Below are 72,089 nucleotides of genomic sequence, written 5' to 3'. Positions count from 1 at the left end.
AATTTTTCCCCAGTAAAACCCAGTCCTTGAGACCACACTGCTCCTGACACTCCCAGCCTGAAGCACATGGTGAAGACATTATTCTCTGCCTGTTCTGTTCCCTCCTGCCACAAACATCAGGGAAGAAATTAACTTTAGCAGAAAGAGCAGCCAGGACAATTCTTACTTCAGTCAGGGAAAGCTTGGCATTATGTTTTCTTGTTAGGAAACCCTGAAGCCTTCGAAAAGTCATTACTGATGGACCGGAATAAGTTTGTAAATCTATTATAACACATATCACCTAGACAACTTGTTTTCTCAGGGTCTGACTTGCATAGTCCATCAAGGAAATTGGGGCAGGGTGGCGGGAGTCTGGATGGAAAAAAAGCCCTTTCTGCCAGCTTCTTAAAACATAAATAATGGCAGAGAACAAGAGACATCCATTTTCTGAATAGGATCCAGTCTCCAGATGCTTGCTGTCTCCTCACATTCCCTACCTCACCATACACTTCATACTAGCAGACTGCAGTTTCTTCAAAGAACAAGAGGAAAAAGAAAAAAAAAAAAACAGAAAACCCTTTGAAATCCATATATTGGAGTGAAGCAGCAAAAAAAAAAAACAACACCTTGTTTTGATAATGTTTGATTAACAAAATGTGGGGTTTTAAAGCTCACTTCAGGCTTAATGATTAGTTTGGCCACAAAGACAGTGACAGCTTCAAGTCTGATTGTTCAGTTTTTCCATTTTGCAAAATAAACCCAAGCCACCCAAAACTTTGTTTTGTTTTGCTTTTTAAGAATACTGCCCTTCTGCCAGCTCACGATGGGTTTGGCAATTCGAGAGACCTACACTTGCCACGCAAAAATAAATAATCCTGATTTTTACCTGTGTGCATGGCTGTCAATAGAGAAGGCAGGCCAGGGTTTATATGGGAGATAACACTACTGTTTCCTTCCCATAGTTTATTGTGAAGGAATGGCAGCTAGTGAGCCCCAGTCATCTCATGTGCAGGGCAGTGGGTATCCCACAAGGGGAAGGGCAGCACTCCATCCAGCTCAGGGAGAGGGAGAAATAAACTGCTGTTTTGTCTGGTTCCTTAAGGCAGGTATTAGCTATTATTTGACATTTATACTGAGATAAAAGGAGGTTTCATTCCTTAGATACCACCCCTAATTTTTCTCTATTTTCTTTCATTTCAGTACTTAGGATGGGCTCAACACTTCAACTTTTACTGAGTCACTTGACTTTTCCTTGCTTCCTGCTAAGGAATTTTCTCCTCACTCAAGACAAATGCAAGCCTCTCTTCTCATGTAGTCTCACTTTCAAGGGGTCAAGAAAGAGGAGAAAAGGGGGAGACAGAAAGGAAGAGATGCTTGCAGAAGTCATCTCTAAGGAAATCAATGAGCAATTCCTCATCTCCTCTCCAATCACATTTTGATCTATCCCAAAGGTTTCACTTAAACCATAACTAAGAAGTAACAACAAAAACTCCCAATGTTAAAGCAGGGCCTGCAGCAGTATTTTTGCTGTAGTATCAGGTGGCAAAGTTCATAGGCTCCCACAGCTATCCCTATAACTCCAGAAGCAGCTACAATCTCCCTTTCTGATTTATTCCTTACCAGTTAAAGCCTAAGGCGTGTATTCGAATTTTGCACTCCAGATTTACACACAGAGATAAAATCCCACCAGCTCCAGAGGCAGTTGCTTCATTAGAACCTTGAGGAAAACCACCATGTCAACAGTTGACAACTGATTAGTCCATTCCCAGTCTAAAGAAGTGAAAAATGTTTCTGACTGAACTAAGTTACTATATAAAATAGAGAGGGAAGTCAGCTAAGTGGAAAAAGTGGTTTCGATAGGAAAGACATAACTAAAAGAGATAGTGCATTATCCTAATGTCAAAACATTAGGCAAGGGAACAAGAGGGTGAATTTCCTTAACATAAGGGCCTCTCCAAATTGTTATCATGGAAATTCTGTGAAAATGTATGCACATTTTCTCAGCTTGGCTCACATCTTGGTGGGTCTGAAGGGAACCTGAGTATGTACCCCAAGACACAGCTGGAAACATTGCCAAGATAATGAAAAATAAAAGCAAGAAGCATACATGCTGGAAAGGTTTTGGTTTGCAAAACAAGCCACAAGATGTAATTCAGTCAACAGTAACAAACTATAGCTGCATTTTCAGACAACCCAGGTGAAAGATTCCCCCTGGGTTCTCTACGATGCTTTTCCCCAGGTCATATATCCTTCACTGCTTAGAAGAAATAACATTTGTTAATGAAGCATGCAAGCTCATATATAACATTAGCTGCTTCCCTGTGGAAGGCACAAGAGCTCCTGAGAAACCACTGTGAGAAGTGTTAATAAAACAGAGGGCACAGTTCCAAGCCCTTAGATCTTGGATCCCACATATGGCTTTCCAACTCATCTAATTTAAAAAAATACTTATACCAGAACCTGGCTGTCAGCACTGGATGATTTATTCAGTCCAGCATAAAGCTTCTGGGCCAGAAAGCTCTACTGTAGTCCAATCCATACCAGATCTGGATTCAGTTCTTACACCAGTGAGAGCATTGTGCATACCTAAAGGATTTCTTTTCTTCAGCCTTCTGCTTACAGGCTAGGGTAATACTCCTATTTCCCCACAGGATATACCACATGCAAATGCTGTATACTGACCTGAATTTCCTCTGGAAGAGATGGGGTAGAAATAGGCATCAAAAACAAATTAACCCACCTTATAGCATATTTGTCAGAAGCCCAGGCAGCACTCAGGAGCACTAAGCCACAATCTCAGCTGTGATTTCAACACTAGTGGTCATGACATGGCAAAACCTTCCCTGCACCATCACCTCTTGCTTTCCCTTGGCAGGCAGAAGAAAGGAGGAATAAGGACAGGGATCAGTTCCAGGGGAAGAGGACACTCTTTCTGGGACATAGTGCCTCACAAGTCCACTCTTACTGCAGACAGATGGTCCTCAGACCTGGCTACAACTGCCAATGATGACTTTTGACTTTCATCACACTGATCTTGTCCTACGAAATTCTCCACTAAATGTTTACTTCATTTTTACACCACGCAAGTGTGCAAGAGGATCCAGTTTTAAAACTCAACCAGTTTCTGCCTTTATGTACTACAAGAAACATGGCCACAAGACTCTTTTTGCCCACTAGTCTTGAGACTTTTCAATGTGCAAGGCAACAGAGGTAGGTTAGATCCTCTGCAATAGCAACTAATGAGCTGATCAGTTGTACAACTATTTACTGCTACTGAAAAAAAGGATTGTCACTATGGCAACAGCAGCATTTACCAGGTCTGATTTCTCCAAGAAGACACAGAACATCTCCTGGGGAGTGCACACAGTGGACTGACAAGCTGTCAGAGCTTTTCACAGGGTCTCCTAGGAAATATTTCCCCTTGTTTTCCATTGCAGAAAGTTCTGCTGCGTGACAGTCATTGTTATGATCGACTTCATGAACCCCCTCCTCCGTGACTCCTCAAAATGAGGGAGAGGCAGGGAAAGTTGGAACTAGATGATCTTAAGATCCTTTCCAACCCTAACCATTTTATAAAGCTAGTAGGGAAATCTTTACTGTCCAGAGTAATAAGGGCATAACACAACTTGTGGCACTAAGTCCCAAGTGAGAGCAGTTTGTGCCACTATTCAGGGCTCAGCTACACTGTTCTAACTTCAACTCAGCTTCCTTCCAGCTCACATCACCCCTCAGGGTTCAGGATACCAGCCCAAGACACCGCACACTAAGGGCTGAAACTCTTGCTTTTATCAAAAATTACAGCCCCTTTTCATTATGCAACACCAGAGAAAGCTCTTCCAATGCAACAAATGGGCCAAAACAGGTAGCTGAGTCAAAATACATGACAATGGTTTTTTATGCAGAAATACATGTTTTACATGACAAATGATGCAGACTGATGGGAGAGGGCCTGCAAGAAAAGCAATTCTGTCCTAATCTACATGTTTCCATCTCCTTGTGATGAACATAAGGAGCCTGTGGATGCAAAGCTGACCATATTAGGTTACTGACCAGACAAATCTAATCCCAAAAAACTAGTTATTAGATCAGCTAGCTGTCTGAACCTCCCCAAGGCCACATTTTCTTCTGATGCATGGGATTGGAACATGGCAGGGGAGCAGCCCAAACTTATATTGAATAAAGTCCAGCAAAGTCACATCCTAATGTCTACCCGCAGGCATCTGCAGTTGCATATATACCTTAGGTCACTGATGTTGCTTGAAACTCACACTGAGCAGTAATGATAACCCTGAGACATTTCACCATATTACAGTTGCAGCAGCTTTGAGCTCAGAATCACTAACTTTGAAACTATGCTCTGGAGTAGTTCAGTACCAAAAGTCTATAGCTATTCTTCCAAAACAAGCAGACACTTTCTATGTGCAGAAAGCCAATTGACAGCATGGGAGCCAGGAGAACTTCAATATTTGTTTCTAAAGGTACTTAAACACAATTTCTATTTTAGCATTATGACATTAAAACAATTTGTCACAAACAGAAAAATGCATGCAGCCTCATCTATATGTTTGCCTACAAGTCTGTCATTTGAAGCCCACAGGAACTTGGTTACATGTCTCTTAAGAAAACTCACTATTTTTCAAGAGTACTAGGAAATAAGTGAAGAATAACCTAGTTCTTCCCAGGATACTTGGGATCAACACATTTGAAAGCAGTAGTAAACCGAAGAGAGTAGAGATTCAGACTTCATCCCCTCCAGCTCTGCTCCAATAACATTTTTACTGGGGATGGAGAACAGAGGAAACATTTTTCTCCTATTAAATAAAGAAAAACAGAGTCACTTCTGTTTCTTAAAGTCATGCCTTTAAATTTCTTTAATTTTTTAACTTTTCCCAGAACCCCAACCATAGTTTAAGTATGGCAGCAGGGAGAGCTCTGTGCTTGCTGTCAGACCCTAACACATACTTGTGAGTTATACCACTGACTGAGACCAAACCAGACATTAAGATCTCTGGGGCTCTAACACAAGCATGGTTCTGTTTATGCCTTCTGAAGGAATACCTGCTTGCCCAATTTGCCCACCTCATAGGGTAAGCTAATATTAAAGCATGCTGCAGACTCTTCTTGCAACTTGCTGCTGTTTTCACAGAAACAGAAAGAAAGAAGGGACAGCTCCAGGGTTCCCTTCTCCCTTCAGGGCATTTACCCAGCCCTGTCAAGGTTTGGAAAGGAGCCCAGCAGCAGCCTCCTTACAGCTAAAGGGGGTAGGTGGGTGCTTGAGTGGCCAAAGGGATCAAAACAGAGCAGCCAGAAGCCTTGGAGGCAGGAAAGGGAGCACACAGAGTACATCTGGAGGACCACAGGCCATTTGGAAAGTGCAAAGTAGAAACCACTGGGTTGCAGGACACAGGAAGAAGAATGTCTGTAGCAACAGAGCCAAATGCAGGTTCTTCAATATGCCAAGAGATAAGTGCTAATCATCACAGATACAGCCAAATCCTAAAGAGCAAGATATAGATGTCTCTGCGAGTACAGGGAAATGAAGATATTTCAAAGTCATAGTGCTAGAGGCTAGACACTAGTGGCCTAGACTCACATCATTTGGGCTGACATACTGCATGGTGGGGATATAAATCCCAGGTACAATTTCAAAAGTTAGCAACATTGCTCTGGAGGCACTTCTTATATCACAATAGATGAGACTATTTAATCCTTCAGGACATTGTAACACTATACAGCACTGATCTGACACAAGAACATTTTGTCAATTCATGTCTCTTCTTGTTCTTTAAAACAAGAATTCTGCTGCACCGTACCCAACTCATTTTTCCCAACACATTTTTCTTTCTCTTTAGACCTGAGGTGTCTTAAGTGAAAAGTACCTCACCATTAGTATCACTTTGGGGTTTTTTTACAATACTTCCTGTGCAAGTGTGTCAGCCCCCATTTGTCTCCTGCTGGGATAAGTGGATGTGCTTTCCCAAATTGGCCCCAAGGCCTAGCCACAACCTTGCTTCTCTTCCTGCTTCTGACAGCTCCAGTTAAGAAGTAGTTTCATTTTAAGAAAATGGAAAATACCTGGAAAGAAAAGCAGCCTCTATGATGTCTGCCCTACAGACTCCTATGGTCTTCTGTGCTGTACAAAAGCACTCCTGCTCCCAGTTTGCTCAATAACCACATTAGCAAGCACCTACCTCTGCTAGTCAATTCTTGGAAGCAGGGTAAATAGCCTCAAGATTTGCACGCTTTGCTTAGCCTCCAACACTGCAGTTGTGACAGGATGGGGAAAACAAAGTTTGGTTTTGGTTGGGGTTTTTTTAGATAAATTCAATTAATTCAGCCAAACAAGCCAAAGGATGATGAGGTTTAGGAAGCAAAGTATTGTTACTTGGGTAACAGATTGTTGAAGTTACCAAGTTTCCTCTAGAAATTATGTAAAGAGGAATTCACTGCTTAATGTAAATATAAATAGATAGAAACCATTCCCAGCTCAGGAGGTTGCTTGGTCTGAGAAACAGCACAGGCAAGCACTCAAAGGTGTATCATTACCCTTCCCTAAGCATTCACTTAGGCCTGTGTTGGAGTCAGAATACAGCGCTAGAGGAACCCTTAATATGGACATTATTAATCAGGGCCTGGCACAATGCATCTGAAGCCACTCAGTGACATTAGCTTGAACTTATCCACCTGAAAAGTCCAGGAACATAGACAAATCTGGTGTCACTTCACCAACCAAGATTAGTGATGAGCTTACAGAAGTTGATGCTGTCACAGAAATCTTCTTTCTAATATCATTTTATCTTAAAAGCTTAGTGACCCCATGTCTGAGGAGTTTAAGTGAAATCCCATGAATCTCCCTTCCATGTGACTAATAACCACTTTAGACCCTAGGCTGCTGGGCTACATGGGTAAAGGCCCATCAGAGTGAACCAGAAGAAGCCTTATAACCTCATCATAAGAGCTAGAGCACATCAAGAAGCACACAGTTTCTCCAAAAACAAAGGAAATGATTTGACTGATGTCCTTGGGTGAAACCCACAAGGACGAGCCAAACAAAGAAGCTTCCCCTTAAAAGTTCTGCAAGCTGATGGGGGTTATTGCCTCAAAGGGGACAGGACTTTTTATAGGAGGTTAGGTGAACTGCATTTTGGGGTTACATAAATATTATGGAGTCTTCAGGTGAAGGACTCTGGAGTCTACCCAGCAGAAAGAATACAAGTAAGCGAGTCATGAAAAAAGCTTCAGAAAGGAATTAGTATCTTATTGGACATCGTAGAAAACAACCTCAGGTTGCTCAGGGATCAGGAGAGCTTATTTTAATTCTTTTCAGTAGGAAAATTCTAGCAGAAAACACAGCCTGAATTTTTAAACTGGAAAAACAGTCAAAGTGGAAAGAGTAAATAAAATAATTGTCACAGCCTGACTGAAACCACTGGAGATATGAAAACACTTGTTTTGTAGAAGCACCATTATACACTTCGATCAAGGTTTTCAGAGTTATTTACCCCAAATCCCTTCTTTACTTGCAATCAAATAATTAAGTCTCAGTACGCAATGCAAAATGCAAGTGCCTTGCAGTTTTCTGTGTGCATAATTAAAATTATTTATAGACAAAAGTGACAACTGTGTGCATAAATTCAATGTTTTAGCATTAAGTTTAGTATCAGCAGGCAGGAAAGTAATTAGTTAATGGGCATGCAGAGCTTTTCTTAAAGGGCAAAAGCATTAATTACTATTTCTTCTGTTTTAAATGGCTCTAATAGACAGATTCCTCCCAAAGTATAGCTAAAGATTTCAGTTTAGGTATTGTTTTATACAACTGAAATTCAGGCTCAAAATTAGCTACCAACCGAGGAACCAGTAATGGTTATTATTCCTAATGAGTTTAGGGTTCTCCCCTGCTGCCCTTGAGGAGTAAATCCAGTACTCTTGAGGAGTAACTTACAAAAGGCATTAGTAATTCCTGCACTGCAATTATCAGCAAATGCACCAATTTGCCTAATTCAGTGGTCATTTCCAAAGCAGGTCTCCTTACAGTGTTCCTGAGCATCCCATGAGCTTTCATTCACACTGTTTTGTGCACACTACAGGATTATTTGTTTTTTTTCATCTTAGCAATTTACAGGATTGACCAAGTTCAGAGGAAGGTTACCCTAAAAAAAATTAGCTTCAGGTAGAGATAGAGCACAAAGATCAGCATCAAAGCTTCAGACAGGTCATGGACTAACAATAAATGAGTTGCAGTCTATCCAATTTCAGCTCTATGGAGTCTATCCACTGTTTCACCCAGGCAGTATGTGCTTAACAGAAGCCATTTTTTGTATGGGAAACCTTCATAAAAGCCACACATGTATCAGAAATTATCTGGTGAATTCTACTGTTCTATGGTGACAATCCAGGACCAACAAGAAACAGTGGTCTTTCCAGATGGGCACAAACAGGAAATCTGCCCATGAGAAGTAATGGCTTCACATCACTTTGGGCAAAACCAGAGCCGCTGGCATTATCATTTTGGAGTTACTCTGAATTACATTGTGTCTATCCTGCTTTCTGGCATCCCCAGCAACCAGCAGCTCCACACACTAAGCCTCAGTGGCATTAGTCGGTAGCAGATCTGTGCTTGTAACCCTGCACCATATCTTACAGCTAATACAGCCAAAGCCTCCAAGCTCTGAAGCTTTCTCAACACAGGTCCAAGCCCACAAAACACGAGCTCTGATGCTGCAAAGACCACACACACAGCATGAGCTGGTGTCCTTAAACTATCTGATATCCCAAAGACAGAGCTCTCACCATCATGCCTCTGTTCCCTGCCCTTTGCTAAGGTCATTGTTACTGCAAGGCAGTTCTTAAGATAGCCCCTGAGATACACCACCCCCTGCCAAGCAATGAGCTGTATTTGGGAATAGCCCAGGTGACCCCTACTAGCAAATTGAAGCTCCCACTCTGTCCTCAGCTGACTGTTTTACAAGATGATGATGATGCCCACTTCCAGAACCCTTGAAAGCATTCTTTACACTACATGAAGCTATGGCATGCCCGCAGCTTTCAAAGGGGGAATGTATAACAGTAGTGCTGGTTATTCAGCTGCCAGGAAAAAAAAAAACTATTCCCACCAACAGAGCAAGAAAGGAGTTGTTCAAGACAAGCTCTTACACTTATTATCCACATTTCACATCACCACCAGCCTTCCTTGTACATATATGCAAACTGAAAGCTTTTTTACCTTCAGAGGCAATTAAGTATTCCCTGCATTATTTCCTATGCAAGAGACTAGTAAGGTGTATAAACATAACTACTGATTCATCCCTGCTAAAGACTTCACAATTGTCACCTAATTATTGTTTGTACTAATTAAAACTGTATGCAGATAAAGTCAACACTGTGACACTACGTCAAAAGCATCTAAGTACTTCATCATATTGCTAAAATACACAGGCATGCTTTTCAGCACCAAAACATTTCCCTTCTAATTTAGAAGTGAATTAGGCATCACTGCAAGTTTGTGACTCAAAGATTACTGAAAGACTTTTCCTGGCTTCTTGCGTTTTCAATTTGCAAGTGCTGCAAGAGGTTTAATAGTAGCTGTAATTCTCTGTGCCCCACCAGAAGTCCCCAAGAGGCCAACCACAATGCCAGTTTCTCAGAAGTAAGCCATTATGCTTGCTTGCTATAAAGATCAGGATGCAGAATAAATGTGAAACACAATGTAATTAAGAACTCCTTCACCAAGAGCCATTTCCTTCGGGACATTATTCAGAAAGTCTGAGTGTTTTGATGAAAGCCAATGAAGACCAATCCCCTCAGCCAGGTAGCAAGGGCTACCTCTCATGGTGATTACTTTCTTCAAAATTAAGAATCCCCATCAGTTGTCTACTCACTGTAGATTAGGCTGAAAAAGAACATTGACTAAGTTGCTTAATGTTGAGTCAAACTGTTTAGTTCACAACAGATAAGTACCTAAATTCCCTATGGGGTAGGTCAGAATAAGAAAAACCAAATTGGCCAATGGGTTATGTTCTGAAAAGCCTATTTCTCATACTGAAGGCTAAAAAATAATTCAAGATTCTGTTTATTTGTTGTTTGGGGCTTGAGGTTATAAAAGAGTAACACCAGATGAGAAATACAGGGTACTGGAAGGCCTAAAACTAGGAAAAGAAGAGTGATAGTGACGTGCTATTTCAAAAGAAGATGGAAGTTTTACAGGACACGTTAACCTGTTCTAAAGCTTTTTCTTACCTTTCTTCACCCCAAGTTTCACAGCTCAGCAGAGCAGAGCTCTCTGACATGTCACTCCGTGGTCTTCGCCTGACAGGGTATGCATCCATAATATAGCAGCTTTCCATAGGAGGCAAGAAATGTGTAACAGTGCATCAGTGCAAGGGCTCTAACAGCTTCCAGACAACAGTAACCTTTGCTCCCAGCACTCTGGAAAGGAAGCCTCCCACAATAAGGACAACAGTTCAAGACAGAAATAAACTTATGCAGCAATGCTACACCTGGGATTCTCAAAGAACAGGGAACTGACATTTCCTAACAGCAAAGCAATGAAGATGACATGGGTGTTCACACTGTGCCAACCAGACTTGCAGGCTTCACTTCTCTTTAGAATGGCCTGAATGCCTGCAGAAATACACACCACCTCAATGATGGCTTTTTTGCACGTGTGCACTAAGGACAGTTTTGATCAGTGAATTTAGAAAAGTTGAATTTAACAACTGAGATTTGACCATACTTGAGCAGAACTTTTGCTCAGACTGCCATGACACTTTGGGGACACATAGTTAGACCTACCAGTCACAAGAAATTCATACAGGGTGGCCATCACTGGGACATCATTTTGTCACAACTCGAGATGATCGATGCATTGGAACAGGGACTACAGTTAAACTGAGAGCTAGCACATGACTTGGAGTTGAGATACTCTTGCAGTTTATGTCTTTACATTGTTCAGCCAAGCCTCATGGGCCACCACTGATAAATGAGCATGAAGTGTGAACTTGCGTATGAAATAAACTTAAGTAGGAGCATTAAAATCCCTTAACATGCTTTTACTTACACTGGAAAGAATAAAAAGGTTTGCTCCTCCGTTTTTGGAAAGAGCCTGAAAAACATCAGGTGGACAAAGCTACAGAGATGGTGTATATCATTAGAGAATAAAGGAGACAAGTTAACAGGCTAATTCTTTGTTTATTAGGAGACCTACACAAGGCAAGAGATTCAGTACAAGCCTCCTGCAGCTCAGGAAGAATTTGAGTGACTGATTAATATACACACACACCACTGCACTTCTAAAAGAGAGGCACTCACCCGGGTATAGCTCAGGCAATGAATGATAACTGAACAGAGCACTCTTTGCTGTAGTCACTTTTCAAGTTTACTGAAAAATTCTGGGTAGAAAAACCAGAAAAGTGAGACCATATTAAAGCAAATCCTTGTCAGAGGGAAAGAAAACAGCTAAAACATTTCTTAAAGGCATAGTCAATTAAGCACATGTTCAGAATTCGCATTTGAGATTCAAGGAAAATAAAGACATAGGGTCTTTTCCACGCAGGAGGATTTCTTATTTATAAACCAAGAGAAAAATAATTACTTTCAGCAAGTTAAAACTAACCCTTCCAGAAAAAGGGTCCTTCACCCAGTCAAACACCATTACTCACACAGCAGTGTTTGTTACAAACCAAAATAACATATTATTCATATCAAGTCCTTGCATTCAGTCAGCCTCACCCTTCCAACACCTCATTTTTCCTATTTAGCCTAGCATTTTGCTGAGATTTAGCATAAGGCTAATGTTTTCTATGATTTATTTCTTGAAGCTACTTGATAAGTACCAGATTAAAAGCAGACCTACTTCATACACATAAAAAATAGCCTTATTTCAGTTTATTCATTTCACATTGTCCTTCCTCTTTGAATAAGACCCAATCCCCACCGGGTAATATGCTCTATTTATCACCACCTGGAGAGAACCCCCTAACAGGACTTGGCTGTATATTGCAGCACCACACTAACATATTACCTTTCATCTATTAGACACATGAATTTTCAGCCTGAAGGATGCCCATTCAATTTCGCTAAACTAGTACTTGGGTATAAGTTTTTGGCTCCTCATACTACATAGCTAAATAAAGTTCTCTGGCTACTAGTACAATTAATATGCTGATAAAATAAAGGGTTTATTTAGTTATGATTCATATATACACTGACAAGAAATTAAACCATCATGTAGCATATAAGGGGAGGAAATCAAGTAACAGGACAAAACATGAAATTCCTGTATCATACAATAGACACTCTATCACTAATTAATTTTCACCAGTTGAGTTCTACCTTCACTTTTCAAAAGTTGTTTGATGTTTTCTCTGCTTGTCATGTCCTATAAAGCTTGACCTGATTTAAGTCTTACAGCTACTACTCTGAAACTAGAATGCGTCTCAGTCTCCCAAGTTCAATGGACACAAGTAAAAACTCAGTTCATTTGTCAATCTCCAGCTCAAAGTTCATCCTGTATCTTCCAATATCTTATCACTCCCAAGCAAAGGTTTCAAATCACAATTGAAGTACAAATCTAACAATTAAAACAAGGTATACTGAAGAGGGAAGTAAGGTTTACCTCACTGGATAACACTACTTCTGCAGTTCCCATCACAAGCCCCAGGTAAAATAAATCTTTAGCACAAGTTTTGTAACAGTTTATTTTCCATTCTGAGAGAATAAGAGAATGTGGGACAGCAAGAACTTCCTATGACATTCCTGGCACGTGTTTCATAGATTAACAGTTTGATTCATTGCTTTTATTAACAGACATATCCAGGACAATGCTTTCTTCCAGGAGCACTGACATACCACCCTAATAGGAGGATCTGAAAGACAATGCTGGATGGTAGCTCACAGTGTGAGCTTTATCCAAAACCTATCTCCTACAAAGATGCACTTTGCTGAGGCTCAGAACTACCCCAATGAATCTTGGTATAAATACTCTTACTAGAGTATGGTTTTTTTATTCCAGGGAACAGCCTAGGGAACCCTTGAGTCACTATAGGTTTTAGTTGCTATTTTGGGGGTATGCAGAAAGGCAAGCAGTAACCTAACAAGAAAATGCTTATGTTATGTAGATGATAAGAAAGACCTGGAGACAAACAGATTTTAGTTACAGAATCTGTTCTATATTAAGAAACAATCTACACACACTGCTTGAAAGCTTTGCCACATCTACCTTTCAGGATTGCCTAGAGCTCCACTACAGGCATCAACACCCTCTGTGAGGGAGTATTAATCTCCAGTACATGCAATTCAAAGCAAGTGGGGCTCTAAACCAGCCAATTGATTAGGACAGCTTCTGTAGGACTGACTGCTTTAATGAAGGAAAAAGAACTATATCTCCAATGTTCACCAGGTTAGAAAGTACACATGCATGTGTAGAGTTCTGCTAATTGTTCTTTTAGCACTAGATAAGAGCTCCCAAACAAAACCTTTAAAGAGTTTGCAAAATCTAGTATCTAATCTTCCTCAGGACTAAAGAGTTAGCTGTAGTTCACTACCATTGCCTAACCAAAGCACAATAGTGATATGTATGTCATTCAGCAACACTGGACAAACAGATTACGCATGCCTCAAGAAATCCATAGCTACTAAGAGCATTCAACTTGCAATGTGCTTAAGTTATCTAAACCACAGCCACATATCAAATCTAGTTAACACTGTACGTATCCCTACCCCAGAAGATCCTATAAAACACTTACCTTCCACCAGACCTAGTCCAAAGTACACTTTCTTCCCCCAAAGACCCACAAGAGAAAGCAGTAATTCTTCTACAAGACAAAACACAGAATCTTCCTTCAGATTTTATCTTCTATGTACTGGTTCATTAAATTAAGAACTCAGCTTCACCTGGAGCAGATGGGTCAGGTCTCATTTGCAGGTGAAAGCGATGAGGTAATCTGGGAGACCAAGCCACACAAACAATGTGAAGTAGAAAATGTAACATTGATAAAATAAGAGTCTTTTTACAGAACTAAGGATAACGTGTGTTCAAAGGTGACTTAGGAGAAAAGGACTTCTTCAGCCAGTGTTAATACTTGTAGCACTTAAGATGTATGAGTTATAGATACGCCCTTCATAAGAGATATAATATTGAACTAAAGGGAAAGAAGTTCCCGATCCAGCTGACCTCTCAAAAATTGACACAAAAAAGCTTTGTATTTTCTTCAGGAAAGATGTTCCTTGGAAGAAGTTAGCAGCTGAATCAGAGCAATATGACAATACTGGCTGATCATCTCGAATTTACGGGCTCAATAAGGATAGCTGGATGGCAGAGGACAGGTTAGGTGATCTGATGATACTTTTGTCCTTAAAGGCCAGGCATGAAAGAAAGGAGACAAAGCAATGTGTTCACTGCAACTCACCTGTGTAAATCCTTATTCTCCAGGTTAGCTGCATGCTAGTTTTTTAGGTGCCTTGAATGCGCTTTGTAGAAGAAATATTTTGAGTGTTCTGAGTCTACTGCAGACCACATAAACACTTCAATAGTCTTTTCTGGGCCTTAGTCCTAAATAAACCATGAGGATTTCCAAGCTGTTTTTTATTTTACCTGTCCTGGGAACCAAAACCCCTCTGAAAATGATTCAGAGCATTTCTAGGACCCTGCAACCTCGATGAGCTCAATGCAACAATGGGATCTGAGGTTAAGGTTCAAGTTCTCCACCTGTTAGAGTGACAGTGGGTCTTTTTCTTAGTATCCACCAAGATGTTTTCTTTCTTACATATGAGTTTGTCTATATGGTAAAGAATAACCCAAGCATTTTCATATTAGACTGAGCTTGGTTTTGGTTAAGACAAATCTCCATATGTTATGCACAAAAGATCTCACCATAAAAATAGAACCCTAAACCTCCTCCAAAATATCCTTACAAATCTTTAGGCTCAACCCATCCAACTCTCTTTTTCATTTAGATTTCCCTTTAAGTTTTGCTTGTGCTTACAGAGAAGCTTTCTCTTATCTCTTTCTCTCAGCTTCCTGTTCCTTTCTGTTATGATTATCTAATAGAGTAGTTACATATTTCATCTGTGTCTCTTAGCTAGAATTGTTTTATGTTCCACATAGAGTATTTTCTTTGATTAATTAAAACACATGCACAGGAAGCTATACATTAATTTTACTGCTGTTTTCTACTAAGTAGCTTTTTGCGTTCTGGATATTATCTGGCAAATGTGCAGTTCAATTAAAAACTACAAAAACAGAATTGAAAATTAATATAAACTAGCTAAAGTTGTAGCAAAATTAACACCAGTGCCATCAGTTACAGAGAAAGTCATGACACACTGCGCATTACTCAAGGAATTTGGCTTTTTTTAGCTGCAGAATTAAAATACAGTGCATTGGTTTGATGATATAATAGCAATACATCAGGTTGCCTACATGTTGCCTGAGTTGACGTAGATAATTTAGCATTCAATGGATAAATTTAAATTCTGTGTGTATTCTTATTCTAGGTGCAGCAGGTCAAACCATAAATAACAGACCTTGGTGTACCCAAGTCTTGCAGCATTTGAAATACAGCTGAAGACCAAAATCTTTCAGGCTGACTCTGCTTCTAGGAAAAAAAACATAGAGCATAGGCTGTCATATTTCACATACCGGTGATTATGAACACTTTGTTCTACATGGGCAAACGAATATCGTTTTCCTGTTGGATGTAGATAGTCCACACATTCATCACCTTTAAACTTGCCTACTGCAGTGCCCTCAGCTGTAAATAAAATAGCTTAGAGCAGGCATTTTAAGCATGCCTAAAAAACCTCTGTTCTCCAATAGCAACTTGTGCTTCCTTTCCCATGCTTCTGTGCCTTGAAAACAAACTAGTTTCAACGAATGTATTATTAATCCTCTGTCTAATCTTGATTGCCCAAAGTCTACATGGGGTCACTCCTGCCTCTGGCTTCATAGACCAGCTTTATGGAGCCAGCCTTCCTCCAGAGCTTTTAGTTCTGATCACTGCCGCTCTGCTGCGCCTTGAAACTCACCTCTGGGTAAGGAAAACTGAAGAATTTATACAACAAAACCAGTTACAAGAACCTGATTTTGCCTGTAAGACCCGTGCACCTTTTAAACTCCAAGTCTGCCCCCCAGAATGAAGCAAAATCAACTCTTAAGATCAATGTGAGCCAGAGACCCAAATATGAAAAGATGTATGGCTGTGCAAACTCAGACTGCATGCACAGATACAGAGCTAATTTATTCTGAAAGTACTAAATAAGCATATGATAGATCATCAAAGTTAAGGGTTTGAGGTTTTTTTGCTCTTTCAGTGGTATTTGCCACTGCTGCTATTAAAGCAACACTAAGATTGGTTTGATGCTTGAAATATCATGGACACATCTCCAGTCACCATTCCTGTCCACACTATTTTTTAAATGGTATCTAAAATAATTTCCTTTTTATTTTCCCAGGAAAGTGTGAAATTGTTTTCAAAAGTAATTAGCACATTGTGCAGCAAGTAAGAATTAGTATAGCAAAACCCCTAGCAGTCCACAAGAGAATGGGCTTTGAAACAAATCGCCTAGATCTGCAAAAGGTCTTGAGCCCAAAGGGGCAAAGAAAATTACCACAGAGATTTAGTGTGAGTCCCTATTGAAATATTAATTCATGAGGGAATCTACTGTAATTATATTAAAGGTAAAGAGAATATTTTTTTGCTGTGAAATGATAATAAATGGCCTGTAGTGACAAAGATACAGGGTCTAACTCTTCTGTACCTGTAATCTTCCTCTGTCGCAGAATGGACTCAGTTGAAGATCAGTGTGATCAGACAAAGCCGATTATTATAGAAAACTAACTCTTTATATACTATTTCTTAAAGTTGCTTGCACTAACTTGGCACATTGTGATTGGATACATATCTGTGAAGCCCTTAACTACCAACATATAATTGGTTAAGCACAGGTGTGAGAACCTGACCTTCAAAGTTTTCCAGCAGTCCTCAATTTAGCAACTCAGTAATTCCAGCTCCTTCTTATCTTGCTGGGATTCTCACTCCCAGTGCCTCTCTCCCATTCTCCTTCACCTTTTGTTGTTCCTTGGTTCATGTCGAACTCCGAGTAGGCACTTGTTGATCTGGGCACATGGCCATTCTTTGCCAGAAAATCATCCACATCCCTCCTCTTGGAAAATAAAATTGGTGAATGAAGCAAAGCTGCTTCCAACAGCTGCAGGCAAAGGGCAAGCAAACTTGTATTTCTCCACTCTACTAACACAGGGGCCATCAGCTGGGTTTGGACTGAAGTGAAGCTCTTCAACGTCTCAGGAAAACCATTCAAGCAACTCTCTGGTGCTAGGCAAGTAGACACGTTGATAGATGTGTTTCAGCATTAATTATACCATGGAAGACAAAGCTGCATTTTTGATGTGCAGTGTTTCACTAACAATTAAATGAAGTTTTAGTGTGAAAAAAAAACCAAACCACAATTTTTTTCCGTTCCTTTTATTCTTATTAAAGTTGTTTCATTTTGTCCCAGGTTCTTTCATTTTGTCCCAGGTTCTAGACTCATCACCTTTATTTTGTGTGTGTGGAAATGTCACTTTTTAATTAACTTAACTTGCTGCTCTTCTGAAGATCCTGAGTAAAATGTTTATTTGATTATCTCCTTCTCTTTCCTTAAGATACTTTTTACATTTCCTGTTCTTTGCAGGTACTACAGATGTCTTCAATAAGGAAACCTTCCAATAACTAATAGAGGAGACCTCTGTTGACACAAATTAGCTCCCTAAAACCCTGCTAAATATTCAAGTACTACCAAACATTTTGTAAAGTCCCATCCAGAAGTGGCTTCAAAAGAGCACCCACAATTCCTTTCAGAGGAAGAACATGAATGACCTGGTTTGCGCAGTTGTTTGCTGCGGGGTGCCAGGACCCCTGCCTCAAGGGATGCAAAAGGTGGCCAGAAGGTCCCTTCACCCAACAGCTGTGCTTCACAGACCTCAGCTTCATGGGTCATTTCAATTACCTGAGTCTGCTACAAACTGGCTAGAACTGTTCAGCAACCAATTTATACCCCCAGAGCTTGGAAACTCTGATAATATCTCTTTCTACCCCCTGCTTCAGCCTGGTCTACACCTGAGACACTGTTTTCCATCCCAAGTAAACTTATTTTCTGCCTGTAACAAACCCATAGATTGCTCTGAGTGTTGGCTGTGGCGTTTCCTTCCACAGGACTTAGAGGCACCTATTCCTCAGTATTTTAGCCCCAAAAGAGAAAACCGACAGCAGCAGATAACTGTCCAAGAAAGCACTGGAGATAGAGTTTAGGGGACTTCTCCTACATCTAGCATATGGCAGAAGTCAGGCACATCTACAGACAGGGACTGATGAATCCCGGCTGAGTTGAAATGGGCCATTTTCAGGAGTGGTGGAGGATCCAGGGTAGGCTCAGCATGGACATTAGTGCCCTCAGGGACCTGACAATGTGACCCATCCCTTCATTTGGAAGATTACATTTGCAAATGTTAATACCAATGGAAAAGCCAACAAATTACTTTCAATTTTATGATCTCAGCAGTTTTCTGAGATCCCCTTTCAACTATACCAACACTTTCTAGGATTAAATATTTTCACACTTTTTTCATATATAGGTAGACAAGTATCTTCAGTACCAGATTAGATGATCTAGCTAACAGCTTACAAATGCAGGGAGTCTTCCTCCCTCATCATTAGCACTTTGTTTGCTAGCTGACTGAATTACTGCTTGTAAGTACTTTTGGATTGATTAGCTCTTGCAGGGTATTTGGAGCTGTTTGAATCAATAGGCATTAATTTCTGGATCTTAAATTGTAAGACATCAGAGAATTGGCTCACAGAAATGGTTTATCATATTTTATTGTTTTCGCATCATTTACATGGCTACTTCTGACCCCTAGCTGGAGTGAAACACATATTCCAAAGTATCTGTGTCCCATTATTCGGGTAAATAAGGCACAACTAGAACACTGACACCTCTAAAGTTTTCTCTTAGAACTGGAAGATCAATTGAAACTATGTAAATTTTTGTTTCCCCTCTTCTACATTAGTTTTTAAATCAAAAACTTATTTCTTTTAGATTTACAAAGCTGGATTGTCTTGCACAAATCCCTTTGATATGTGCTAGACAGCCTATGCTTGAGAATGCAAAGGCTTTAGTGAATTAACATGAAAAACATCAAATCTGCATTTTCCAGATGTAGACTTTGTGAACAGTGTAATATATACAATGGTTTCCGGCCAGTATCAGGCATATACAAATATCACCATTTAATCCTGATAGACCTGTATGGGTCTGGATTTAGAAGACCCAGTAGCTGGTTTCTATTTTCTGCCTCTGGCTTTCCAGGCATCCTCAGGCCTCTCTCATGACTGAATTCATTGACTTCATTTTCCATTGCCCATCACACAAGAATAAAAACATTTAACAACATATTAGAAGGATGCAACATTCTTATAGAACAGTTTGCAAACCAAGCATAAAAGATACAAAAGAAATAACAAATATTATTATTCAGTTCTAATTCTCTTATTCTTCTGCAGAATGCAAAGTTATCAGCTATTGGGCTGATTTCTTACGGTTTGTCACAATGTGCTTGCTTCTTTCAAATTGATCATCAGTATGTTGATGGAGAAAAATCATGTCTAACATTGTGGGAGTAAGATTTCCTAAAAGAGGAAGATTTCCTAAGTAAGATTTCCTAAAAGAGAGCTGCTCCAAGGAATATGCTGTCTGGTATCAGGAGACAGATTTGCACAGATCAAACAACTCACTGTTTTACAAAGTCCTATTTAGAGCACACAATTGATAACATGATCAATCAAAGGGCCATTGCATTTTTCCACTCCTGGATTTTCTGAAAGTAGCAATCTGGATTTTCTAGATGTATCAAAGAGAAGAAATTCTGATTTTAAAACCTCAGATGACAGAAGATCAATAAAATCTGCCACAATACAATCTTTCACAGTTGTAATACAAGCCTTTTTCAAGAAGAAGGTCAAAGTACACATCTCAGGCCAGCTATTGAAATAAATACATTTCAGCTTGGAGATGAAAGTCCATGACTTTTGCCAAGTGTTTCCAAGACTTTTTTCTGCTATTTCCATCATACTACAATGAGTGGTTCTGAACATCACATTTCTTATTGCAGGATCCTCCAGCAGCGGAAACTGGACAAGACACAATCTGTTCAGTCACATCATTGAATCATTAGAATTGAACTTGGCTAGGGATGTTAAGGATAGCAGGAAGGGATTCTATAGGTACGTAGTAAATAAAAGACAGACTAGGGACAACGTAGGCCCCCTCTGGAAGATATTGGGAGAACTGGCTACCCTGGATTTGGAGAAGGCTGAGATTCTTAATGACTTCTTTGCCTCGGCCTTCACTGGCAAAGGCTCAGACTGCACCACCCAAGTCTTGGAAGGCAGATGCAGGGATTGTGAGAATGAAGACCCTAGGCCCACTGTAGGAGAGGATCTGGTTCGAGACCATCTTAAAACCTTAAACGTACACAAGTCCATGGGACCTGACGAAATCCATCCGCAGGTCCTAAAGAAGCTGGCGAACGAAGTTGCTAAGCCACTGGCCATCATATTTGAAAAATCATGGCAGTCAGGTGAAGTTCCCGACGACTGGAAAAAGTCATTCCATTTTCAAGAAGGGGAAAATGGATGACCCGGGGAATTACAGACCAGTCAGTCTCACCTCTGTGCCTGGCAAAATCTTGGAGCAGATTCTCCTGGAAGGCATTGCTAAGGCACATGAAAAACAAGGAGGTGGTTGGTGACAGCCAGCATGGCTTCACTAAGGGGAAATCCTGCCTGACCAATTTGGTGGCCTTCTAAGATGGGGCTACAAAACTGATGGACAGGGGCAGAGCAGTTGATGTCATCTACCTGGATTTGTGCAAAGCCTTTGACACTGTCCCACATGACATCCTTGTCTCTAAATTGGAGAGACATCAATTTGATGCGTGGACCACTCGGTGGATAAAGAACTGGCTGGATGGCCGCACACAAAGAGTTGTGGTCAATGGCTCAATGTCCAGCTGGAGACCAGTAACGAGTGGTGTCCCTCAGGGATCGGTGTTGAGACCGGTCTTGTTCAACATCTTTGTCAGTGACATGGACAGTGGGATTGAGTGCACCCTCAGCAAGTTCGCCGATGACCCCAAGCTGTGTGGTTCAGTTGATACGCTGGAGGAAAGGGATGCCATCCAGAGGGACCTCGACACGCTTGTGAGGTGGGCTGATGCCAGCCTTATGAAGTTTAACCATGCCAAGTGCAAGGTCCTACACCTGGGTCAGAGCAATCCCAGCCACAGCTACAGGCTGGGAGGAGAAGAGGTTCAGAGCAGCCCTGCAGAGAAGGACTTGGGGGTGTTGGTTGGTGAGAAAATGAACATGAGCCAGCTGCACTGTGCGCTCGCAGCCCAGAAAGCCAACCGTATCCTGGGCTGCATCAAGGGGAGCGTGACCAGCAGGTCAAAGGAGGTGATCCTGCCCCTCTACTCTGCTCTCGTGAGACCTCACTTGGAGTATTGTGTGCAGTTCTGGTGTCCTCAACATAAAAAGGACACGGAACTGTTGGAACAAGTCCAGAGGAGGGTCACAAGGATGATCAGGGGACTGGAGCACCTCCCGTATGGAGATAGGCTGAGAAAGTTGGGGCTGTTCAGCCTGGAGAAGAGAAGGCTGCGTGGAGACCTCATAGCAGCCTTCCAGTATCTGAAAGGGGCCTACAAGGATGCTGGGGATGGACTCTTCATCAGGGACTGTAGTGATAGGACAAGGGGTAACGGGTTCAAACTTAACCAGGGGAAGTTTAGATTGGATCTAAGGAAGAAATTCCTTACTGTGAGGGTGGTGAGGCACTGGAATGGGTTGCCCAGAGAGGTTGTGAATGCTCCATCCTTGGCGGTGTTCAAGGCCAGGTTGGATGAGGCCTTGGGTAGCATGGTTTAGTGTGGGGTGCCCCTGCCCAAGGCAGGGGGGTTGGAACTGGATGATCTTAAGGTCCTTTCCAACACTAACTATTCTATGATTCTATGATTCTATCATCAAAGCAGGCATCACAATGAACATGCCATGCTGCCACTTCACCTGGAACAAGCTGAAGTGTTCAATATTAATCAGTAGCGTGGGAATTTAAGTATATTTCACAAAGCCTAGTACAAAATTGACAGCTGGTACTTAAATATTCCCAGTCTGAGTTCTTATTCCAAAGTTTTCTTGAAATGTGGCCGTAATAATTGACCCACTGTTTCTTATGGCACTAACGCCCACTAATTCCCCCAGCTGGGACTAGATCTTGCAGACCACAGTTACTGCCATCAAATCCATTTCATGCTATGTGTAGACACTATCTGCAGTGCAGACAGGGTGGTCTAGGGATGAAGAAGGTCTCTAAGCTTTGGTCCTCAAAGTCACACGGCTGACAACCAAAGGTATGTTTGTAACCCAGAGAAGCTGACGGGTGAGAAAAGTGCCATTGAAAGATCATTGCCTAATTAATTACTTGAAGAATTCAGTAGTACATGAACATATGAAATTGGAGGCTACCAAGTGCCACTGAAGATTTGTAACTTATGCCTTTGCAGCTATGAATGTGAAGCATTCATATGCATATGAAGGAGCACATCTTCCTTCTTGCTGGCTGCTGGTATTCTCAACACCCAGGAGGTCCTGCCAGTGCTCACTCCTGGGAGTTTGCAAAGAGCTTCAGCAGTTTAAATATTAGTCAAGCAGGATACTCAAAGCTCCATGAGGGACTTACAGGCCTAAATTCCATTAATTTTAGAAGGAATTGAATGCTCCAAAACCATAGGGACCATCAAGCATTTTACCCTCATTTCCATGCCTAAGATTTCCTTTCAAGGAAAGCTTTTGGTAAGAAATGCCATGGGGAGAAGCACTGATTTGCAGCTATTGCTGTAGAAAGCTGATTACTACAAGCAATAAGTACATGAGTTTTCTTTGTGGTTTATTGTTAGTCCCATGTCCTGTTTGTAGAGGTCATTTTTGTATCACTTCTGGGATCTCTGTTGTAGGTGATAGCTCTAAGGTGGGGTGAAGAAGGATGATCTGTGCAAAATGTGCTGGCAGAAGCTAAGAAATACAAATCTTAAATCACTTGCCTATGACAAGCGGAAGGGCCCTCTGGCTAAGGTTTACGGACTCACTTGCACAGCTTTTATCACTTTTGGCCATTCTCTTTCTTGACTTGCTTTCACCAGGTAAAGTGTTACTAGAAATGAAGCAAATGACATCACAATTTCACACGTATATTATATTACTGGTGCACCCAAGGCACTACCATAACCTTCAGATGTTTATCCTGATTATTCAAGGAGCATAAGTGTCCAAACCTCAGATTTTATTTCAACTTATTCTAAAGATGGAAATTAGCCAGGTCATATGAGCTGCCAGATCAGTTGTAAGAGATTTTACAGGAATCTACTGGGACCATGGTATTTTTGTCAGTCTGACTGTAGATGCAGAGAGATGACTCCTCCATAATGCAGGTCTTCCTGAAGTGCTATAAAGTCTGGCACACTAGAAAGACTCACTGAGGGGCTCCTGCATTACAACTCTGCATGAACAAGTCTGAAGCCCAGCACTGCTCAACAGTGCCATACCTCCCCCACAACCCTGTAGTCCCTCTCAAGGTTAATCTTACTTCTGCTCTCACATTATTGGTGCCAGCAATCACAAGCACCTCACTAGAGAACACAGTTCTCACATGATTCAATTAGACAGTTTTAATATACTACAGAATAACAAAGCTGGGATATGGTTTAAGCAGTCTGTAACCTTAGCAGACAGGTATAAAGTCTTGGTGGCTGGAACCTCACTTCATGCACTCTTCCTTATCCACGTGACAAGAAATTTGCTCCCGTATGTTTCCTCTCAGGGTCATTTCACTTGATGCTTTCATACGCTTCTCTATATGAACAATATTGAATGAAAAAGATATAACACCAATTTCTTCGTAAAACATCCTGACCGGAAGGGTAAGAGATTGGTGCTTATTTGGTGCTAATTATGTTGCATTGCTATGCACACAAAAAAGCAACAAAAAACCTTCCCAAGGTATACATATTCTACAGAGGTGGAAGACAGAGAAATCTACCTAATAATTAACTTCACTTTCACTTACTTAGCCAAGTATCTTTAGTTTTCTTGTATAAATATTGCGTGTAGGAAAACAACTGCTGTAAAATGAAATGCATTGAAACAGTGTCAATCCTCTTATTTCACAGAGCCAATTATTGATTGGGTTATCGTGCCAAGAACACAGAGAATTCATTGAACTGGGACCATTTAGATAAAATAAATTCACTTTTACCTCCTTTTTGCTTCATCAATCCTCATGTAGTGTCCTTTGTGTGAGCTAATAACAGATTCATTGCAGTCATGCTGTAACTGATTGCTATAACTTTGCATTTTTTACCAAGGTATATTAAGAGGTAGTACTGAGACTCTCAGGATTAACAGATCTATGTTTTGAATTACCTTTCATTTCCACTCAAAGTCCATGCTTTTCTTTACAAGGGCTCTTCAAAAGAAGTGCTGCGTGAAACAAAGCCAGAAAATTCACAGCAAATTACAACTCAGCAGGGGTGAATTTGTATGTGGTGAAGGCAGGAATTAAAATAAGAAAATCAGTTCCACGTTTTGTTCAAAGAAGCAGAACAATCATGACCTTACAATGATCGCAATTCTTACAGCAACACAAACCTTAGCATCCCAAAGGCCGTTCATGCCTTTTAATTTGTCTAAGTAGGGCCTAGAGAACTGAAAAATAAAGATTCCACAGGTCTGCTCCAGTTCCCAATGGCAACACAATAAGGGAATAATTTAGGATGGGAAGGACCTCTTGAAGCCACGAGGTCCAGTACCACCCCAAACCACCTTGAAGAAGGACAGGCTGCTCAGCAGCTTTTCCAGTTGGACACCTCCAAGGGCAGAGGCTTACCAGCCCCTTTAGGCCTTTGTTGCAGGGTTTCATTGCTCTCCCTGTGGAATTTTTCCAGGTATCTGATATGAATTTCCCTTGTTGCAGTTTGTGTCTGTTGCCTTTTGTGAGCAGAACAGAACAAGCCTTTATTTTGAAGATTAAGGCAAGGGGAAGAATTTGGGACATTATTCCAGATGCATCATTTAAAGTGTTCCATTGAGGTGAAGAAGCACCTAGATTCTAGCTAGTGCAGCTTATAGTGAGGTTGGCCTTTACAGCCTGGACAAGCATTGTTGGTCCATAAGGAGCATGATGCCCACCAGGCCAGGGAGGTCTTTTTCCATAACCAATTTCTATATAAAAGGGCAGTTACTGGCACTAAGAAATAAATAACATCTTTAGCACATCCTCTGTCCTCACTGCAATTTTAGAACATTCCAAGAGTGCCTTGGCGTGTCTGGTATACAAAAAAAAAAACCAACCCAAAACCCCATCCCTAAATTTTCCAATGCAAACAAATTTTTCCACTATACTTCTATTTTATCCTAGTCCGTTGTCAATCTTGCTAGAAATCATTAGAAATCATTAATCAAAAGTGAATTAGAAGACAGATCTAGAGAAGTCCAGCTGGAGCAACAATTAATCTAGTGCCTTTCTTGGGCATTTGAAAGAGAAAATGAGAATAATTTCTGTGGGAGATGAGAAATTTGAGTAAATAACTGATGCCTCCCTGCATTCATTAAGTGCCAATCTCTACTTCAAGTTAAACTTTTAATGAGCTGGAGTCCAAACCCAAATTCTTCAGCTGGGTGGGTAAATCATTAATCTAACACCTGATATGTAATTAGTTTATCCCTTCGGGTGAGCCTCTGTGATCCTAATGACTGGGAATTATCGTGAAATTCCTTCCCAAACAAGCAGCATCTCTGCATACCAGTACTGCATTGACAGCCCTTTAAATTACTCTGCTCTGTTGTCTAATGAGGTGCTTAGCTTCACCATCCTCCTCCTAGCTCTACACTGCTCCAAGGAGTTCCCTTAACAGCTCAGCTCTGCTCGGCTCTCAAGGCATCTTTATCCTTCCGGTCCAACCTCCTCTTCCAGCAGTTCCCAGTTCAGTATCTGACAGACATCAACAATGGACTGGGAGACAGGATGAGGATTTTATGAGCATTTCCCTTTAGGTTGCTTCCTTTCTGAAACCCTAATCTTAGATCAAGTTTACCCAGGGAGACAACATTTTCCCATCAAGCAAAAGAAGAGACTGAAAGAGGGTATGGGAAGAAAGGTCCTTATGTAGCCCTTCATGATCCAACACTGTTTTTTTGCAAGGGTGGAAAGATATAGTCCAATTGCTTCATTTTCTCTCCTGCAGAAGCTTCAAGTGGGTGTTGTGTTCTCATTTACTGAGATGGTGTCATTTTTTGCTGCCTCAAATTGTTAAGCAGCTTCTGGATTCTCTCTTCTGATGGATTAGGTAATTCTGTCTTTACGTAATTCAGAGGAGCCACATGAGACTTAATTAATATGTATAAAACATTCAGGATGTTCAGTTGAAAAGGGTGATGATATAAAAACCCTACAAAACCACTCACAATTTCTCAAATTCTCTGATGTTGCAGATCAAATTAAAGACTCATTTTCCCCCTTCATTTTCCTATAGCAATTCTGTCCCCTAGGGGTTGTGTGGAAACAGTCAATGCCCAGAAGCCAGTAAGACATGGAATTTAAAAAGAGGATAACTTACACTTGTGAAGGATGGTGTCCCATGAACAGCAAAACCAATTAAAGTTATTTCCTGTGGATTTGTTCCTGTCTCCTCTAACCACCGTCTTGTCATACATCTTTCCACAGTCCTTACATCTCCCATGGTACGCATGATGGTACAAGCAGTAGCTGATCTGAAACGGCCAAGAGCTCTGTCAGCTGGTGAATGCTGTTCAGCCACACAACTGCTCGAAACACTGAAGGAGCTGAACAGCATAGTGATGATGATGATACAGCTTATTATTACATCTGCAGTCACTCTGACTTCTTCAAGTTGTTTGAGGTTGTCTGGAAAAGCAGACAGACGTCCCAGCTGTCTGAAGAACCTCGTTTCTTAAACTGGACAAGCACAGCTCCAAGCAGAGCAGACAGGACTGGGGCTCTCGAGGCCTCTTGATGATACCTAGTTTCTACCTATGCCTCATGCTTGGGAACAGCTGGTGTTGCCAGCAAAGAAATAAAAACCTGCTTAACTGAGGATGGAGCAGAGTGGAAACCATCCCACACTGCTGCAGGGCACTACCAGAGATGCAATAGGGATCACAGTGACAACAGCAAAGGCACCGGACTGGAAGGGATGAGTTACAGCTGGCAAACAAAAGCACCAGTTAGAAGAACATCATAGCCCATAGGGAAACATGCGTGTTTATTTTTCAGGTCTCATCTGCCACGCAGAGGAAAATTATAGAGAAAGAGAGCGTCTGTGTGTGTTTGTATCTCCACTCAGCCGTGGTGGGAAGGGGAAATCATCCAGAACACAGATTTGTCTAATGTGGAACGATTTAATGGCATACGGTGTAATTCTGCAAGTAACCTGAGGCAATCTAGCACAGCAGCTCAGCAGTGCGGTAGTGTCATCCCCTCTCACCTCCTCAGGAATGCCACCTCTCCCCAGCCTCCTCCTCTTCCATGATCCAAATGCTGCTCCCACCCCTCATGGAAAGCTGAGGGGTGGTGATGCAGCTCTTCCTAAGACAGAAAGTTGAAAGTTGGTTTATTTCTTAATGTGCAATGCCTGCAGCTGCTTCCCAGAGACATTCAACTGACTGTGTCCTTGCTCTGTATCAAATCAAGGGACTGCTGGGACTGAGCTTCTGAACTGTGGCACTGATGCACCACAGAATCATAGAATGGTTTGGGTTGGAAAGGACCTTAAGATCATTTACTTCCAAACCTGTTGACATGGGCAGGGACATCACACACTAAGCCATGTCAGCCAAGACCCTGTCCAACCTGGCCTTGAACACTGCCAGGGATGGAGCATTCACCACTTCTTTGGGCAACCTGTGCCAGTCCTAGCACTCATGGGCCCATCTTGCCTTCCCTTTCCTCCCCTAGTGTCAACTCCAGCACACTTCTAGTCCAGTACTGGGCTATTTCAGCACTGGGAGCTGACAGAGAAGTCTCTGCTGTTTGTTTTGCTGAGCTTGTTTTCACATGCCATCGAGTCCATCCCCTTGTCCTCTTCTGTGTGTCTCTCCAGAACACTGCTGCCCTGCCTTGTGTACAAAAGCAGGTTGTCCATCTTGAGACCCCTGCCTGCCCCACCACCAGTATCATCCTGCTGTTGGTTACTGATCTCGCCAGCCAGCCTTCTCTGCTGATGGTGGCTATGTTACCATTCAGCAGCCTCTGCTAGGCTCAAATATGCAGCAGCTGATCTTCACCACAGCACGCATAGTGTCTGTGTCCTTCTTTTCGCTGCTGGGACACATTCAGCACCCTGAGAAGAAGTTTTGGAGTTGTAAAATGCTTTTCATCCTGAATATCCAAGTTTCCCATCATGTTCAATGCCTTGTCAAGTTACAGAACAATTACCTCTAGTAGAGGCAGCAGGGAGAATCGGTGTACAGACTGAGCAGGCAAGAAGAACAGTCATTTGCACAAGCTGATGTTATCAGTAGTATCAATAGATGAAGGTCTCAGATATGATTTAGTGGTGGTCTTGGTAGTCCTGAGGTAATGGTTGGACTTGATGCTCTTAAAGATCTTTTCCAACCTAGGTGATTCTATGATTCCATGATTGGCAAGTGAACAGAGGGAGCTGCCAACCTGCATGCTTGAAAAGCTGCTGGATTTGGGAATAATGGGTTGAGAAGAAAAGGAATGTAGTAAAGCAAAAGTGAAATGCTTGCTGCAACAAGATAAGTCTGAAGTGAAACTTTCAGGGGAAAATTAGCTGATACAAGGCAGATGTGAGTTTTACATCTGCCCTCCAGTGGCTGCATTAGTATCCATAAATCTCTTCCAGGCTTGATTAGCTAATATTTCAGATATGGAAGAAATCCCTATAGAGTTTTACTTGTGCCACAGTGACCACTTCTCTCACAAGCAGTTTAAGACAGAAGAATTGATTCCTTGTCATTTTGACTAAAGGAACCAAATTCTGATCCCAGTTTAGTGACAGAAGAATAACAATGTCATTGTTACTAAAACCTCCAGCAGGCCAGGCTGCAGAGGACGGGCACAGGGAGGTACATGCAGCCCCTTCCAGTGCAAAGCATGCCTTTGGATTTATGATTTCTGGGTTGGCAGCCACAACCATGCTCCTCCTCACTTTTAAACCACCCCTCAGGCAATAGCTTTTTTCTCTCAGACCCAGATCCTGCTGTGAATTCTGCCCTGCGCATCATCCAGGAGGAGTGAATGGACCAAAGGATTCATTCCCCATACCTTACTGGCTGGAAATTGCTTGAATTGCCCCAGAAACTTAGAGCCTTAAGGTTAAGAGACTCAGAAATACTCGTGTAAGGTATTCCTGCCCTCCTTTCAACCTTTCTCCATCATTTGTTCATGTCACCAGCTTGGCTCCCCCTGCCATGCTGACAGTGGCCAGTGGTGCTTTGCAGACAGTGGACTGGGGCTTCAATCAGCCTCAAAAATAGTCCAGAAGAAGAGGACATGGAAGGGGAAGAAGCTGCAGAATTTCTTTCAGCAAAGCCTCAAAGCAGCTGCCTGGGAATAGGGGACACAGGCACTGTGTCACACAACCGAGCAGGGAAGGGAAAGGACAAGATTTGTCACCATCAACACTGTTAAGAAATGCACATGAACCACATCTCCTGGGCTCCACAAAGCCAACTGGTTACAGGAACAGAGGTGCTCAGCAGGGCACTGGCCATCTCCCTGTCCAGACCCCACACTTATGTTCTGTGCAGCAGAGTGAACTGTGCTGCTCTCTCTATGCTGAAGGATTTCTTAAAGTCAGGGGACTCCTCAGATTTTGTATAAGGCAGGTTCAGATCTGCTTTGCGTGCGTTTTTTGATTAGAAAACACTGTGTGTCGATGAATTAAGCCGTTCACCAGTGCTTTTATGACTCTTCTTCTTGGGACGCTTCAGTTCAAGGTTATTTTCACAAGGAAAAGCCTGCAGAATATTTTCAAACTAAATTAATGCTTCATCTTGTAGCCATATTCAGCCAAAGTCTTGAGATTGTTTTCCAGCATCAGAGGAAGGTTTACATCTAAAGAGGGGTAAATTCAGCTGACAGCACTGCCAGGCTCTCCAAAGTACCCCAATGGCACAGACTCTTCTTTCCACCCACCTTGCAGAAGATCCAGTTCTCTGCTTTCCACAGCTGTGGAGGGGCATCAGTTTGCATGGGGTGGGAGAGTGGGGGGATCTGATTTGGGTCTGCAACCCTCACATCTGTTCTTTCATCTGGGACAATTTCAAACTTGCGGCATGCTCAGGTCTGGACTTAGATTTGCTTTGTCTCTTTAAAATGATCATCAGGACTACAGGCTGCACAGTGAAGAAGAGGTGAAGAGCCTCTCTCCTAATGCAAATTTTCTCTTGAAGTATTGTAAGCACCACTCCATGGCCACAGGCATTAAAGGTGGTCTTTGTGTTTGCGTGAGGTGCCAAAACCAGCCTGAATCCTGCAACTATAAAAATCAATCACAGCAACAGATAAAAATCAGCTCCAAGCGAAGTACTTTCCATGTTAAGCACATATTGCATCTGGCTGCTGAGGAAATGATGTTTTGTTTCTAAGGGACAGCCTGAGGGCTGAGGTATGGGAACCGTGGTATGGGAACCGTGGTGTCCAGGCTGTCAGCTGTAGTCGCAGCTGTAGGTGAAGCTCCACCACCATCTGCTGGACACACTGAAGATGGAGCTGTGCTCATCCGTGTTTACCTAGTACCAAAACTATAAAAACCCTCTAAAGAAAAAAAAGTTAACAATTCTGGGATCAAAGCCCTTATTCCCCTGTTTTCCAGTCATCCAGAATTTTCTACCCATGGACATAAGTGACAACTACATTATCTCCTTTGGAAAGTCTGCTTTCATTTCATTTTACTGTAGCTCTGATAGATCTGAGAGGCAATTCTTCACAAAGTGCAGTCAGAATGCAAAAGCAGGAGAACGGTGGGGAAAAGAGTGTTTTCTTAGTCAATTTAAACAGAAAACCCTTATGTGGCTTACACGGTAGGGAGCAGCCAGACTCAGGGTTAACTCCCTGTATGAGAATGAGTTAGGAGAAAGAAAACACTGCACCAAAGCCCGTGCGGACACTGGAAATTGCTGTAGTCACGTAGCAATAACAGAGAGAATTGAATTTTTTGTATTACAGAAGAAAATCACCTTGAGCCAGTTGGCCCAGGAGTCTCACTGTGTCTCCCCAGTCAGTTATTCATACCTGCTGTGCTGCTGCTGGGTGGCCAGGACCTGTGCAGGTTACCAGCCCTCTGTGCATGGAACATGCTCCATCCCTGCTGTGCAGTAGCTGAACATGCGCCACTTGTCCTGCTCAGGGGCAGGGATGGGGAAGAGATGCCCAGCACCAAGATGATTGGGATTGGTGGGACATTAGTGCATAGCACTGTGCAGGTTAATACCAGTAGAACTATGGAGGTGTCAGTCCATCCTCCAGCCATGCTCCATGTGTACCACAGGGCATCATGCCATTACCTCCTGGGCACTGCAGGACTTTCTAACAAAATTCTGTGGTTTAAGATCTCCAGCTCTTCTCCTTTTCACATGACTGACAGTAATCATAGAACAGGTAGGGTTGGAAAGGACTTTAAGATCATCTAGTTCTAACCCCCAAGGAAGCGACCATGCTATCCCACATACCTGAACCTTCCTACACCAAACCCACCTTCTAGATTATGCCCAATCTGCAGCAGTGCATGACTCACTGGCTGTTACAAAAGCAATGTCTCAAGCCTGCTGCATCATTTAGATCTGCATCTTTATTAAATGAAGAAGTGAGGCTTTAATAAGAGACCAGGGAGCCTCAGACTGCCTTGCTTAGACTAATCTTTTAATGGTGGAAAATGATAGACAAGCTGCTTCAAATTCTTATCTAGCAGTTTCCTTTGAATTACTAATAGCCAATTTGTATTTAATTTACTTAGTTTAGAAAATTAACTACATGTGTCACTGGTTCCAACACTTTTCATTTTTACTGCCTTCTGCATCAGCAAAGTGATAACTTCATATAAACCAATTAAAAGACAAAAACACACACACAACCTCCTGCCCTCGGTTGCTCTCCTAACTCTCTGGAGTATATCCAAGAGCCATCAGCTTCTAATATTTCTACACTTCTTTATTTCAGTCTTCCTTAAACTACAACTTGGATTAATGGTTACAGCTGGTAAAGGGATAGAATTCTCCTCTCTAAAACAGTTCTCCAAGACTCTTGGACAAAAAGAAACATTTTGGAGTAAAAAGGACAGAATCTGCAGTTTTGAAGGGAGAACAGAGCTCTAAAACGTAACACCAGAGCCAATGCACATTATATCTAAGTACTGTGAAAATGTAAACGTAAGACATGTCTAAGCTTCCTCATCTCCTAAAACCAGGGAACATCTGCTTTATTCCATGGCATGATATCTTTTGGAGATATAAAAAAATATCTTTCAAGGAATGTGCCCTGTGGTATGGTTTCCTCGAAACATCATTTCTTGCAATAGAACATGTTATTCTGCAGTATAGCGTCAATCTCATTGAGTCAGGCTGACCATTATAAAAATGACAAATAGCATTTATTCAGGAAAACCCAGGTTGGATGAGGCCTTGGGTGCCATGGTTTAGTGTGGGGTGTCCCTACCCATGGCAGGGGGGTTGGAACTAGATGATCTTAAGGTCCTTTCCAACCCTAACTATTCTATGATTCTATGAAAACAAGTATTACTGCATTAATCAAGCTATTCTCCAAGAACAGGAGACATTTCAATGACAGCTGAATGAAACATCACAAACATTGCAAATTCAACTGTTTTGGTGAATGTTTTATGGAAAACTCTTGAGAAAAAGTTTGTTCTGCCTTCACTTTCAAACCCTCAAAACTGACCAAAGCCACTACTTCAATGCAAAGTCCTTCTTCAGATGTAATTCTTCAGCAAATGCCTTGCCAAAAGAAGGAAGTACAGGAAGAAACATACGCGCTTTTTAACACATTGATTATAAGGAAACAGGATTTTCCAAAAGAAAACAAAAAAATCATTAATTTTAATTACCATGTCTGGATTTTAAAAGAGCTTATTTTTATATTCTGGGGGCTCTGAACGAGAAAGCTGAATCACCCAATAAAAGAGCTGCTGTTAAGAAGGACAATCAGAAGCACCTGGGAACAGGAACAGTCACAAGAATGATGAGGCTCTAAACCTGTAGCACACAAAAAGAAGAAACTGGGGAGACTGGCAGCTATAAATGGCCAGCAAGCCAAAGAGACAATGGGAGAGATTTGAAGGTGCTGATTTATCATAATTAAGTTTAATGGAGGGGAAATATCAACACTGAAAAGGGGCTTTTACTGCTTTCTGATAAGTAGCAGTTTAATTGGCCTTCTCCATCCTGCAGAGACAAGAGGAAGACTGATTCAACCAGATGTCTAGCACCACTGCTAAAATTAGGCTTCATCTCTATTTAGAGAACATCTATATTAAAATAACCAGAAGGTGAGCCTGTAAAACTTTCCACAGACATGCAAAATGTTTAACTGGAGAACAAACCTGATCCATCAGCCCTTCCTTAGCCTCATCTGAAGGAGGACAACAAATCAAAGGTGAGATACTGGTTTTATAGACACGCTCCTACTAGCTCTTAACAAGCCATCTTGAGTACCAATTACGCAGCAGCCATCACAGTACAGAGCTTACTTAAAGAGGTTGGCTGAGAATTGTGGGGTGAATCCTGGAAATTCCGAAGAATTTCCAAAGAAATTCTGTGGCATATATAAATGTCGTTTTCTACAGGTAGATACAATTGCTGGAGCCTGAACTCCTGAGATAAGGCAATAGTCAAGGCAGAAGTAAACCCAAAACTCAGGAAATACCCCTTGGCTTTCAGCATTTCCAACCCAGGGCCAGAGTTAAACTGTAATCTGCTAACAGATTACATGGTTAATTCGTAATTTGTTATTGTAATCTGACAGGAGCAGTCTGGAAAGTGATAATGCCAGGGGCAGGATTCCTTACCCATTTTCCAGTCAGCAGGGGTTTTACTGCCAACAGAGGTAAGAGGCTCCTACACATCTCTATGTGAAAATGATCACACTCCACTCCAGACTCAGTGCAGAGCCATGGTGATGCTATCTGGTTTCTTCTCTATTCCTTTCCTGGTCACTGCTGGCACTCCGTGTGCTTTTTGACCATCAGAGACACTAAGCAAACATTTCTACAGAACAACCTTAAAAAAGCCCTCATATATTTTATTCCTGAACAATTATAGGAATAAAAGGTATAATCTATATCAGAGCTACTCCTGATCTTGGGACTGAGAGATAAAGAGCCAGCCAGACCACCAGTCAAAGCAGCCTGACCAAGCTGTCTCTGCACAAACCCATTTCTATTTTCAGAGAATCATAGAAGGGTTTGGAAGCGACCTTAAAACTCATCCAGCTCCAATCCTCTGCCATAAGCAGACACCTTCTACTAGCCCAGTTTGCTCAAAGCTCCATTAAATGGAGCCTTAAAAAGATGACTAGACCTGCAAAGCAAAGCTTCACCTCATGTCTGTTCTGTTCAACATGGCACGACCAGCAGGGACAGAGACCCAATACCCAGAACAAGGGAAGTATCAACAGCCCTGTCCCAGGCCATCTACCTCAGAGCTTCTCTTTACATTCAGAAAAAGATTTTACAGTATCTAACCTGACTCTTTTCACTGCAACTAAATTCACTGCTGGTATCCAGCCTGGGGAGTCCCACATCCAGGGAATAATCCAGTTTCTTCTCCATGAGGTGAGAAAAAACTTCTTTTTCCCACTTGCATCTTGCCCTTAGCATCCTTCAGAGTTCTCAAAAAGAACATTTTATGCCAGCTGAGACCTTATCAATCTGAATGGAGTGTTAAGTTTTGCCATATTTGTCATTATGTGCAGGCACAAGGCGTCACTTTGCATGACGTCTGTCCTTTTCATAACAGAATGCCACTTTTGACTCATGCCCTGCTTGTAATCTGCCAGTAAATTGGAGTTCTCTCCAAAGAATTGCTACACAGCCAGTTTATTTCCTCTTCTGCTCCTGCGCATTTAAATTCTCTCAGTTGTGGTACCTTGTGCTTCTCTGGTTATTCTTCTTTTTGCCTTCTCTCCAAAATGTATCATTACCACTGGGATCACGACAACCTGGCTTTTCCAGATCTTGCTATCTACAAATGTAAAAAGTTAACTCTCTTCCATTGCCCAGGTCACTACTGAAGATACCGAATAGATGAGACTCAGAACAGATGCTACTGGAATTGTGTTCACTACTAATAGTGATTATTCCACTCCATAACTCTTCCATTCTGACCGTGAATGGTGCTTTAAGGAGAGAAAAAAAATCCACTTAGTGCTTGTACACATGCAGCTTTCCTCAAACTACCATTGCTTGCTAATGAAAATACAGGACAACATCAGAAGTGACATGTAAATTAGGAGCAAAAGAATAGGCTCATAGGTGTCACTGAATCCATGCATGGCATTAGACACATTATCTGATTTCCATGTCTCAGTCTCCTCATCTGTCAGAGACTGTCACTCTAAAACATTTGAGACCAAGAGATTGCAAATACTATCAGTTTAAGAACCAAGAGTTACTATGCTATAGAACACCCTTTTAACGCAGATTACTCATAGCAATTATGCCATGCATCCTTTACTGAAATTTTGCACTGCATAACTACATACACATGTATTTGTATAACTAATAGCTATACAATAATTAAATAGCTTTTGTATCTGTAACTGTCAATGTTCTCTGACAGATGAAATCTAGAAGTTTCTTTGGGATTTATGGTCTCCCAGGTCTGAACTCCAGCATAACACACAGCAATGAACACTTCCTTCATGTTTCTTCCCCAAAGCCAGAAAGTTCCTTATTCTAATGACGGAATCAACTATGATACTTGGACAATTACATTAACAGGTGCACCAACTTACAGAAGAATTAATAAGGATGATACATCTCACCCAGCAAATGCAAAGTGCAATGAACATCTATAAAAGACTAAAAAGAACATGTTTTCAAGCAGCAGTTCAGATCCATGTGGAACTTACCTTGAAAATACAGGGCTGCTGAAAACTTGGTGTACCATAAGTGAGAACAAAGCAGAGAGCTCAAATCAAGTGATCCTTCTAAACAAGCCTGACAAGCTTTTATTACAAGATAACCGAATTAAGCAAAAAATTGGGATAAGTGCTTTATCCGACATTTGGGATTTTAAAAGGCTGAGAAACAGGAAGACATTTACAGAAAGAATAACATGTAAGGTCATCACCAATAAGAATTGGGTTTTATTCAAGCTATGGACAATAATTGAATTTCAGCTTCCTGCCTCAGCCTAGAGTTGTCAATTAATCGAGTCTTGCTTGCATGTGAACATTGCTAGAGGCCTCTTAAAGAATCAGTGGATCACAACATCTTGGTTTTTTCTTCTTGAAGAGTGAAACAGCATCCCTCCTTCTCAATTTAAGTAATGATCATCTATGCAGGTTTTATTGTATTAAAGCACCACTCCAATAGATTCACATTTGCCAGATGCTGTCAGAATTGCTGACAGGTGCTTACTGCCCTCCAGGTCAGCTTGAAATCACCATGAGAAGGGACAGTCTGTAGCATCAGTGTCATCCCAGACTCCAGAATGACACCCTCACACCCCCCATAAGGCGAGAGGAAAGAGAAAGACACATACAAGAGCCTTGCAGGAATGGGGAAAGAAGAGCAAAATGATAACTCTGCTTCATAACAAAACAGTGACTAGGGAGTCAGGATGTCTCTTCAATCTGCTTGTCTAATGGTTCTGCTCCAGCACATGCATTGCTAGAGATACATTTACAGTAAAAGCTTTTAATTGTTTAATTTCAGAAATGACCTGGAATGGGCCAAAGTTACTGAATGAATTATCTTAGCAGGTTATTTAAAAAACAACCCAAAAAAACCCCAAAATCAACCACACACAGAAACAAAAAACAAAACCAACCCCAAAAAACACTAGGAAAACTTGTTAAATGTCATATTAGCAAACAGTTTAATTATTAAAATGACTCCAGTACACCTCTGTGCTTCTACAACAGGCACAGCATTACACATAACAGGTAAAACATGGTAACATTCTCAAGGAAGCAGTATCAGGCTCAATACCACAGAAACACAAGAGCAACAGTATCTTACATCACCTCCCACCCCAATTTTCTTCTGCCTGGTGGTTCTGATATTTCTCTGTGGAGCAGTCAGCTGAAGGCAAGTGTGTGGATACGCTTCCTAATCAAAGCTAGGCAAATAAAGCCCTATACTGTCCAAAGGAAGGCAGGTATGCCTCCAATGTCAGTGTGAGGAGGAAGTAAACGCATTAACAAGCTTATGATCCCTGGGGGGCTGGGTAGCTGTGGCAGAAGGGGAATTCTACATTCTCATCACTCTAAGAATGTGATACCTCTAGGATGCATGTGGAACGATTAAGTTTCTCATATCTTGAAAGATCCTGGCCCCAAAAGACTTGCACACCTGAGTAATATGCTCATAAGAATGACAAGACTTGTGCAAGTCTTTATAAGAGGAGAGTCTTAAAATACATCAGTGGTAATTCAGGGCCAGACCTTTCTTCTTTACTGGTTAACTTCACCTTCACCGAAATTAACTCAACGTGGAATTCTATCAACCAAAGAAACATGAGATATTAATAAGAATCAGAAGACACTGAAGGTGTAAATACAGTGCAAAAGTGTTGGTTTCAGTTTTTAACTGTTACAGTCTGATAATTTTATATTCTGTGCTTTATTTTCAGGGAAAAGCATAGCTCTTGAGTGTCATAATATACACACTTGCATATATATGTGTACATACACACTTCCTGCAGAATGCAAAGGCTTCCAGTGGCATATGATTTGTAGTACTGACTTCTCACATGCAGGGTTATTTTCACACAAAACCAAACTAGTTTTAGAGGTGCCCCCTCCCTCTGCATACTCAACGTATGCATTAACGTGTATTCCCATGCATTACTGCCCTACCCACTCACTGATTTGTATTAACCAGATTTATTTACTTATTTTTAAATGTAAGCTATCATTTACCTCTAACACCTAGCCAGAACACTCCAGTGACCACAGTACTCCTGGGTTTTACGGTAACTAATACATCAACTGGCAGAACATTCTTCTTAAAATGACTCAAGTTTTGTTTATTTCATACTGCTTTACTTTTAAAAATCTGTTTGATGTACAATCTTTGCTGTTAGTACACTTGAGATTTACTGAAATGCAGTAAACTATGAAAGCTCATTATTCAGAAGCACCTAGTCTTTTTTTTGACATTAAATGGAAGTCATCAGCAACAACTGTCGTATGGAGCACTCGTCAGGTTAACATCAGCTAGTATGAGATGAAACTGTTTTCTAAATAGCTAGAAAGACTTCACAAAACAAATTATGTGTGATGTAGTCACTATCCTCCTGAGACAGCAGAAGGATGTAACAACAAAAGCGACTCTAGGGTCAGTTTCTATCCATATTATATGTAGCTTTGGTTCAGAAATTCTTTAAGTGTTGTAGAGCACCTGGTTTAGTGACAGAACACATGCGTCTCACAGTGCTAACAGTAGAATGCTAATAAACTATAAACCGCCCGTTTAAAATATTAATAGCATTTAATAAAAAAATTTACAGAAACATTCCTTTTGACATATGTGCAGTATAAATGCAAGATCCTTGGCCACAAACTCAAATTGTCTGCATCGGTTTTGTGCTGGCATTAACAGTGCAAGTGCTGGGATTCAAGTATGTTTTTCCGTATTTATGTTAAGCAACAGAGACTACGTGATGAAGTTTGGGGGATTTTCTGTTCACAAGGCCAGGATGTGAGAATGAAGTGAAACACTGCAGTAATCAAAATGTTTGATTTGCCTCAAATAGAAGGCAGTCTAAATGAGGAAAACCGCATTTCACAAGCAAAACAAACCAGCTTCACATACCATCAAGTTATTGCTTCAGCTAGATCAGCTGTACTAAAATACAGGACTACAGGTTGCAATCTGATCTCCACTCACATGAAGATGAAATCTACAGTGCAAGTCCTCCATGTGAAAGGATCAAATCGCAAGACCCAGAGTCCTGTTTCAGACGACAGAATTTATTCATCACAAATTGGTCTATGATTTTATTTGTAAGTCAGTTTGGACTCTGTACATCAGAGTCAAAAGTACATTGTTTCTGATATTTCTGCGTTTCTAGAGGTTACTACTTCATGCCAATTTAGACCTGCTCAACAACAGAATACAATATGAACACGTTTCTGAAGAACTGCGGAAGTTATTGCTGAAATTTTTAGGGCCACAATTATTTCACCAAATCAAGTCTTTACTTCACTTTTAAAAACCAAATCTGACATCCTATTAATTAAAAACAAAACAAAACCAAACTTAACAGCTTTTTTCAATTAAATAATCTAAGATTTTACATGATATTCACATTCAGGCAACTGTCTCCTGACTTTTATCTGTCTGAATGACAGATGCCATAATAAAAACAAGAATGCTACTCTCACATTCTTCATGGCAGCAGTGATTAGTGCAGTTTACCACTGCTCTAAGAGTGCAAGGTGTGCCTGCTGCCAATGTTTCTCACAATCATCTGCTACATGATCATTATTCTCAGATGTCTATAACTGTTATTCTCATTAGAATTTTGGCATTTATGTTAATATTTATGAAAAACTATGGCTTTATCCATGAAATATTTATCCTGCCTAAGCAATTTTTAGCCATTTATTTAAAACAGTAAAACTGAATTGGAATTAATTTGTTTATGCCATAAGCTCTGTTGCCACTAAACTCAAGATCTCAGGGTTAGCTACAGATCACCAATATGTGCGTTTGTGCATCTGTTACAGTCTTTAAAAGTATAGTTAAAACATAACACTGATAAAACTTTATTCTTCATTTTAAGTCTAATTCTAATAATTAACCTTATTTTTTGCAACATGTTTAATTACTTGTATCCAAAGTGTCATGTGAGTATCACTGTAATTACAACAGGATTGGGACTGTAAGAAACCCATAAATGCATACGTAAGAAGGCACTTGTCTTCCAGTAGTTCAGGTCAGAGAAGGCCTTACCCAGAGAGTGGCACCTCACACTTTGAAGGATTAGCGAATGTCCCCAGGCTTTGACACAGTCTCAAAACCTGTCTTTGTGTCCCTGGACTAAGGTGCTATAGGTGGTCTATAATACCATGAAGCTCATGATGAATTCCAGTAGTTTTTGCCTGTTGCGCTGAGGTAGGAATGTAGTGCTTAGTTCCAAAATGGTGTCTCTTCTTTGTGTTGTCTGACTGAAAACCTAAAGCACAGCATGAATATATGTAAGTATCACCATGTTAAAGGGATATCCTTTTTTTTGTGATGAAAATGTTACGGTCTTTAATAAATTTGCCCTCATTTACAGGACTTTTTTTTCCCCTTCCTGAAGGCTTACATGGTAATGCCGTTAGATATTCATAGACTCATATAATGGTTTGGGTTGGAAAGGACCTTAAGATCATCCAGTTCCAACTTCTGTGTCATAAGGGGTTATTATTAGAATTCACTCAATGTTGAAGTACTTCAAATGGTATGGAAGAATAGAATCTGAGAAAAAGTATGATAAACAGCCAACTCTTAACAGCAAGGGATAAACAAGCATTTAAAAGGCATCTGAATTCAAAGTGAAAGCACTTTGATAACAAGAATTCAGATGCTATACCATGAATAGATGCTTAGCAGATGCTACCTAGCTCCTCTTTTCCAACGGCAGAATGAATTAAAAATGATCAATTTGGTATGTGATTTCTTTACAGCTCTTACAGGAAGATACCTTTACTATAGGCTTTACTATAGTCTAACTATTGTTAGATTACTTACACATTACTATTCTATGATTCTATGATTCTATGATTCCACATTAGAATTAAAGACAAAGATTTCGAAACCCTTCTCTAGCAATACTTTGTCTAAATGCTGATGCTTCCAAAATTGAAATGCTAAATCCCATCTGGCATTCAGGAAGCCGTATTATTTAGCTGAAAGAAAACCCCTTCATTTGCAAAGTCATAGAATAGTTAGGGTTGGAAAGGACCTTAAGATCATCTAGTTCCAACCCCCTGCCATTGGCAGGGACACCCCACACTAAACCATGTCACCCATGGCTCTCTCCAATCTGGCCTTGAACACCGCCAGGGATGGAGCATTCACAACCTCTCTGGGCAACCCATTCCAGTGCCTCACCACCCTCACAGTAAAGAACTTCTTCCTTATATCCAATCTAAACTTCCCCTGGTTAAGTTTGAACCTGCTACCCCTTGTCCTATCACTACAGTCCCTGATGAAGAGTCCCTCTCCAGCATCCGTATAGGCCCCCTTCAGATACTGGAAGGCTGCTATGAGGTCTCCTCCCAGCCTTCTCTTCTTCAGGCTGAACAGCCCCAACTTTCTCAGCCTATCTTCACATAGGAGGTGCTCCAGCCCCGTGATCATCCTTGTGGCCCTCCTCTGGACTTGTTCCAACAGTTCCATGTCCTTTTTATGTTGAGGACACCAGAACTGTACACAATATGCCAAGTGAGATCTCACAACAGCAGAGTACAGGGGCAGGATCACCTCCTTCGACCTGCTGGTCATGCTCCCCTTGATGCAGCCCAGGATACGGTTGGCTTTCTGGGCTGCGATTGCACACTGAATCTGGCTCATGTTCATTTTCTCATCGACCAACACCCCCAAGTCCTTCTCCACAGGGCTGAAGGGGACTCTAGTTAGGGGATTTAAAATTCAAAATGCTAGTAGTAAAGTGCAAAACTGATCCTTTATTTTAAAGAACACCTGTATCCTCATGGTGGACAGTGTGGGTCTATTGGGATGGTTCCCCTAGAGTACTGATCACTGCTAAGTCAAAATTCAGCTAATACTTTTTGTACATTTAAGTAGTCATCCAAATGAAATGTAGGTGTTAATAAGCACAGAGCATGCTCTCAGCTTTCCAGCACAGTCACTGATGTCCAGTAAGGATATGGAGTAGAGCACAGGAACTTCATTTGCCGTGAATAAAAACACCTAGTTATCCAACCCTCATCTAGACACGTTTCCTCAGGGGCAAGAAGTGCCCTGTTTCACAATATGTGCTCTTCTCTTACAGCCCCAAGCTTTAAGGAAAGCAAAGTGCTCAAAACACACAATACATTTGCATAGATACATTCACAGATTTTGAACTGACATTGAACAGGTTCCACAAATTGTCAAAATTATTCTGACTATTAAAATGAAACTTAACAGTCTCCAGCTTTGATCACAGCACACTTACCCCGATTTCCTTAAACACTTTCAATGCATTTTTCACATGACTGTAGGTAGCACTCTCAGCTGCAAGAAAGAAAACCCAGATGTAAGCAAACTGCAGTTGGATTTGGGCTACCTTGTGATAGGAAGAATAGAATTAATCAAATCCAGTTCCAAAAACAGTTTAACATACCATATACAGCAACATTCTTCTCCGTCCTGCTTATTAAGTGCCTGTGTAACTTTTGAAGGTATTCAGACTCTAAAACAGGACCACTAAAGTTGTGCACAAAGATGACAACAGAGCTATATGCCTCCAGTAAAGGTCCCAACAACCTCTGCAGGAAAGTGATGTACTGCTGGTGCTCCTGAGACTGGCTCACCTATGAAAGGGCAACAAGAGCTTAAGTGACAGAGACCAGTGGAAACATGAAACACCCTGCAACACAGTACATGGCACAGCAGTAGCCAAAATAATTCATGATACAAAAAAGAGCACATCACAGAACATTAAGAAAGCCCGTCAGAAAACCAGTTTACCATGACGGACAAAATAAGCACTGCACATCACAGATCAATGCCACTTTTTTCTCCATCAGGGTATTAATAACTATTTTCCTAAGATAAAATTAAAGACATCGCACTGTTCTGCAGCCAGCAGAAGGGTTGCCATACATTCAGAGATGGATATGAGTTTCTAAGCGTTAACAAGATATCCTCAAGAGTGTTTGTGTTAGCCCTGTAAGAAAACTTGCATTATGGCTAACATCAACATGATCAATCTATGAAGTGAAATTTAGGCTGAAAACAAATACCAGGCAAATGTGCCCCTTTTAGAGTGTATGCAGTCAATAAAGAATAAAATATTCAGATCCTAAGATACTTATGCCTTTTTCAGTTGTCATGACAGTAACCACTGTCCTTCCACCTCCTATGAGATTATTCTTCGGATGTTTCCTCATGGGGAGGAGTGAAAGGTGTTTTACTGACCATAGCAAAATGCAACAAACACTGCGAGCCAATAATAAAAAATTATCTTTACCCCTCCTGAACTAGTGAAGTAGTTTGTATCTCCCACAACAGGCTTCAATGTTAGTAGCCCTAGGATCATATTACCTTCAGGTAGCAATCTCTCTGCTCTTCTCCAAAATCGCTGTCTTCATCTTCCTCATCACTTCTCCAAGATAATGGCTCAGGTAGTTTCTTATTCCATTGGTGTTCTGTAAGACTGGGGCTAACGTCCTCCTGATCATCCTGCTTAAATTTGAAAGGCAAAGTGGTAAATAAGAACCTAAACCCAGGCCAACAATAGATTTATTTTACAATCTCATACGAATTAGTCCATTTGCTAATCAGAATTTAATGAAAGCAGGTGAGACCCAATTATAGACAGGGTTCAGACAAGCAGGAAGAAATGAGACATTTGGTGAAAAAGGCTGTTTTTCTTTATAGTTTGCCCATCACATAAAAATGCAAAAGTGTTGCTGAATCTTCCTACCAGAAGCCATATAGTAGCACTTGTCAAAGAAGTGTTTTCAGTTGCATTAGAAAGAGTAAGGGAAGTCTTAGTATCAATCATTCTCCATTACTTGTTCTGCTCAAAGTAGCAGAACAGAAAGATTTTTTTCCAGAGGTCACCAGTACTACATCACTGAAGAAAGATCCCTCACAGTTATTCCATTTAGAAACGTGAATCAGGCAAGATTAAAACCAAATGGATAACAGACACCTCACAGATGTGATTACTGTCATATCAATGTCAATGAAAAAGGCCTCTGCAGCTAATGAAGAATAACATCCTTCCAATCTTGCATTTTGAACAAAGCAGAAGTCATAAAAGAAGTTTAGAAAAAGACCAGAAATCACTAGGTGTTAGGAATATTTCTTAGTTTTTGAAGCAGACACTAGAATTACAGGAAAAGTGTTAAAAAAAAATAGCAGGGCTCAATGAAGCTCAACATAATGGGAAATTAATCAATGTGTTAATGTCAGCAGCAAACTGAAATCACTGGAAGGGGCAGAAGCTAGCGATCTTTCTTAGAGAACAGGTTGTAAAACCCCCACAAACATTTCCAGCCTGTCCGAACTCATGGAACGACCACTGTTCTACAGTGTTTGCACTGATTACACAAATTCATAACATTTTAAAAAGAGTAAGGAGATTCAGAGGTTTTCTAAGTATAAGAAATGCACTGATGAATATATGTCCTTTTCAAGTGTTCAAATGTTGCACTGGTGACGTGTATCAGCACATACAAATACTTATATACTGCCTGATACTTATCTATATTCCAGTTGTAAAGTACCAGAGTCGCAACCAAAACTTACAGAAGAACTCTCAAGACAGGTTTCATGCTTGAGTAGACAGAGGTGCATATCTACTACAGTCCACAACTATTTTCCTCATCTGGCCCCAGGTATGGAACATACAGGTTTCTTTCTAATCCTCTGATTAACATTTATTTTTGGATTTGTCTTATTAACGATTACAACTTAGTGCCTCACAACGTCATTAGTTCAGATAAAAAGCAAGCACTAGTAACTCCAGAGGAGAATGTTTAATATTCAGTTTTATTAAGTATTTAGTACCTATGGTTACATATATTAAAAATGGAAGCATGTATCAAGAGGTATGCAGCAAGATTAGAGTGAAGCAGTGGCCACTGACAAATACACCAGAAGCATCACTAGCCTCTGAAACTGGAGAGCTGCAAGAAGAAAGCAGCCGAACGCATAACTTCTTTTCCACATGCTCTTTAAATTTTGCTACTTCTTCCTGGGCATCAAGGTTTGTTTACTGTGCACAAAAAAAGCTGGGGTAGCAAAGGCATGGCAAGTCAGCTGCCCCCTCTTCCCCAGGTTTTCTTTACACTGTACACCTATGGCAGATTGTACCATATAGCAACTCCAGTACATCCCTGAAACTGCAAATTGTGCTAGTAGAAGAGGTGTACAATAGTTTTGAGATCAATGCAAAAGAATCGAATAAGGACAAAAAATCTGGACTACTGACTCCTGTAGAGTAGAAAGTAAATGTCCATGTAACTATGCTACAGCCCGAAAGGGCTCCAATAATAAAATAAATCCCCATTTTACAAGACAGTATAAAACATGTGTCTTCCTTGGTAGGTTTAACGGCACAATGAAATTACAGAGTCATTAATAGCATCATATGATGACTATACCCAAATGTCTGATGCTTACAGTATAAGAATGAATAGTATCAGTCCTGAACCCGTTAATACAAGCTTTCAGTAGCAGCATGCATTTTAGAACAAGACTCACAACTAAGAAACAAACTACTTTGACTAAAGTCAAGCACATAAAACAAAGGTCATTTAATATCTCTATCACTTTACCTCGGCCACCAGAAGAATGCCGTATTGAATCAGCCTTTCCACAGACTCATGGCAAACTTGATAGATCAACTGGCAAGGCTGCACAACATAAAAGAAATGCACTGAAAAAATCATATCCATTATAACCATTACAGCAAGACCAGCTCCCTAGTCTGTATGAATGTTTTAGATACAGCACTTATTATTCCTTTCAAACCAGTTACTGAAGATTCACTATAATCCCAATGCACCACTCTTATGTTTATCCTGGCAGACATTAAAAAAATTATGGTGAAATAGGATATTTGAAACTTGTCCAATGTTTTCTTAAGAAATGCATTATGCTGGTAAAAAAACACATCAAATATTCTCCCATTTTAATCACCTCCAACCAAATTTTAGTTAAAAAATTCTGGAATAAATCATTGTAAAACTAAAATCATTGACGCTTACATCAGTGATTTACTTAGAAAAGGAAAAAATTTCCTATGTATTTTGAAACTCTGAATAAAAATAACATAAAAAAGTAACAAACAAACAAACAAAAAAACCTTAAAACAAAACACTCCCCCAAAACACAACCTCTTTTACATTGCTCATAATGATGCAGAAAATGTTTCTAAGTTAAAATTACCATCTCTGAGAGCAGAAGGGTAAGATCACTGAAGAGCCCCACCATATGAGCTACATTATTGCAATGACAAAAATACTAAATTTGACTTATGCTTCATTTATAAATGCAGAAGTCAGAAATATGTGCACAAGTTTAAGCACAAATACAAGAATCCCCAGAATTCTAAGTAATCCTACATATTAAAACATCTAACACTTAAATCGCAAGTCTCCAGAGCATAAGGATACAAAGTGTCTGAGAACTGAGATAGAATCAGCTTTCTTCAGTGTTTTGTAACAAAGTCAGGCCATGTTTAAAGTTGCCACTAAGTGCCAGGCGTGGCACCCTCTGACTAGCACTCCTATGCTAACTAAGAGTATCTTCAGAATCTGAAGCCTTAGTTCCCAGCATTATTTCAATCATCCATGCAAACCCATATGAGTTGGCTACTCTCAGAAACCTGTATTTGTTTAAGTAAAAAAATTTAAACAGTTTAAGCAGAATGCAGATATAGTTGTCATCATCTAATGACATAAACACCACAAAATCTGGTAGGAGGCATTAAGAAGCCCAACCTCAAGTTGTGGGTAGCTGACAGAGTGAGCAGCTTTCCTCTCTCAGGAAAAGCCCAAAGCCAGCACAGCAGAAATGCTCCAGGCTCACCCCAGCAGCACCCACTTCAGGACTTGCATCAGCAGCAGGCATGCACTCAGTATGTACCGCTGAAATAAGATCAAACGATGTTGTCACACCTGGCCAAGGAAACTAGGTAGTGACAGGAGTTTGGCAAGTTAATTCACATGCTATTTCAGGCCAGATATCTTTTGGACAAACTCTCCTGATAAACCACATTCATTCAAATGTTCAGAGATTTCCTTGAAGCAAATGGAATAATGCCATCTTTGTCAAATTACATTCAGCCTCTTGCTACCCACTACCATCAGATTGTCCTTAAAGCAAATGTATCAGAACTGTGACACTTGAAAAAAGCATCAATTCATTTTAAAAGAACATATGCAGTTACAAGCAGAACAAAAATTTAAAACATGGGCAATTAATACAATTACTTACCAAAGATACAGTAAATTCATTAGACAGCAAGTAACACAAGCTGGCAGCTTTTCGGACCAGGTGTTCTTGACTAATCAAACTGGGAGAAGCACCATTGGTACCATTTCTGTACCTCCTACTCTGAACCGCACGAAGACTGCAGGCTACAGTAGAAACAAACATATGCAAAGTTTATTTTTCCAAAGAGCTTTATAGCAAAGGAAACAAAACTTTTGGTTTGTCTATTTCTGGCCTAAAAGCTGTCAAACATTACACATGCAACTGAAGAATAAAGACAGAAGTCACCACTATTTTGTTTGTGTAAAAGCACAGGTTTTGCTATGTTCACTCAAACTCTGATAGTGCATTGCCTATGGCTGTGACCAATACACAAATACTTCCAAGGAAGATCAAGGATGATCGTAAAAATGAGTGGAAACATTCCACAAACAAAACACAATCGTTGAAGGGGAGAGGGAAGAAATATATAAAAGTAAATTACATGAAAAACTGATGAGGTTTTTTTGTGCAGATACTTTGACTTCATGGGTTACAAGAAAGCCTTTCCTTGGTAAACCCCGAAACATACCAATAATGGCCTCTTTAATGAATACATGAAGTACTCCATTGCTGTAGAAATTGAGTTCAAAGACAGCAGGTATCGTTGTGCTGGGAGTGATGAAGAACTCATTGTTTCGGCTTGTGTTTGTGATATTTACACAGTTCCCCAGCAAGTGGATGGCATGCATGACAACATCGTCTGAGTTCCCTGAAAATCCCAAGTCAAAGTCACGGGCTAAGACCTCCTCCTTCATAGAGAAAAAATCTTCTACCAACCTGGAAAGATCAGTTCCCTAGGAAGAAAAACAGTCACACAGTTAAATAATTTTTCTGCACAGGTGTTTATCTGTAAACCACAGAACCACAAACAGTACACTAACTGTCAATCAGCCAAATCACAACAGTCATATGAGCAAAAATTTTCATGGAGATTTTGCACATAGCCCACAGGTTTTGAATTACATGCAATTTCATTTTAAAGCCATGCAGCTATTTGGGAATGCAATGGTTTTTTGTTTGCATCTTGGTTTATTTCACAACCTCCAGAGACCAGAGTTGTTCTTCAAGAACTTGTTAGAGATACCTTATTTCTATTACCTATGCTAAAAAATTAGTGATCTATTATCTGGTAATGTTGTAAATAAAGGAATTGTTCAACTGGCTGGGGACACAAGGAAAAGCTTTTAGTCAAGATGACTTCAGATCACATTGTAAAATGCTTCTTTGGCCCCCTTATTGCAGGAAATTGGAAAGACTAGACTGACGGGAATGTCAACACCATCCTCGACAAGCAAGACTACATATCCAAGCAGTATTTTTCAATTCGTTCTCAATTTATGTGCAATGAAAGCTTCAGATTAGAAAGAGAAGAAATTTCAGAAAAAAAAAGGCAAAACACACTTGTAGGAGAAAAAAGTATCTTATCCAAGCCCCATGCACAAGGCTTCAGTTAAACATTAGTATCCTGTCATTGTGATATAGTATTCTAGTACTGAAGAACAGCCAAACTAATCTGAAAAGTAACAGAAGAGGTTCTAGCATATTCAGTGGTGAACATGTTTGAGATATAAAATACAATCTTAATACAATGAACCAAACCCATGTTCTCTTCAAAAGAAAAGCATAACTACATTTCAAACTACAAAATCTATTTCCACATGAGTGTTACCACCCCATCAATAATGGCTTATCTTCAAGCATCCACTAACAACTAAAATATTAGCACTCAGACTATCTGAAATCCACTTCTAAATTAAATGCATCTTTCTTCTTAGTATCATGCAATAGTAAAACACATGCTATTTTTTTTATTAACAAGGCCAAAGTAATGTCTGGCTATTTAAGCAGCATGGAGGCCTTACCTGCCTGTGTCTGTACAGCAGCAAACAGGCAACAATGTGGGTAGACATCACAGCACATGACTTGTTAGCAGCTAGAGGCAAACAAGACAAACTTGTTAAGCACCTGTGAAGTTTAGAATATTGTAACAAGTGAAAGAGCACTCATTTTAAAAAAATCAATACAAATAATAGCAATATTGGCACAGAACTGTACATTCTGAATTAAATACAAGGTGTACTTTGTCTACATGTTAACAGTATTAAACAAATTAATTTGAACTAAGAAGGCTGAGTAAAGCTTAAAAGTTTACTAACTACTGTTTTGTAGGCATCTCTTTTACCACAAATCACAGATCTGACTGAAAAACACACCACATAACCTATAAAATCTGGCATCATTGGTCCACACAGCTAGATGAGTTCATGTGAGTATGATCTTAAATAATGCCATTAAGACACTACAATAACTTCTTAAAAGAAGTGATAAGACATCAATGTATCAATATAACAATGAAACACTTCAGAGTACAGCAAGTTCAGTATACTAGTCCAAGGAATACACAAGTTAACAAAACAAAACAAAAAGCTTGTACTTAATCAGAAAGAGATTTCATTAAACTGTGAAGAGGGAGGGAGGCAGACAAAAGATAGAGAATTGTCAATAGAGCATTTGAAGTCATGAAATGATCACCTGAATGGAGGGAATTGGGAAGTACAACATTACCAAACAGCAAGTTAGTTCATACAATCAGCAAAGCAAAACAAGTAGCTGATAGTGATGCTATAACACTTACTGAACAAAATATGCTCAGCCAAGTTGGATATTAGTTCTCTTCTGAAGGGTTCACTGGTGATATCCCTGGAGTTGGGCAGTGAGGCCTCTGCACCTTCATCCACAGTATCATTAGGTCTGAATACATAATAAAAAATCACATTATGACATTTAGACAACAGTACATGAAGCAAACCTGCCCAAAAGGCAATTTCCAGCCTAGCCTCCCTACAAACTAGAAATCGTCTTTTTTATGGATCTACAACTTCATAAAGACAAATGACTGATTCTGTCACTACCAGGACCACACCGGTTTATACAAGTCCAGCAAACACCTGAACCAAAACGTTTATCCATGTAACAAATGCAGATCTAGCCTCTGTGCACAGTTTTGCAGTTCTGGAGGTGACAGTCACCTTCTTGAGCAAGGGGTACTCAGACCCAAGTTCTATTTGCTTTGAAATTACACCAAAACCCACCTGAAATGTTTTTGAGGTTTCAAAACAAATCCTTAGTTTTTCATTTAGGGTCTCATTTTTCCCCAAGTTATTAAAAAAAATTTAAAATTAAACCTACAGAGCTCACTAAAATTTAAAAAAGAAAAAAGCCTCCTTGAGCTTGAACAGAGCTATCCAGAAAGAATGCAACTCATAATAAACTGCAGTTACAATTACCCAAGTTTTCAGTTTTTCTATACACAATGGGGAGTTCAAGCACCGCTTGGAATGTAATGTAGAAAACTAAAATAACAAGCATACTCCAACCTGCCTTCTCTTTTCCCAACCCCCAGAAAATCTGTACCTTGATGGAAGTATAGCTGGTAACAAAGCTTGTTCCAAAGAAAGAGGAGCAGGCACAGGTTTTTGGCTTTGGCTGTTTACATATTCCTGTGAAGAGAAGACTTGTGATTTTTTTTTCAGTACTTTTCCCACCTTATTCTTGCATTGAACTGATAATATTATTATATGAAAATGGCAATTACTTATAAAAAAAAAAAAAAAGCAACTGCAAAATATCTTGTTCAAAATATCTTACGTTAAAAATGCAGTAATTAGGCCACAGCAATAAAAAGTTTTCAAGTTTATTCACTTTTGATTTTATTCTATGAAAAGGCAGACTTTCTACAGCGAGAAATCTGTATTTCATAAAAAAAAACACTGCAACAAAATGAATACATAAACCCTGTCAGTACCGCACTGGGAACAACTCCTTTGAGACTAGCTTCTGCATGATTAAATTAATGAGAATTGCCTTCATTAACATGAGAGAGAGCAAAGTAATATCCATTCAGAAGCGACATGGAGACTGTAATTATTGCTTGCTGCTGCTTTCCTCAAATACCAGGGTAGGGAATTTCTCCATAGGTAAACACTAGCATAGATACTCTAGTTGTAAGACCCCTTACAGTGCCACAAACTAAAGCACCCAGGAAGCAAGGAGAGTACCATATGCTTAGAATTCTTGAATCCCTAATTTCTCAAAAGCCAAACACCTCTCCTTACAGGTTAACATTTACATTTTTCTGTTTTCAGGACACTGTGTTCTTGCAGTTTCTATAAAGACTAGAAAACTAAAGAGCCACTTAACCTGCTGGTCAGGAAAACAGTTCCTTCCCAGGAAAGCCGCTTAAAAGACTTTCACAGCCAGCTCACACTCTCCTGCTTCTAAGCCTGTGCCCACAGAACTGCAGATGCCCAAAATTAACCCCTAAAGCTCATCTCCTTTACAAAAACCTGCAGTGACATCACTTCAATTTAAAAATACAGTTACACTTCCGCAAATCTTGGTTAAGGAATACTTTAAAAAATGTTTGTAATTTATTACCTTTTTGGAGTATAAAAATGAATAAAGAGACAAATGAGACCTGAAGAAGGTTGCTAGGAAGGTACAGAGTGATTAGCATTTCACTAGATTAAGAGGGCAGATAACCTTCTTTCCCTTATACTGATCCAAGAACAATTGTTAACTCGCCACCAAGAATAGCCCAAGCCGCCTCCTTTGGAAATGAATTAGTATCTTCCCCTACTACACTAATTATAATGCAGTGCAGACGGTCACAGTAATTTCATGCTGTGGTAATTGAACCCTCCAAAGCTCTCCAACCTACTGCTTTGCTGAGAGAAGTAGGACAGAAAGAAGAACACCTAATTAATTTGAATAATGTTCTAGTAGGCTGTTGTTACAGTAGCTAATCTTATTAAAGTCACACTAAAAATAAGGTATACTGTAGCAGAACACAAGATTAGTAAAATGCAGGTAAGTATAGTACTAGCAGATTCCGCAAAGAGATCAGAGAAAATTGAAGTGAAGGCAGATACTTCTGCATCACCCCATTCCCTGAGAAACTACACAACAGTATCTGGTGAGCTAGTGTAGGTAATAGATGTAAACTAATAATGAACTCTGACTTGCAAAGAACATGCAGATTTTTATGACATATTATCCATGATACTTTAATAGCTACTGATTCACTTAGCAATTTTAAAAGTCCAATGAGGTAAATGGCCTCCCTCAACAACAATGCAAGCCAATTAATTGCTTAAACTGGAGAACAGTATTCAGTTTCCTTCAACTCCAAATGTCCCTAAAAAGTAAAGAATTACTACATGATGCAAGGATCATTTTAAAGATTCTCACCCCAGTGAGAATACTTATACTACTTCAAAACTAAACAACACTTTATATCAGCTCTGACAATATTTCAGCTTAACACAAATCTGTCCAAAGACTCACACAATCAGCAAACCAGGGATACTTTTGTCCCACCAGAATGAACTTCAGCAGATAATGCTTGTGATGACAACCCACAAGGAGAAAATGTAAAATAAGTGTGCCCCACTACTGAAAAATTGAAAATGTCAAGCCTTAAGAAGGATCTTCAAAATATGAAACTTACTTTTAAGGAAAACGGTTGTGCAAAATCGACTCTGACGCACCCATAGTTCTTCCGCAGCATTCTGAAGACTCCTCTAGCTATACTCCAAATACTTTCATTCTTCTTAGGCTTGCCCTGGAAAAACAGAGGTGGTTGTTCTGTTGTTGGTTTTTTTTCCAGTTTGCAATTAAAAGGTTATGACTAAAATTAAAATGCATGTGACAGCAGACAAAACAAGGCCAAATCTTTTGACACACCTCACAACTTCAATTAAATCAAGAGAACTATTTTTTCCATAGATAACAAGTAACACGTTCAAGTGGGTATGTCTCAAATTTACATTTAGAACTATGTCACCCATACCTCCGCACTCCCTATTAGAGAGGTTTTATGATTCATGGCTGTACACTCTACAACACTAACATCAAGGACATGAGACAGAGGACTACTAGCACGTCATTTATATACGTAACACATTTTCCTGCACATAAACAGAAAATCCCCTAGGCAAAACAAGTTGTTCAATTGCTCTTACCAGCTGTTCACTGTTATAGTGACCTTCAATTATGCGATCATAAGAGATTCCCACAGGTATAATTAGGACATCAGGAGTAGCATTTGAGAAGAGAGCATCCACCACTACAGATAAAAGACCTGCTCTAGCACCAGATGTCTTTCCACTTCGAGACCGCGTGCCTTCCAAGAATATTTCTAAAAACTGCTGCTGTCTCAACAATTCTTCTATGTGCTGAATACAAAAAGATTGGAAAAGAAGAAAAAATTATATTGGCAAATTCACATTTGAAATATATTGTCAGCAACCATTTCCTTTTGCAAACACTGGAAGATCATGAGTTGGCATGAATACTTGTGAAAAAACTAAAACTAATGATTAATCCTTGACATAAACCCAGACCAAACTGCAATTGAATTTGCATGCATATACAAGCAGTGTAATGCCATTTGCTCAGGAACAGCATCTCCAGCAACAGCTGATCTAGTCAATTTGCATACATCAATCCTTCTTGTTCCTCAGTACATCCTATTATCTAAGATGCAAATACAGCTATTATACTGAATGGCACAAAGGATTACAACAACCCATCATAAACAGAGACTTCCATTAGGTTATAGAATCTGCATAGATCTGCCCCAGTACAAAAGGAACCAGAGAAAAAAAGGCTTAAGTTTAACATTAATTCAGAGCTTGAAGCTGCTGGGCATTCAATTTTATTCTATACAGCAAAGACTTCATACAAAAATATATCCTTTTTTGCAGCATGAAACCTAAGACAAATTCAAAGCAGTAAAAAACATCCCCAGACTGATAGAACTCACTTTCCCACTTGCCACCTGACTGAAATGCTACCTAGAGAAACAAAGACAAGAAATACATACCACATAGAGCAAAGCTCTGTAGAGGAAGTCCTTACGACCATCAGGACTCTGATCTAACTTTCGACGAATGAAAAATCCTCCTAGCTTGCGGATCAATGTGCTATATAATAAAGAAGAATTATACTCCTTGAATTTAGTTTGTAGGAAACTATTACATGTCCAGTACCAAATTCCTAGCACACAACAGGAACTGAAATTACTGAAATTCTGAGACACTAAAACATATTATATTATTTGCAAATGATGGGACCATACAAATATTACTCTATTTAACTTAAGAAACAGGCTTCTCTATGCTGTCTTGCCTCACTTGCCAGACCCCTTGCCCTCTGCATTGACTCTGACTGGGAGACCATTCTACATTGAGATGCTGGTGCCTCATATAAGAGTTAAGCTGAGTTGGCCAAGTCTGTGATGTGCTGCACATAAACCATGGCCCTTGTGTCCGTGTGTACTGCATATGCCCTTTGCTGCAGGATCAGCTCAGCCAACTAATTTTAATAGAGGAGCCTGTAGGCAGCATCCAGTTGGCACCAGTAGTTACACCACCTGCGCATCCTTTGTCCAACAGTGCAGCAAGTTCCCATGAGAACATCCCTGCCACTTGACAGAAGAACTTCTGAATAGTTGTTTTCTTGTAAGAAAATCCCATACTAACTCAAACAACCAAAATGTGCAACCCCTTCTGCAGACAGGGTCCACGCAATGTGCTGAATGTGGATCGGAAGCCCACTGGATGCTGCACAACTTGGGGTTCCAGTGTCTAAAGGCCTCTTAGATTACCTATGTTAGTCTCTCTCTTTTTATACTGCTAGCCCTAACAGATAATAATTTTAATCGACATTTCATAGACCCTGAATGCCTTTTTTACTGGGATCCTCATAGACCAGCACCTACTCATGCAAAACACCCTCTAAGTCAAGGTATCCCCCCCTTCTTTCCTCACCATTTACCGCAATATCCAGTGGCTTTTTCAGAAATTAGTTATCACCAAATTCTGACTCACTGGCAAAATACTACCTAAAACTCTGTATGTTCCTCAGCCACCAGAAATACAATTTAAAGAGAGACCACACCAGAGTACTTTCCACAAAGTATTGCACATTCAGTACTGTTGTTGCCCATTAGACAGGTCACTGAACTTCATGAAGAGCTGCCCATTCACAACACTTTTTCACATACTCATCTTTCCTAGTCACTTACCCATTTTGAGACTCCTAGAAGAAAGGAATATTCTTCCTTACCCTACTTAGGTTATCACAGTTTCTCAGAAGGATTTTGTTATGCTCTCTCTAAGCATGTAATAGGAACCAAAGAAGTTCTAAATGACAGCCTAATAATACTCAAATTATCTTACATTTGGACATAAGATATATGGAGTAATAGGTCTCCTGAAGTTCCCCCACTCAGTCTTTTCACAGAATCACAGAATCATTAGGGCTGAAAGGAACAAACAAGGAGAGGTTATTACCTGAAGATGGGGATGTTGAGATTGTTCCCTGCAGCAATGTAAGGTGCTTTGATGTTATGGCAGAAAAGAATGAATGTAAGGAGCAGGTAGTCAATGTGGGATTTGTGAACAGGCAAGAAGATAAGAGGCAAATTCATCTATGGTGGGGAGAGAAGGAAAAAAAGAGAGAAGACAGTCGGTAAGAAATGTAGAATATTACTCCTTTTTTGATCAATCACTGAGATTGCTAGCATCATGCTATCAGAACTGACGGTATTTTCCGGTTAGCATCCGTTTGTTTCCTTCTGGTTTTCAGTCAGCTGTGACACAAAGACATTTTAGTCCACTGTACTTGCTATTTTCACGGGCTGCGATTTTTAGTTGTATGCATTACATTTACAATGATTAATATTCCCAGTTTCTTCAGACTCACAGTATTCAGACAACAATCAAACAATTAAACGGATGTGGCTAAATCAGTGTCACCAAAGTACTTCTATTTCTTTCTATTAGATATCAGCAAGGTTTTATGAATAGTGGGGTTCCCAAACACCGTAATCAGAAGATAAGAGAAAATATTAGGAACCTTTTTTTTTGTTTCATTTATCCAATCCATCTTTCTAAGGAAAACCCTGCAGAAAGAATCAATTAATTTGAGTGTAAAGAAAATGGTAGATTTCAGGAGTTATTTTGATCAATTTCAATAAATATTGAATGACTGGGAACAAATTTCTAGCAAGAAATCGAAGTTTATTTCTTAAAGATTTTTATTCCAAATTAAGGCGAGAGTGAAAAGTCCTAAATAGACTACTACTAATTTATTACTGGCTGCCTCAGCACAAAAAACAAAATATTGCTGGATGAAGATTATCTGCAATAATCATTCAGCCTGATAGCTCAAATTTGATCCTAAATCAAAATTAAAACCAGAGTTCACATAGCATTTTAGCTTACACAACTCAAAGAGCATTACATTTAATTAAAAACTCTATTTCACACATATGAGACAGTTCTACAAATCTGGTATCATAGACTTAGCAGAACTCTTCTAAAATGAGAAAGTGCTGTAAGCATTATTAGAAACTACATCAGAAATCTATGTTATTAGATTTTTCTCATCCTCCTTTACCTCTGTTGCTGCTTTGACCATTTCTATTTGACCTCTGTGGATCTGAATATTCCAGAAAAAGCTGTTAAACAACTTCAGTAACACCCAGCCAGTCAACCTGAAGGAAGAACAAACACAATTCAAAAAGCTCCATTCATTTCTGCCTCCCTCTTATATTGCATCTATATGCCAAAAGGCAAAGCCATAAGATCTCATTACTTTATATTCAAACAAAATTACTACAAAATCCAATTGCTTAGCAAGTTTTTGCCTATCAGCTAAGCCATGGTTAGTAACCACATTTCAGCCTCCTGCAGTTATGACACAAATCTTGTTAGTGTCAACCTCAGTGAAGGCTGTTCAAAGGGCAAAGACCACTTGCCATACAAGGCAAACTAACGGCGGTTGTATAATCAATTATAATAACTAAGCTAGTTATGTTAGGTGACAGTATCTATCTGGTCTTGTGGGAGAACTTAATATAGTTAGAAAAATATAGGATTTGCATCATAGAACTTGGTAAAAGACTAGGAACATTACAGAGACAAATTCATCCCTAGTAGTAATGGGTAGACACTACAGTAGAAGATTTTGTCTAAGGTGCTTTCTGGGTTATGATATTCAGTGGGCTAGTGAAAAAAAAGATCTTTCACAGTTTAAGACACTACAGCTAGCTGCTTTCACCCATATGAGCCTGAAACAAAGGACACTAATACTGGCCTGCATTAGGAATGGTGTGGCCAGCAGAAACAGGGAGGTTATTCTTCCCCTGTACTCAGCACTGGTGAGGCCGCACCTTGAGTACTGTGTCCAGTTCTGGGCTCCTCAGTTTAAGAAGGATGTGGAAATGATTGAGCGCGTCCAAAGGAGGGCAACGAGGCTGGTGAGGGGCTTGGACCACAAGCCCTACAAGGAGCGATTGAGAGAGCTGGAGTTGTTTAGCCTGGAGAAAAGGAGACTCAGAGGTGACCGTATCACTCTCTACAACTTCCTGAAAGGAGGCTGTAGACAGGTGGGGGTTGGTCTCTTTCACCAGGCAGCAACTGACAGAACGAGAGGACAGAGTCTCAAACTGCGCCAAGGAAGGTACAGGTTGGATATTAGGAAGAAATTTTTCACAGAAAGAATAATAAAATATTGGAACGGTCTGCCCAGGGTGGTGGTGGAGTCACCATCCCTGGATGTGTTTAAAAAGAGATTGGATGTGGCACTTGGTGACATGGTTTAGTCGAGGTGTAAGGCATGGGTTGGACTCGATGATCTTGAAGGTCCCTTCCAACCTGGTAATTCTGATTCTGGTCTAAGCATTAGCACCAAATCCAGCTTTCAAAAGAAAAAAACCCATGCTTTTATTTAACCTTATCACAAAACTTATCCCTTGAAAAGCCAGATCATTTCTGCGGCATCGGAAAATGAAGACTAACTACTATTTCATTAGTTAGCCATTAGAACAGGGATTTTTATGAATAATGTATTATTTTTTTAGAACAGCTATTATTTATGAATGTGTTACAAGCTCTGCTGGTATAACACAGAGCGAGCTTGGCCATCTTTCTACTCACTGACAATACTGATAAGCCATTTTTCTTACCTAATTAAAGCAGGCGACACATTTGCTACCATTTCTTGGAGAATTTTCCTGGCTTTTTTCTTCACTTTGTTGATAGCTTTAGGGTCTGCTTGAACAAAACTACCTGGAGTACTTGGTTCAGAAGCTTCATCTACAATGGCCTTCTGGACTCTAACATTAAAAAGTAAAACATGTGAGATAATCAAGCAACAGAACTATTCTATGATTCTAAAACACATACAACAGCTGTGTTGCTATAGGACAGTGATATGTTATGAGCTACATATCACCACAAGAGCACCTTGCAGGTATAAACAAATCTGCACACTGAAATATCATGCACTCCAAATGCATTAAATTTACTTCAATAGTTTTCTAAGCTCTGATTAGATAGATGGACAATTGGTGAATGAACTTAAAGTTGACCATGTATGGTATGTACACTGTTCACAGGTACTGATACTAAATGATCACTAATTTTCAGAAACTGTTGATAAAGTTAAAATGCAGAAAGAATAGCTGAAATATCTGTTAATATTTTTTTCTGTCACAGCAGTGTCACTTACCTTATTAGACAGATTTATGCAGTTGCTATTTTGCACTGCGTAATTCCTTGAATTCCCACTTTTGCAAAGCATAACTGAATTTTATAAGGACTCTTTTCCCCATTTAAAACATATTGAACAGAGATTAAGTGGTTGAACACACCATAACTATAGCACAATGCAGTCTGCTTTGCTTTACAAAAGCAACACTATGATCTTCAGATGGGACTTGAACATTAAAAATTCAGGAGAGTTAGGAATGTTAATGTAGGCAGTGTGTGCCCTCTGACAAGAGTAGACTCGAGGAGTGGGCAGCTGAATTTCTTTGTGTCCAAGGAAAACTAATACCTTAATAGCTTAGCAGGGGCTCAACATGCCATTTAAAATGCAGTATATGAAACAGAAAACAAGCTCCACAAAGTAGAGGGTGTGTATTTCATTCTACAGCTTTTTTCCAGTTTTGCCTCATACTCTTGGTGTACACTAAGGGTACTCTAAAATACTGTTTTCCAATTATTTCTGAAACACTGAGAACTTCTTATGACTGCAGTATGACTTTAGTGGTAATAATTTACATGAATTACATAAACATAAATTACATAAAAAACCATTTGAAGAGTTCGTATGCAGCAATTTATTTTTCCATGTACTGTCTGCTGTCCACCCACTATGCATCATTCATTTGGAGCATTAAAGCTCTTAATCTCCACTTTTACTATTCAAATGGAAATTGGAAGCTACAGACCTGAAAAGCTGTGCTGAAGATACTGTACACCCTCAAATTTTCAGTCTGATTTTCAAAACCTGCCACTTCCAAATTCTTAAATCATATTATGAAGTATCAGTCTTTCAGAAAAAAGAGAAAAGTTTATTTTGCATTATCTTACCTGCTGTTATTTAGCACATTTTCTGTCAGATTCTTGGCAAACATACCCTTATGAACATCCCTTTCTTGCACAAAAAGGACATAACAAAAGCGTCTTGCAAGCCACCCTCTGTACCTACAAAAATATGAAGGATATTTGAATCTGAGCCTCAAACCATTTCACCACAAAAAAAAAAAAAAAAGAAAGAATATACAAACACTTAAAACACAATTAAGAAGCAAAAGTAAGTAAAGATTTATGAAGGGCTACCTAAAAGCTTCTGTATCTTCTAGTAAACAAGCAACATGTTAATGTTACAGATAATATAATTGATGCATAGCACAAGATATTTGACACAGCTGGGGTCTGCATTATTTCAACTGAGGGTGATACTGGCCCTAAAACATCCATAGTATCACAGGAAATTAGCTACAAACCAGCATATGCATTTTGTCTGTCTGCTGGCACCAACTCCCTAGCTCAGCAAAGAGAAAAGAAGAGGTAGTGTCGATTCCCCATTCGGTGACTTTCCAACAGGGAATGAAAATGCCCAGCTAAGAGATTTGTCAACTTCTTCACAAAATACTGAGTTCTCTTGGGAAAGTTGCTCATGTACACACAGCGTAAACTCTCACAGGCACTTCTGAAAGTATGTTTACATTAGCCACCAATACTAAAACCACTTTTTTTGTAACCTTTTCTTCTTTTCCAGTGTTTCTAAACACCCAGTCATATGTGCCTCCTACATACTTTCTACTTCCAAAGTTATAAAAGTAGTAGAACCACTAAATAATCAGTAAATCTCTCTACACATTCAAGTGTTTAACTAAGGCTACTTAGTTTATGCTGCCAGTCTCTTTCTTTTAACCCTCTTCTCTACTCTCTGGATCATATCAATAGTAATTACCTGAGAAAATGTTATTTTGAACAGTTTTACTAACATCACAGACAATGCATGGGATACAGGAAGGGCTAAAATCCAGTCCCCAGCAGTGAATATTCATTACTATTTTCTGTCCTTACTACTCTTACTCACCAGGCCAGGACCGGACAAACCCCAACTCATGCTGGTCACTCCCCAAGCCAAACAGAGCTGGGACCACCAAACAGCAGAACTGATGTGGTAGGGAATAAGTAACAGTTGGAAGAAGAAATTCAATTCTGGCCATTCCTAAGACCAGAGCATTCTCTCTTATGCAAAACCCTGTCCCTACGGCTGCTGTTGCAATACTGATGCTCCAGCGAGTGCCTCAAACCAAACCATGGATGGCAATGCTCATGTTGGTTTCCATGCTGGAGTGCTGCCAAGATCTCGCTCCTTGTTGTCACCCAAGTTACTGATCTTGGCTGTTAAACCTCCCTACCACATTTCAGTAAATTTATACATGGGTTAAAACCAGCTAGGAAAGATGAGAAGGAATGTTTGCACTGCAAAAGGGCAAACCACCTGAGTGAACAGGCCACTTGCACTATAATTAACGTGAGTGCACATGCACAAGTCATCAGCAGTCTGACATGTAACTGTTATACAAATAGACCATCTCAAAGGACAAAGAACTTTGCTATTCATGTTGCCAGGGAAGTAGACTGGTGACTCTGCTTTAATTGCTTTTCCATTTTCCCCCTCTCATCAGAGTTTGAGAGCCTTATTGATTTTTCTAAAAAGCAAAGTTAAGGATGTTTCTTTCTGACAACAATTTTGGTAACTACGAACATATCACAATAGCATACAGCTACTGCAGGGATCTGTCAAGGTATAAAGGCTTCAACATTCATTTTACAGCTTAGCTACTATGTAGTACAATTAGAAAAATCTGTTTTCTAATAATTTAGCAATGACAGAAGACAAAAACCACACAGAATAGACCCAGTCAAGATGTATTATAAAACCGATATATTCATACCTCAGAAAAAGGCTGCATTGATGTCTCAACGCAGATACAGTACACTAGGAGTTAAAGAGAATCCCTCTTGTTTTCCAAGGACAAGAAACTGTGATTAAGTAACCCCATCGGACCTCAGAACTTCATTAAAACTGCCAATTTTCATACTATAATGACATCCAGAGCTAAAGGCATCTTATTTCAGAGTAATTCATTAACCCATATTTTGTTGCTTTTATATTCCTAATTTAAGTAACTCTGACCATTCAAAACCATTCAAGCATTAGCCTTTGAAAATAATTTAAAAAGGTTAATATTATACTCTATTTCTCTTAATTTTCTGTATTCTAAACCACAAGGTCCACTCTTAAAAAGACATCATTAATTCAAATAGAAGAAAGAACAGCCTCTAACATTAGCTTCCTCCCTCTCAAGCACAGCACAATGCTGCTTTTCTTCCACTCAGAGACTTTGGCTCATTTCTTTTGGGCTGCTGGCCTCTCTTTGTTTGCTCTGACTCTACAACAAACACTGCAGGATCTGCTTATGCTAATGTTTACTGTAAAAACCTTAGCAAGCATTATTAACTTTCCATAGAACAGAATAGATTTTTGTATACTTTCAGTATCTTCATCCAAGAACACAAGACATATTTCCAATAGTGCAGATACATCATCATTTCTAGGCCATCTACACCATCCTTCAGCAGCTGCACTCTGCCACGGAGGCAGAGGAGAGGCAGTCTCGCAAGACATGTTCAGATTTAATTGTCATTAGTGATAACAGTCAATGCCTAAATTGTGAGCCAGATCTGCTCAGTAAATGAAAATGCAGCCTGAAGTAATTTTGAAGCATGGGAATAAAGCAGCTTGTCTCAGCATTACGCTATGGATGCTACATTTGCACTAAGGAGAAAGGATTTAAACATGCTCTGGTTTTTCTGAAACAGGTTTGACCCTTACATTCCTTGCCTATAACCCCAAAGGACTTTGCCCAGCTCCCAGACACACACAGCCAGATTCAACAAGTACATTACTTTCCTGAAGTCAGCACCAATTCCTGCATTTTAGGACAGCAACATACACTCACCAAGTCCATACTATCCTAGAGATTTCTCTGTCCTAAGATCAGAACACATTGAATTTTGAAAGCAAAAGACAGACTTGCTACATTACCTTGTATGTGTTTCATTGATATATATGACATTACGCAGACCCAAAGAAGGAATACTAGCATTGAAGAAGTTATCCTGTAAAACCAGGGAGAAAAAAACGTTAGTGGACTATTTCATTACATAGGAATAGTTATGTCTTTATATTCATCATAACATTTCAGATAATGCTAAGTTTTTCAACGCTAATATAAACAAAAGCCAAAGCAGAGAAGTGCTGAACTTGCATATTAAGTACACACAAGCTGTTCTGAAATGAAAATTAAATTCAGAAAGTCACTATTCCCACTCCAATATTTTCAAAGCATTCACTAGGCTTTACCAAATACAGAAATGGTTGTTTTGATTGCATTCTTCAAGCCAGAATATTTTATCATGTTCTGATGTAATATAAACCAGGACTCATCATAATACAGAACCCATCTCTGAGACAGAACTTCATTAAGCCACATTCAGCATTAGTATAATCACAACCCTTTTGATGCTATGTCTGTGACATCCAGTTTGCCGGCAGATCAGGCATCACACTACGGCAACCAAGGGTCAGGATATCCATCCATAGTTAAGTGGCAAATCTCCACACTCCTGCTCTGCCTGAAGAACAAACTCAACCCAGTCTTCTACATCCCTGGTACAGACACTACACGCCAGGCTATTAACTGTTCTGGGATGAGTTTAGGAGCAGTTCCACTTTGGATAAACAAATATTTCCTGGCAGGAAGACCTAAACTTTAATCTTCCATATTCCAAGTACCTTGACCAAGAGGCTAGCTTCTTTCTGCCCAAATAATATTTAATTATAAAACTGGTACCATGCCAACAGTGAATTACAGCTAAAATCACTGGGACTGTGCATGTCAAGGAAGACAGAAACAGGGCAGTGAAGGACATAGATGGTCACCAGCTACAGCAGAGCTGCAGAACAGCCTCATGACCAATTCTGCAATGGGAGTCAGGGAAAAGTCTCATTTATTTGTATTTTTTTTAAGGACATGCCATTTGCCACAACTTCAAAGTAATTTCCTTGCCTATTCACTGGTAATATTTTGTGGATTTTGAAGCTTATGACATGTTCTGGCAAAAAGAAGTGAAATTACGTTTTCTTGTTCTCACAGAAAGCAACAAGTCCAAGACCAGTGCTCTATGAGGCTACAATCTCGCTCTGTGAAATTCATCCTCTAGGTGTAATGTCACACTTTAGCTTTTCCTTATTTAACTCCTTCCCGATCTGTGTCAAGCAGAGAATGTGGTTCTGGGAGACCAAGTGAGCTGATAAAGCATCTCCACCCTGCTGTGAGGAAGAAGCTCAGCTCCCAACACCACATCCTATGCTTTCCCACTGAACACTTTCCCTCATCTCTTAAATTATACCACCTTTAGCATTCATCACACCCCTTAACAAGCCAGCTTCATTCAGGCAAGGCAGAAAACTAAGACAACCAGACTAAATGAATAAATAAAGCAGGCGGTTTTCTGCTTGGATAGTGAATGTCATCAGCCCCCAAGACAGCAAGAAAGAAAACAATGAGGAAAAGCTAGACTTCTCACTCCCAGCATCAGCAAGCTGTGAGTTTGGCCAACACACTTAAGTAAATTTGTCTCACTCATCCATCCCTTTTCCTTAAGAGAATTAACGAAACAGGCAGCTCAAAAGAAAAAGAAGTGAAATATCTGGAGGCCAATGAAAGGATCTGGTTTGTTACTGTCTGCTGCATTGTGGCATAATGCAATAAAGGGCTTAATCAGGTCATGCCCCTTTCTTACGTGGGATCTCAGGGTAGTTAATTAGTTTCTTAGTAAATGTACAAAATACAGAATAAGATTTTTATTTTTAAAGCATGATTCCCAATTTGAGAGAAACAGCCTAATTACTGATAGACTGATTACTAAATGTATAAAGCCTTAAGTTGAGGATTCTTACACATCTCTTTACAAGTCAAAATGCTCTAGTGTCTGCTAGGAGTAGTCTCAGTTTATCTAACTGCTTGTCTTGTTGCCTTTATCATACCTAGCCTTCACAGCACATTTGGATTTCCAGCCCACATTTATATCTCATTGCTGCAATTTTCTGTTCTGGCATAGGAATAGAGTGAAGTAACAACTTTTCCTTGGTCAAAGAAACAAAGGAAATTTTCACTGTATTCCAGCCCAAACAATCATGAAGCTCAGTGCAGGTGCAACTGAGTGCAATTTAAAGCCCGGGGAGTACACGTAAGTCAAGTTACATGATGAACTGATTGCAAACTGCATTATGCCATTTATCAGCATTCTGCATCTTCAGCTTATGGAAAGCTGACCACTGCAGTTCAATAAAGTTCACATTTTAAATCAGCTTGCACAACCTCTCTGGAGCCACCATCTTGACACTGTTCCCAGCAGACAAATATCTCCACTATTGTAACTGGTGTTCCTTGTTTACAGGCTGGGCAGAGAAGCTGGGAATCAGCTAGGTGTAGAAAACCAACCCATCTTCTCAAGTACAGAATTGATGTCTTCAAATTTGAAGGGAAGCACATTGCTTACTTTCAAAACTGTATTCATTCTGATAACAGGGAATTAAGTGTCCTAAAAATAAGGCTTAATACTTTCATATGCACCAAATTTCCATTATTAATCTAGCAGAGCAGATAATTTTTTTCCTATACAATTTCCTAGTGCTAGAGCTGGAGAGTTTTGTGCAAGGAGTAAGTCTGCACTGAAAAGTAGAAGACAAAGCATCACAATGGGTCTGCATCACCCATTAATTATGTGACAAAGAAATATACATAAAGGTGAAAAACTATATTCCTTTATGAAGCAAAAACATTGTGACCTTAATTCTGAAATTAAGAAAACAACTGAAACTTCATCATGCTGCAGTTACACGTTGTCAAACATAATCCATTCCGTAATCTTCTTACCCGGCTTTGGGGAGTGCATACGTAGCAACATCGTCCCACAAAAGGCCTTTTTCTGCCCAATAGAGTCTCTTTCCATTTTAAAGTAGCAGATCGGAAGAGAGTGGGCCTAGAGTTACACTCTCCCTGCAGAACACAAGAGTGCTGTGTAAATAGCCAGAAATACATGTTTTACTGAGTATGTGAAAACTTGGAGTGAGAAACAAAAAAGTAATTATCCCCCCAATTACACAAAACTAAGACAAACTCTTCCAAGATTTTTCTAAAATAAATTATACTACCTCCAGATATTGTAATTTTACAAAATAAAAGCAAAATCAGCATTGTACTTTTGTAACTTAAGCACTGCAGTATTTGCTGACACACAAAGGTTCAAAATAAATAACCCTAATAAGAAACTGCAAGGAAACTGGCAGCTGAGAAAAGTGGAAGAAGTTAGCAGTAAATTACACTTTCAATAACGTAAGGCTGCTTATAATATGAACAATATATGTTAAACTTTACTGGACATCACCCCGTGGAACTGCAGGAAGGCTGAATGCATGCAAAGCATTAACTCCATTGACTTTGCAGGCTATTTTTCAAGCAGTTCCATGCAAAGTGATATGAAAGAGGAACTACTGTGCCTTTTCCAATGTTACACTGCCTTCCTATGGATTACAGAACAAAAAAATTCTAACTGCATTCACAGAACACATTCTCTATGCGAGGACATAAAGAAAATACACTTGACTACAATTTTTACAAAGACATTAACTGTTCCCATAGAAGTCTACTGAATTATTGCTTGCCTGAGAACAAGCACTGGATTGCCATTTTCTGAACCATCTACTCTAAGTTTTTAATAAAAGGAAAATTACAGAAACGAACCAAATCAAAATGTTGCTTGAAATAGCACACTTAAGTGGAAGAACAGCAGGGTAGAACCAATACCTTAAGACAGCTTATGGGCTGGAAAGCACAAATACAGATCATCACATACTTAGTTAGAAAGCCAGCCCAGTGAGAAACAATTAAAAAGTCAAAAGCAACACTGAAGATGCCTAAACACTAAAATGTTCATGTATCATATTCGGCCAGTATGAACTGGCCATTATTACAAGACTAAGTTTTCCATCTGAAATAAAGAAGCATAAAGATGCTAAGCCTGACCCAATTCCTTCTGTATTTACTTCTGTAATGCTAACTTCAAAGTTAATCAACTTTCGAACAATATTGTCTTCCTTCTACTCGCCCCCAAGCCTTGACTGAACGCATCACAAGTATCTTACAAAACCTCCTTTCTATCTCTTGTGTCTCGCCTGCCTTTATCCCACTCTCACAGATCCCTTGGTTAGCGCAACCTGCTGTCCAATGTAACTTGCATCTAGCTAAACAGAAAACCCAGCTGCCAGGACATCTGTCTTTTCCCTCAATTCTGACCATGTGTCCAACTCTTCTGTACCAAGTTCAAACTCCCCCTCTCCAGAACATGTCTAATGCTTCCAGACCTCTGCTTCTAAACCAACCAGGACCAGCACAGTCCCCATGGGCTCTTTCTGCTCCACCCAGCCATCTCTGCTCACTGACCCCTTTGCCTCCTTCAAATCCCAAGACTCACTCCACAGAGGACACAGACTTTTAATAGGCTCCTTATTTATAGCCACCAAATTTTCTTTGCCTCTTGTACAGCACAAAAAGCTTCAGATACAATGACTACACAACCATGCATCTTTAGTTTCACACTCCTTTTTGCTTGTGCATTTCACACTACATGCTTCAGAACAGAAACAAGCTTTCCATTTGATCTCAGTCTACTCCACAATGGAATTCTGCACATTTACTGCTACGTAAAATGATTAGTAATATCACACCATAAAACTGTAAGACTATCAAAAGGGTTTGATGAGGTTTTTCTTTTCCAGCAACATTGTTCTGTAGCACTGCACTCAACTTGGGTTCCTCCTTACATTTCAAGTTAAATTAAAACCAAACTGTCTCACGCATGAGAGGTGACGCCTCAACTTCACTCTTTGTAACAAAAAAAAAAAAATCCACCTCTGACTCTAAGAAAAAATAAGATAAATACTGCCATTAATATTCATAATTTTCACTTACCCATTCTTCATTGGAATGCTTACATCTACTGATACTGCATTCTGCTGAGGTGGATAAATAGGAAACATCTATTGTTCCAAGGGACAAAGCAGTTTCATCCATGACACAGGAGCTGAACTGAAGATCAGAGCTGCGAAATAATAACATACGCACATATGTATACACACACATACAGAGAAACACACATACACATGTATAATTTCGGTGATGGGTATCTAGCAATAGATTAGCAACCTGAAATTTTTGCACCCTTCAGTAGGAGTTAGGTTCTGAAGAAGTTTCACTGCAGGCAGAAATCAGCCTGATTTTAATATGATAAAAAAACCCCAGCACATTCAATTTCCATAAACACAGCACACCAAACAACTATTACATGTTCTTCTCTCCCTGCTCTTCTTCCCATTCATTACAGCTTAGTGCTGTCTCTTTGTGCTTTTCTACCGTTCCTTACTGCCTGTTTTAAACCGTTCTACCACAACGATACACATTTCAGACACTTTCCAAAGTTTACTATTCTCTTGCACCATGACCTCACTCTTTCATCATCTGCTTCTCAAGGACACCCATTATCTACAAAAGAAATTTCATTAAGGCTCTCTCCCAATCCTATCACACAGTATATTTTATGTGTCTGATCCAGCTGTAGTCAAACCAGTTTGCAAACCGCTGGGAAAAAGGAGCGCTGTGTAGAAAAGCACAGCCCTAAATCCAAATGTGCTGACACAGGTGTCATGACAGGCTTGTGGGATTAAAAAGTAGTAGAGAAGTCTAAACTTGCACTATTAAAGTTTTTTTCATGTAATAAGCACAGCAAAATAATTCTCCCTTGTATAAAATAAAAAGTAGGCCAAACACACCAAAACAACTTATTGTTGTATGGGTGATCTGCAAAAGACTGCAAATCAAACTGCTTCAAGCAAGAATCCCAGCATTTCCATCTAGAGAAACTGTAAAGTGGCAATACAGCCTTCTTTCATCTGCCGCCGCAAAGAAACTTACAGCACGGCCAAGCTATGAGCCACCAGGAGCGAGACTGCTCTCATCCTGCACAAGAACGTTCTCAAGAGCAAGGCCTAAAACTTCAGTGCAACGCTTTGTCTTTCTCACCATCCGCCCCGAGCAGGCACAAACCCCTCCTGCGAGACAGCCCCCCGTTCAGAGCTCCCCATACAAACTGGATCTAGCCCATCCACACACATAGTTATCTTTGCACAGCCCAACTACATAAGCCATCTTTTTTAATTTGCTGGCTCTTACACTCAATTTGCCCAATACTCAATACTTTATTAGTGCTCGAACAAATCGATATCTAAACCACCCAATAAATACATAAAAGAAATTTCACAATGAAAAAGAAATGTGTCCTTCTTGTGCTCAAGGTGACCTTGGTTGCACCGGCAATATACAAAAGATGAACTTCAAAACCCACGCCATTAAAATCCTGTTTGAGCAAGAGCAGCCTCATACCTACCTCACGCAAAATCCTCCCTCCCAAGCCCCCGCTCACACAGCCACCGCACCGCGGCACACCATCCTGCGGGCCGGCAACCGCGCTCCGCGACCCCGCACGCTCACGAGAGCTGATATAAAGAAGAATACAGCGGGGTGCAGAGCTGCCAAAGGACCGGTCCCGTAAGCTCCCGACCGAGGCTCCCCGCACACTTATCAGCCGTCCGGCCTCCCCTCGAGCTCGGCTCCACGCTCCGCCGGCGACTGCTGGCCGCGGCCCGCCCCGTCCCGCCCCGCGGCTGCCCCTCGCCCCGCCCCGGTGCCGAGGGCGGCACCTCCGCACCCGGTTCCGGCTCCCACTCTGGCGGCGGCTACCACCGGCACCGAGGCCGCTTTCACCCGGCGTGTCCGCCGAGCCGCGCGGCGGCGCCGGGCCTGACGCGACTTCCTGAGCGCCCGTCGCCATCGTGCGGGCCCCGCCGCCTCCCGCGCGGCCCGGGCTCCTCTGCGAGCCTCCGTACCCCTCGTTGACGGGAGTAACCGGCCGCGACTCGCACAGGTGCCCGGGCAGCGTGCGGCCGCCATCCCGCTGCCAGACCGCCTCCTCACCCGCTCCTCCTGGAGACAGACGCTGTTCTGCCCTCAAATCAGAGCTGCCAAGAGGGAAAAGCGCTGGGAAAGGGATGTAAAATCGTGTTTATACGGGCTCTAATGGCTCTGGGCTGCAACTGCTGTTGAAATGAGAGCAGTTCAGAAGGTTCGGGTCAGGCATCGATCTGCCCACCTGGCCTTGCAGCGGTGCCAGTTTGCCTTTTACTGAGCGCAAGAGTAAATGTTGATTGAGATTGCTGCATATAAACAAACATGGGCCGAGGCGGGGTTTTGGCTTTGGCAGACTTGGGCTATTTAAAGATAGCTTTTCCGTGGCTTGACTTACAGACCTATGGAGGGCAAGCACCTACGTTTCTTTGAAGTCTGAGTCTTCATGGTTATTCAAAACAGTGCAACGCAGGAATAAAATGACAAAATACAAGACATCATTTTATGATAATGCAAATACTCTAGTCATAAATTTAAGCAACCCAAGGAGGTACTCACTCAGAGGCCTCACTTCTAGATGTTATTTTGAATTTATTACAAATAAGAATTGTTCTGTAAGAATTACTAACACTTTTCACACAGAAAGTGTGTAAGATGTGATGGACAAACCCCAGACTGTTGCATGCATGTGTGAGTTGCCCTGCTTCCCACAACAGAGTGCCTCCCGGGAAATATCACACAGATACTAGACCTGATACTTCACAAGCCGCATTCTGCAGTTCATGGGTCTGAAGAGATTTTGAATCTGAATTTTCCTCCTTCAGCAAGACAAGGTACTCTACTGTGTTGCAGGGTGGACTATGGAATATACGACTTGAGATAAAATACAGTAGTGAGATGTACAACTCAAAACATTCTACATAATGCACAGTACAGCATTTGTGCATAGCAAAGCACCATTTTTTACGGCATCACATTCTGTATAAAGGACAATCTCTACTTGTATTTCTTACAGCACATACTATAGGTTTTTCCCCCAGTTTTCTTATAATCTGGTCCCAGAATTTCAAATTTGATGAGCAGTTCTATGTGTCAGTTCTGGTGAAGGAGGGTTGGTTTAAATAGTGACAAGCACCCACTTTCAAGTTGTGGTCTTGAAAAGCAACATAGCCAGAATCTCTGGCCTCTTCTGAAGTACAAGCCCATAACTGCCCGGCTTTATAACAAAGCTTTTGACTTTATATCAATTTTTTGTGGAATTGATTTCTTGAAGGTCAGCTGGGAAAGAGAGGGCAGATTCTGCTTTCATCTGGGTCTACTGCAGCTAAGTGGATTTGTAACTGCTTCACTATCCAGAGCCCAGCCCAGTAGGCCATCCATATGGAAAGAAAATACTATCAGAGAGGCACAGTGCTACTGTCAGATTCGTGTGATCTAAGTTGTCACATCCTTATTTCTGCTCCACTCACATAATGAGCATCTCATTGGCTTGGTGGAGTTGTTGAGGATAGAGATGTCTGATCCCAGCGAGTCAGCAGGGCCATGTCCCACACTCAGGATTACATGGATTTTGTCCTAGGTGCATTGGAAGCATCAGAAGGGGAAACCCTGAGCTCCATTCAGAAAAGTGAAATCCAGTGTTGCAGCACGTATTTTTTTAACCCTTTTCATAAAGAGCAGATCACAGTAGTCCAAGTCCCAGTATAATGCTGCAGCCCACATTCTGGTCATTGCTCTGACGCCCCAAACATATGAAGGATGTAGACCTGTTAGAGCATGCCCAGAGGAGGGCTACAAAGATGATCAAAGGGCTGGAGCACCTCTCCTATGGAGACAGGCTGAGAGAGTTGGGCTTGTTCAGCCTGAAGAAGAGAAGGTTCCAGGGAGACCTTGGAGCAGCTTCCAATGCCTAAAGGGGCCTACAAAAAACCCAAAGAGGGACTTTTTATAAGGACATGTGGGGATAAATCAAGGGGTAACGGCTTTAGAGCTGAAAGAAGGTGGATTTAGACAAGATTTTAGGAATAAATTTTTCCCTGTGAGGGTGCTGAGGCGCTGGCACAGGTTGTCCAGAGAAGCTGTGGCTGCCTCATCCCTGGCAGTGCT

The 72,089-nt window shown here is 40.4% G+C and overlaps 1 protein-coding gene across 2 annotated transcripts; it reads right to left on the bottom strand.

Moving 5' to 3' along the window:
* Window positions 1-40,196: 40,196 nt before the first annotated feature.
* Window positions 40,197-69,562, bottom strand: GPAM (glycerol-3-phosphate acyltransferase, mitochondrial). 2 transcript variants are annotated; one of them, XM_080621648.1, is made up of 21 exons: window positions 69,466-69,562; window positions 67,995-68,124; window positions 65,901-66,023; window positions 63,005-63,078; window positions 59,968-60,081; window positions 58,557-58,706; window positions 56,987-57,083; window positions 55,879-56,015; window positions 54,408-54,507; window positions 53,545-53,757; window positions 53,031-53,144; window positions 50,936-51,021; window positions 50,157-50,272; window positions 49,384-49,454; window positions 48,051-48,315; window positions 47,483-47,625; window positions 45,820-45,897; window positions 43,577-43,717; window positions 42,654-42,843; window positions 42,486-42,544; window positions 40,197-40,493 (listed from the first exon to the last, which is right to left on the bottom strand). In XM_080621648.1, the coding sequence occupies exons 2-21, from the start codon at window positions 68,094-68,096 to the stop codon at window positions 40,377-40,379; spliced, it is 2,490 nt and encodes an 829-aa protein (XP_080477774.1). In that variant the 5' UTR covers window positions 68,097-68,124; window positions 69,466-69,562; the 3' UTR covers window positions 40,197-40,376. The 2 variants fall into 2 exon arrangements, with proteins under 2 accessions (XP_080477774.1, XP_080477773.1); XM_080621647.1 differs by lacking the exon at window positions 69,466-69,562 and having other exon boundaries at window positions 67,995-68,389.
* Window positions 69,563-72,089: the final 2,527 nt, after the last annotated feature.

This window comes from Psittacula echo (genome assembly GCF_963264785.1).
Source record: "Psittacula echo genome assembly, chromosome: 6".
NCBI classification, from domain to species: Eukaryota; Metazoa; Chordata; class Aves; order Psittaciformes; family Psittacidae; genus Psittacula; species Psittacula echo.
This window is presented reverse-complemented; position numbering and strand designations above follow the sequence as displayed.

Coding starts and splice junctions, on each gene's coding strand:
- GPAM (XM_080621647.1), bottom strand. CDS start 68,165: ATGTGTGTGTATACATATGTGCGTATGTTATTATTTCGCAGCTCTGAT. Junction 45,898..47,482: donor ATGAATTTACTGTATCTTTG/GTAAGTAATTGT, acceptor TATGTTGTGCAG/CCTTGCCAGTTGATCTATCA. Junction 42,844..43,576: donor AGAGAGATTGCTACCTGAAG/GTAATATGATCC, acceptor GCCCTTTCATAG/GTGAGCCAGTCTCAGGAGCA.